This window comes from Glycine max, chromosome 11, assembly GCF_000004515.6.
Source record: "Glycine max cultivar Williams 82 chromosome 11, Glycine_max_v4.0, whole genome shotgun sequence".
Classification (NCBI taxonomy): domain Eukaryota; kingdom Viridiplantae; phylum Streptophyta; class Magnoliopsida; order Fabales; family Fabaceae; genus Glycine; species Glycine max.
Window position 1 is genome coordinate 35,578,102 of NC_038247.2, and position 63,300 is coordinate 35,641,401.

General features: G+C 33.8%; 6 protein-coding genes and 1 pseudogene across 8 annotated transcripts; 3 read left to right on the forward strand and 4 right to left on the reverse strand.

The window, feature by feature from the left end:
• Positions 1-19,144: 19,144 nt before the first annotated feature.
• On the reverse strand, positions 19,145-23,109 carry LOC100798498 (uncharacterized). Its single transcript, XM_003538334.5, has 3 exons — positions 22,578-23,109; positions 21,171-21,408; positions 19,145-19,593 (listed from the first exon to the last, which is right to left on the reverse strand). The coding sequence occupies exons 1-3, from the start codon at positions 22,869-22,871 to the stop codon at positions 19,445-19,447; spliced, it is 681 nt and encodes a 226-aa protein (XP_003538382.1). The 5' UTR covers positions 22,872-23,109; the 3' UTR covers positions 19,145-19,444.
• A 7,250-nt stretch (positions 23,110-30,359) lies between these two features.
• Positions 30,360-31,355, forward strand: LOC106795100 (uncharacterized). Its single transcript, XM_014763643.1, has one exon. The coding sequence runs from the start codon at positions 30,360-30,362 to the stop codon at positions 31,353-31,355; it is 996 nt and encodes a 331-aa protein (XP_014619129.1).
• A 5,253-nt stretch (positions 31,356-36,608) lies between these two features.
• On the forward strand, positions 36,609-38,974 carry LOC100799026 (60S ribosomal export protein NMD3). Its single transcript, XM_003538335.5, has 2 exons — positions 36,609-36,746; positions 37,216-38,974. Exon 2 carries the CDS (start codon positions 37,242-37,244, stop codon positions 38,772-38,774), a length of 1,533 nt encoding a protein of 510 aa, XP_003538383.1. The 5' UTR covers positions 36,609-36,746; positions 37,216-37,241; the 3' UTR covers positions 38,775-38,974.
• A 20-nt stretch (positions 38,975-38,994) lies between these two features.
• On the reverse strand, positions 38,995-45,161 carry LOC102669706 (uncharacterized). Its single transcript, XM_006591259.4, has 10 exons — positions 43,410-45,161; positions 43,005-43,208; positions 42,077-42,187; positions 41,797-41,879; positions 41,636-41,702; positions 41,488-41,554; positions 41,285-41,412; positions 40,747-40,838; positions 40,596-40,662; positions 38,995-39,712 (listed from the first exon to the last, which is right to left on the reverse strand). The coding sequence occupies exons 1-10, from the start codon at positions 44,658-44,660 to the stop codon at positions 39,548-39,550; spliced, it is 2,235 nt and encodes a 744-aa protein (XP_006591322.1). The 5' UTR covers positions 44,661-45,161; the 3' UTR covers positions 38,995-39,547.
• A 1,299-nt stretch (positions 45,162-46,460) lies between these two features.
• Positions 46,461-49,385, forward strand: LOC100799899 (uncharacterized oxidoreductase At4g09670-like; annotated as a pseudogene).
• A 429-nt stretch (positions 49,386-49,814) lies between these two features.
• Positions 49,815-52,900, reverse strand: LOC100814482 (protein GAMETE EXPRESSED 1). The gene is made up of 6 exons (XM_003537390.5): positions 51,699-52,900; positions 51,000-51,587; positions 50,796-50,922; positions 50,523-50,709; positions 50,298-50,445; positions 49,815-50,220 (listed from the first exon to the last, which is right to left on the reverse strand). The coding sequence occupies exons 1-6, from the start codon at positions 52,175-52,177 to the stop codon at positions 49,968-49,970; spliced, it is 1,782 nt and encodes a 593-aa protein (XP_003537438.1). The 5' UTR covers positions 52,178-52,900; the 3' UTR covers positions 49,815-49,967.
• Positions 52,901-56,940: 4,040 nt separating this feature from the next.
• On the reverse strand, positions 56,941-60,511 carry LOC100815016 (zinc finger protein 4). Of its 3 annotated transcripts, none has more exons than XM_006591260.4 (2): positions 60,130-60,511; positions 56,941-58,070 (listed from the first exon to the last, which is right to left on the reverse strand). In XM_006591260.4, the coding sequence occupies exon 2, from the start codon at positions 57,965-57,967 to the stop codon at positions 57,218-57,220; it is 750 nt and encodes a 249-aa protein (XP_006591323.1). In that variant the 5' UTR covers positions 57,968-58,070; positions 60,130-60,511; the 3' UTR covers positions 56,941-57,217. The 3 variants fall into 3 exon arrangements, with proteins under 3 accessions (XP_006591323.1, XP_006591324.1, XP_014619692.1); XM_006591261.3 differs by lacking the exon at positions 60,130-60,511 and adding an exon at positions 59,874-60,121; XM_014764206.3 differs by lacking the exon at positions 60,130-60,511 and adding an exon at positions 58,311-59,867.
• Between the last annotated feature and the right edge of the window lie 2,789 nt (positions 60,512-63,300).

Below are 63,300 nucleotides of genomic sequence, written 5' to 3' on the forward strand. Positions count from 1 at the left end.
CCTCGCTTAGCGCCAGTGCTTGTTTTAGCGCTAAGCACACAATGGGCTGGGCCTTGTTCAATTTTTTTGCTTATTTTCTTCAGCTTTTAGGCTTTTAATTCCTCATTTTCATATCTACAAGCCATGAATAAGAAAAACATTAGTTCTTAATAATTAAGCATGAATAACTGCTAAATAATCATTTTTAAGGATAATTTCATTAATTTTTATTATAAAAAGCAACTCATATTTAACAGTTATCAATAACTCTAGTACAACTACCCCCCAATTCTTCACTAGTATTGCAAGGCCGGAGGTTCAAGTGGCCAACATATATTATCCCCACTCTCTTATACAACCGATACAAGGAAACCTCTTCCACGGTCTACCGAACAAGGATCCTTATGCTTATCTTGCCACCTACACAGAAATTTGTAACACGGTGAAGATAGCTGGTGTTCCCGAGAATGCCATACACCTTAATCTTTTCTCTATTTCTTTGGCAGGGGAAGCAAAAAGGTGGCTACACTCCTTTAAAGGCAATAGCTTGTGGACCTGGGAAGAAGTTATAGAAAATTTCATAAAGAAATACTTTCCAGAGTTAAAGACTATAGAGGGGAAGATGGAAATATCCTCATTCCATCAATTCCCCGATGAATCACTCAGCGAGACGCTCGACCGTTTTCACAAACTACTCAAAAAGACGCCTATATATGGGTACAACGAGTTGGTGCAATTAAACATCCTCATAGATGGCTTGTGACCACAATCAAAGCAACTCCTTGATGCATCTGTAGGGGGAAAAATCAAGATGAAGACAACAGAGGAGGTAATGGAGCTGATAGAGAACATGGGAGCCAGTGATCACGCTATCCTTCGTGATCGACCCTACACGTCAACAAAGAGGAGCCTTCTAGAACTCACAACTCAAGATGCAACATTGGTCCAAAACAAGCTATTGGCCTGAGAAATAAAGGCCTTGACGGAGACCTTCAGCAAGCTCCCTCAACAACTACAAACGGTAAATCCCTCTCATTCTTCAATCATGCAAAATAGAGGGATGCCACATCTACGGTGGAGCACACAAGCTAGGGTAATGCATAGCCCAAGAAGATTCTTCCAGGGAAGTGAACTACATGGGAGCTCAAAATCGCTACAGATTCCAAGGCTACAACCAAGGAGGACTGTCGGGATTCAACCAAGGGAGGAATTTCACACAGGGCATAAGCTGGAGGAGTCATTTGGGGAACCAGTTCAACAAAGAGCAAAGAAGTCAACCTGGCCTGAATTCCAACCAAGGGATTGATCTTTATGATAAGACCAGCAAGCTTGAAGAGACATTAACTCAATTTATGAAGATATCCATGTCCAACTACAGGAGCATGGAGTCATCTATCAAGAACCTGGAGATACAAGTGGGACAATTAGCCAAACGAATGGCCGAAAAACCCACCAGTAGCTTTGGAGCTAACACAGAGAAGAACCCGAAGGAGGAATGCAAGGTGGTGTTGACTAGAAGCCAGAGGAAAGCGCAAGGAGACCAGTCTAAGGAAGGAAGGGCAGACAAAGAAGGAGAGAAAGAGGAAGAAGAGAAGAAGGTTTTAACCTTTAAGACCAAAAGCCAACGCGCTAAATGAGTTCTTAGCAGATGAAGAACAGGAATAGGCACGCTAAGTAAGTAGCACACGCCCAACACGCATAGTCAGATGCTCCGGTTCATCTACCAGGGCCAACATATTATTGTTCAAGGTCTTCACAAACTCTCCGTACACCTGGGGATGGACCCACCACTTACGCCCTAGAGGCCTTCATCCAGCAGGTTGCTCGGCCAGGAGTCCAGCCCTCTACTAATGGGGGGTGAGCCCTCATATGAAAAAGGCCCAGCCCAAGATGCGCTCACCATGTGTGTTAACCGATTGGCAAGTGTACCAATTTTGTGACAAGTAGTAAAGTACTCAGAAGTCCGAGTGTCGAATCCATAGGAAATTTGTTTGTACTTAGATTGATGCAAACCCAATTTAAAAGCAAGAGATAAGGAAATAATAGATAGGAGATAAGATAAAGATTTAGCAGAAAAGATAAATATTTAAAGATAAAAATAGAAGATAGAAAATATTTGAATTAAAAGATGATAGAGATAAAAGAAGATAGAAGATAAAGAAAGATAAGATAAGAAAATGAACGATAAGATAAGATGAATCAAAGATAAGATAGGATGAAATTTGAAGTAGAGAAGGTAAAAGGGAAAATAACAAGAAAATTAAACAATGACTTTTGTGTTAAAGGTTTGTTCAGAATAAGATAATGTTGGGACCTAGTATGCCTAACTACCCTTGATGCAATTTTAACGATGTTCTCTATTGAATGCTTTCCCAATTTCCATCTCACATCTACTAATATACTCAATTCGGATCCCTCACGCTGAAGAGCCTAATTTTTATATTCTCTCTCCCAAATCCCTTTGCAAAGACAGAATAATAAACAACATTAAGTAAAAAGATGTTATGCACAGACACAACAAAATCACGCTATCCCTAGCAATGTAATGTTGAGATGTTCTTTCGTAGTTCTTTTAGACATTACCACTTCCCAATGAATAATCCCTAAAACAAATGCATGGATGGCCAAACCACACAATAATAATAAAAGCAAGAAAGAACAATAGAAACTAAAATCACATTAATAGATAAGAAGAATAGTTACATTACAAGAGCTTTTGGCTGCTAGGTCCCAACTAAGGGGGTTTAGCCTCTCATAGTCATGAGAGGCTTTACAATTCAAAGGCTAAGGGAGTGATAGATGACAAGTAACAAGCCAAAACAAGGGGCAGAATGGCTAAGAAGAAGATTTCCCCTACAGGAGAGGCTTAGGATATGGATTTATGCACTGGAAGGCTCTAAGACTCGGTGTGTTTCCTCCTTGGCTTGACTCCCTTTTTATAGCTGCTGGAGTGGACTTGGGGTTGATGCAAAAAATCTTCCTTATTTATCTTTTTGACATCTTTTGGATCTTTTTTTTTTTATTTTAATCTTCCCTTTTCAAATCTGTAAGCCATAAATAAGAAAAATATCAATTCATATCATTTAAGCCAAAAATAACTGCTAAATAAATATCTTTAACAATATTTTCAATATACTTTTATTATCAAAAATAGTTCATATTTAACAGTTATAAAAATCCCCTAAATTGAAAACTTTGCTTGTCCTCAAGCAAAAGACAAGTTCTGAATGTATCAACACATGAGATAACTATGAAACCTTTTCAAACCTTTCACTGACTGATCCTGAGCTTGCATTTGTCTTGATCTTGTGATGGAAGTATGAAGGAATACACATGGAGATGCAAAAGGTTAGCAAGTAAAGACTTCATCAAGGCAGACTTACCATACTTCATTCCTCACAAGGCTAGTGTTTCCCTCATCGCACAAGTGTCTTGGCTAAAAGTGATTTCAGTCTAACGAATTAATTTAATATTCCCAACTTTGTACTTCATCTAGGTTAATGTAATCATACACACATATTGTGGATCACTAAGGACTTTTTAGGCTTGTAATGTGGCCGGGCTAACAAGGAACTCATGGTTTTTCTTGGGATTCAAAATTAGGTTCTATGAGAGCACCTACCTAATATTTTCATATAACCCATGGCTTTATATTTTATAGCCCCAACATTCCTGCTATTCCTAACAGCACACAAATTTAGAACTTAGGTTGCTATCAACTCTTTATTTGAAACATTTTTTTTTTCAATGGAAATTGAACTGGTACTGTAGCAACTCATCATATTTTATCTTTGTGTGTGTGCTGTTGGTGACGTTCTTGAAACAAAATTTTTCACCCAACCAAAATTTCAACTCCCCCAAATTAAGGGTAGATTTGCCTTGACCCGTGCTCTCCTACAACCTAAGATAACGTGTTCATTAATTTCATTAGGCTCAGGTTTCAAAAACAATTAATTGCATTAGGCTCAACAGGGTGCAAGGGATCCATTCAAATAATAGGTTGGCTATTTGGCTAAGTGGCTGAACAATTTAATACAAACATCGCCTCGATCCTTTCCACATTCTGTATGTACTCAAACAGTCTAAGAATCATGCAAAATCTGGAAATTAAGAACAATCTCATAATCAAAGTTTTGCACAACTCACCGGACATTTATGAAGTACTTGGCTTACCATACCATGATTTTCGTTCAAGCATGCTAACCTCTTCTTTTGTGTTTTCGATTCATACTTCATCACTCACAATGATGCCTGCTTACACAAGAATCAGAGTTGTCGTAATTATCTCATCAGTACACAGTATCCCATGCATCAATTTATCTAGAACAAGTCACAGCCCATTACTAATTTCCTCTGTCTCTATCATGCAAACTTTTTATTGAATGACTGAAATTAAACTACTTGAATTAGCGGCTGAAATTAAACAAAAACAAACCGCTAAAATTAAAATAAGGAAACAAGCAACCAACAAGGAAAGAAAAATTAAAGACAATAAAAATAAAGAAAAGAAAGGAAAAAAAATTATTCCTGGTAAAAATATTGGGCTCTCAATCCTGTGTAGGTCCTGGATCCCAAGCTCTATGAGCATCTCTGATGTCCGCAACATAATCATCTTTAGCTACACCAAAGGTGTCACCCCTCCTAACAAAAGGACATTTGCCTCCTGGCCAAACAACCTAGGCTAGGAATTCCTCCGGCGTCATCACTGGTTGTTGGAGGGAGAGAAGGTGAAGGTTCTGCATTAGTAAGTATCAGCTATGGTGGAGGCTATGCAACATAGAGAGAAGTTGTTCTGGCTGAGAAAAAAACATAGAAGTTTGGCCGATAGGTGGATGAGAGATAACTGGCGGAGGGACCACTAGTGGAGGAGCTGGTGGAATGTCTGGAGTGGCTTGGGTCTTGGTGTGCTTTGGCCCCAGAAAGATACTAGAAGAGTCTTTATGATTCACTACTGGTTTGACTTCATTTTCTTCTAGGAACAAAGAATTTAGGTGCCCCCTAACAAGCTTACCTTTTTGCTTAATTTCCTCCACCTTAAAACAAGTCTTGTTATCACTGGGATGCTTACTTACTTCAAACAAGTTGAAGGTGGCTTTCTGGTCTTCCACGCTCATCTCCAAGTTGTCATTTCCCATGTCCACAACGCATTTTGCAGTCACCATGAATGGCCGACCCAAAATCAAAGGGATCTCAGCATCTTCTTCAATGTCCATGATTACAAAGTCCACCAGAAAGGTGAAGTGGCAGACTTTGACCAGGACGTCTTCCACTACTCCAAATGGTCTAGCGATGGAGCGATCTGCGAGCTGGAGTGTCATCCTAGTGGAGTCAATTTTTAGGTTCCATATTCTCCTACACATGGAAAGCGACATTAAATTGATACTTTCTCCTAAGTCAATAAGAGCCTTTCCTACCGATATGTCTCCAATAGAGCAATGGATGGTGACGCTTCCTGGGTCTTTGAACTTAGGAGGCAACTTCTAAATCATTGCGCTATAGTTGCCTCCTACGACAATGGTCTCGTTGTTGATATACTTTCCCTTCTTAGCGAGGAGGTCCTTTAAGAACTTTGAGTATAACGACATCTGCTGTAGGGCCTCTCCAAAAGGAATAGTAATCTCTAGCCTTTTGAATATGTTAAGGAACCGCCTGAAGTAACATTCTTTATCCTTCTTTGTTGGCACCAGAGGATACGATGCCTCTTTTATCACAACCAGTGGTTCCTCTCTCTTGGTTTCATGGTCTGGGTGCATCTTGGTCTTCTGTGGTGGGGTTTTCTCCTCCTCTTCAGCATCCTCTTCTTTGTCTGCATCCTGCAACACTTTTTCAGTTTCTTCATTCTTCTGTCTCTGGCTTCTGGTGACAACTGCCTTGCATTCCTCCTTTGGATTCTTCTTAGTGTTGGCCCTGAAAGTTCTAGTGGGCCTTTTAGCCATCTTTTGAGCTAATTGACCTATTTGAACTTCCAAATTTCTAATTGTTGCATCGGTGTTTTTCATATGTGACTCAGTCTTCTGCATGAACTGTATCAACAACTCTTCTATGTTAGTAGGTTTCTCTTGATGACTTGGCTCTTGGCTGGGATGCTGATAGGATGGTCCCCCTTGGTTGATATTATTCGCTCGATGAGATCTCCATCCTTGGCCCTGCGAAAAGTTGCCTCTCTGATAGAAGCCTGGTGGTCCGCTCTGCTAGAATCCCTGGTGATTCTAATTTCCCATGTAGTTGACCTCGTTAGTTGTGTTTTGAACCATGCATGAGCCTGACTCATGAGCACCTCCACGAATGTCGCATCCTCCATTGTGTAAGACTAATGGAGGTTGCACTGCATGTAGTTTTTGAGGAAGATTACTCAGAGTCACGATGAGGGTCTCCAAGGTTTTGGCCAAAAGCTTATTTTGAGCCAACATTGCATCTTGAGGAGTGAGCTCAAGAAGGCTTTTCTTTGTAGGTATGTGGGCTCGATCACAAAGAATGGCTTGATCGCTGGCTGCCATATTCTCTATAAGCTCCATGGCTTCTTCTAGGGTCCTCAGCTTGATCTTCCCTCCGGCTGAGGCATCGAGGAGTTGCTTAGACTGAGGTCGCAGGCCTTCAATAAAAATGTTTAGCTGAAATGGCTCATTGAACCCATGCGTAGGAGTCTTCCGGAGTAACCCCTGGAAGAGGTCAAGTGCTTCACTCAATGATTCGTCAGGGTGTTGGTGGAAGGATGAGATTTCTACCTTACCCTCTACGGTCTTGGATTCCAGAAAATATTTCTTTAGGAACTTCTCCACCACCTCGTCCCATGTCTGTAGGCTATTCCCCTTGAACGAGTGAAGCCATCTTTTTGTTTCACCAGCCAAAGCGAAAGAAAATAAGTTGAGGCGGACGACATCTTCAGGTACTCTTGCTATCTTTACCGTGTTGCAGATCTCGATGTATGTGGCCAAATGTGCGTACAGATCTTTGCTTGGTAGTCCGTGGAATAGATTCCCCTGAATCAGCTGGATGAGGGAATGTGAGTATGAGATGTTGGCCGGCTACACCTCTAGCCTGGCTATGCTGATGAAGTACTGTGGTATGGAGGAGCTAGAGTAGTCCTCTAGCGTCATTCTCTGATGGTCTTTTGCCATGTTGCGTTCCTCAAAGACAAAGTGTGGACTGGAAGAGGATCGTTCAGATGGTGAAAGTCCTCCCTCTTCTTGATTGCTTTGCACTTCTAGTTGTTCCCTCCTTTTCCTTGTGGCGTCGTTCTTTCTGCAAGTTGCTTCAATCTCTTGTTCCAAGGGAACAAGTTTTTCCCTTGCGATTGTACCTCGCATACAAGAAAAGAGAGCACTACCGTTCAGGTTATCACAGAAGAGAAAATAAAATAGAACAAAATTCAAAATTTCTTTTCAGATTGTAATATGTAACAACTAAATACGAAAAACAAAGTCCCCGGCAACGGCACCAAAAACATGTTAACCGATTGACAAGTGTACCAATTTTGTGACAAGTAGTAAAGTACTCGGAAGTCCGAGTGTCGAATCCACAAAAACTTTGTTTGTACTTAGATTGATGCAAACCCAATTTAAAAGCAAGAGATAAGGAAATAATAGATAGGAGATAAGATAAAGATTTTGCAAAAAAGATAAATATTTAAAGATAAAAATAAAAGATAGAAAATATTTGAATTAAAAGATGATAGAGATAAAAGAAGATAGAAGATAAAGAAAGATGAGATAAGAAAAATGAACGATAAGTTAAGATGAATCAAAGATAAGATAGGATGAAATTTGAAGTAGAGAAGGTAAAAGGGAAAATAACAAGAAAATTAAACAATGGCTTTTGTGTTAAGGGTCTGTTCAGAATAAGATAATGTTAGGACCTAGCATGCCTAACTACCCTTGATGCAATTTTAACGATGTTCTCTATTGAATGTTTTCCCAATTTCAACCTCACATCTGCTAATATACTCAACCAGGATCACTCACATTGAAGAGCCTAATTTATATATTCTTTCTCCCAAATCCCTTTGTAAAGACAGAATAATAAACAACATTAAGTAAAAAGATGTTATGCAAAGGCACAACAAAATCAAGTTATCCCTAGCAATGTATTGTTGAGATGTTCTTTCCCAACTCTTTTAGATGCTACCACTTCCCAATGAATAATCCCTAAAATAGATGCATGGATGGCCAAACCACACAATAACAATAAAAGCAAGAAAGAACAATAGAAATTGAAATTACATTAATAGATAAGAAGAATAGTTACATTACAAGAGTTTTTTGCTGCCAGGTCCCAACTGAAGGGGTTTAGTGTAACACCCTGATATATATATATATATATATATATATATATATATATATATATATATATATATATATATATATATATTATTAGTAATTATGTTTGATGTTTGATTATTTGTTGCATTATTTTCATCCATAGTTATTTTTAAGGAGGTTAATTTAGTTAAAAGAGGGGTGTGGATAGATAAGGATCTAGCTTCTCAAAGAAGCCTCTTGAAAAAGCTTCTCAAAGAAGCCACGAGGAAGCTTCTGGAGGAAGCCTCTTAATGAAGCTTCTAGAGAAAGTTACATGAAGCTGCCTCGGTAAAAACTCTGCCCAGCCTTCGTTAACCGTTGGATCTTCTCGAAATTTGGTCTGCAACTTCACAAGACAATTTTCCATGATCGGACCGTTGGGATCTTTGAGAAGATATCTGGAGTGTTCTCAAAGCTTCCGTTCCCGAGAGCATTTCTTATTTAAGCACTTCAGCCTTTGCTTTCGTGTAGCTTAGGAAAAACATCATTTATTCTTCTTTCTTTCTTCCAAAGTCATTTCTAAAGTTCCAAGCACTTTTTCCATCACCCACAGCCACCATTAACCACCACAAACCATCATTGTTCTCCATTGAAAACCCATACCGAGAGGAACCCTTCAACCGAAGCGGAATCTTCCAACTTGGCTTGCGGTTTCGATAGAGAACGAAAACCCTAATCAGACCTTTCGTTTTCTTTTGAGAGGCTTGTGTGGAATCGACGAGCAAGGACAAAAAGGAATCTTCAAGTGACGCGACGAGGAATCCGCGGGGTAGCTCACGATAGGTAAGGGGAGTTTATTATAAAATTTACCGTTTTAACACCATAGTTAGGGTCAGGGAACCTAGCTATGAGGATATCTGTCTGTCCCTGTTGCATGCTGATTTTTCTTCAAAGAAAATTATGTTTTAACTAATGGGATGCGATATATATATATATATATATATATATATATATATATATATATATATATATATATATATATATATATATATATATATATATATATATATATATATATGTGTGTGTGTGTGTGTGTGTGTGTGTGTGTGTATTGTGATGAATGATATTGTTTTGGTTGTTTGAAATGTGTTGTTTGAAGACCGTGCGTGTGGAAATGATATTGTTGTGTTTGTTTGAATTGTTATTGATGTTGCTATTGAGGATTTTAATTGATATGTGATGATAATGATAATTATGATGATATTGATTTGAGATGACGTTGTTAATAAAGACCATGTCAACATGAATTGTTATTATTGATGAATATGTGAATATGAAATGAGGTTGTTGTTGTTGTTGATAACGTCATTGAGATGAGATGATATTTATGTTGTGAATGACATGGAAATGAAATGTTGATTGATGTTGGAAATGCATTGGCATGTGCATGTTGTGTATGTTCGTGGGGGGCACTATGCACTGACCTTCCAGGGTCTTTGGTACCTGCTTTTGGCCACGATCATACGTCGTATGGAGTGTATGTCATGGGGGGTAGAGTGCATTGACCTTGTCGGATGGCCCAGACATGAGTAACTAGTGTGGTTAGAGAATCTAAGCATTTCTGAGGGGATGCTTAGGCGCTTTAATTGGTCCATGGTCTTTGGCACTTACTTTTGGCCGTGATCATAGCTCATATGACACAGGAAATAGAGTAACTGTGGTCAAATGTACTTTGTACTAGGGGGCTTGTCACCTGGTAGGGAACACCTTTGGGCTCCCAGGCTTATCACCTATGGGAGGGGGGCTGTTACGTGCACAACCGGGTGATCTCGACAAACTCAGCAAAGTTTCCTAAGTGAGAGTGTCGTGTGGACACGCTTAGGCTATTTCCTGAGATTTGGTTGTTGTTGGTACGTACCACATTGCATCTGAGTGTTGAGTCAGGTGCATGCATCATTCTGTGCAGTCTTGATTGGGTCCATGGATGGATGATGAGTAATTGTTGGATGTGGATGATGAATATTTGTTGGATATGAGTGTTGAATAATGATTGTTGCGTATGCTTATCATGTTTGCCTATGTTCCTTGCTAATTGTGGTTATTTGGAATTGGTATTGGTTCTTTTATAATAAACTCACCCTTGCAATTTTGTATCGTGTGGTTGATACCTGTGATGATCACGAACCTTGTTCGTGGGAGCAGAATGACAGTGGCAGGGTGTAGGGAGTAAGATTCTGGTGAGGAGCCGCCGAGCTGATGTGATGACGTTGGCGTTATTTTAGGAGAGAGTTGTGTTTTGTAATCAACTCCTCCGTAGTTGGTTTTAAAGTTTTATTTTGTTGAGTTAAAGATGTAAAACTGGAATTTTAATTATATATATGAATATATTTAATTTTCGTTATGTGTATGACATGTACCGAATTATTGTTTTCTATGTAATTATGCATATTCACTTAAGTAATGGCGTGTTGTTGGATGAATTTATGTTGTAACAAAATCACTTCTATTTTCATAAGCAAAAATTAAAGGAGTTCTTTTTATAAAAAGAAAAAAATTGAGATTATCAAATATTAGAGTGTGGATACCGTAGCGACGAGGAGGGTCGTTACATTAGCCTCTCATAGTCATGAGAGGCTTTACAATTCAAAGGCTAAGGGAGTGATAGATGACAAGTAACAAGCCAAAACAGAGGGGAGATTGGCTAAGAAGAAGATTTCCCCTACGGGAGAGGCTTAGGATATGGATTTATGCACTGGAAGGCTCTGAGACTCGGTGTTTTCCTCCTTGGCTTGACTCCCTTTTTATCACTGCTGGAGTGGACTTGGGCTTAATGCAAAAAATCTTCCTTATTTATCTTTTTGATATCTTTTGGATCTTTTTTTTATTTTAATTTTTCCTTTTCAAATCTGCAAGCCATAAATAAGAAAAATATCAATTCATATCATTTAAGCCAAAAATAACTGCTAAATAAATATTTTTAACGATATTTTTAATATATTTTTATTATAAAAAATAGCTCATATTTAGTAGTTATCAATGCGCCCAGTGCAAATATAGGTACCCTCGCTAAGCGGGAAGAGGTACGCTAAGCGCGAAAACATGAACTAGTGCTAAGCGGGAAGAGGCGCACTAAGTGCGAAAAATAGGCACCCGCGTTAAGCAAGCAGTGCAGGCTTAGTGCGAGTATGCAGGCCCGAGTCCACTCCAACAACTATAAAAAGGTAGTCAAGCCAAGGAGAAAAGATATACCGAGTCTCAGAGCACTCTAATACACACCTAAAGCCTAAGAACTCTTCCTTAGGAAATTCTTTCTTCTCTTACATTATTTCAATTCCTTTTTTCCATCCCTTCTCCTCCATCAATTTCTATACCCATTTTCAAATGTAAGACCCCTTATGGCTATGAGAGGCTAAACCCTTAGTTACGGTCTGGCAGACCTAAAAAATCAAAAGATGTATTATATACTTCATATCTATCAATGCAAACAGGTGTTTTGTTTCCTATTATTCTTTCTTATTTTAATTTCATGTATCATTCAGTCTTGCATCATTTTTAAGGGTTAGGTGCTCGATAGAGGATAATCCTTAATAAAAATATAAGGAAGGTCTTACATGCATCAGTCTTAGGAATTAGTTACTCAACAGAGGATAATTTCTAATATAACTAAATGGAAGGGATATCTTAATAAAATCATTGCTAGACATAGAGTGGTTACATTATGCCCATACATCAAAGCAAACACCTAGAATTAGAACTTCATACATTTTATCTATTGAGTATTTGCAAAGACATTTGTGAGATAGATAAGTAAGATAGGTTTGTCATCCTGAGACATCAGGGGCAAGTATTTTAATAGATGTGGGTAAGAAAAATTCACCTAATTGATAGAGAAAAATCTAAAATAATACATCTTAGACAAATAAGGCATGTTAAGTCCTACCATTCTCATCTCATTGAATTCCCTATTATATTTTTTTGTCTCTTATTAATATCTATTATTTTAGTTATTGTTTCTTTTAGCTCATCTTTTACCTTATTCCATTTTTTCTTCTTATAAATTGGAAATTATCCAACGCGAATACAAAACAAAGTCAATGTGAAAATCAACACTCGAACTTCCGAATTTTTATTACTTGGACATTTTGGTACACTTGTCAGACGGACAACATTAAACTAATCCAATATGTAAAATAATATTAAATTAAAAGAGATAGATCAAAATGAGTAAAATAGGATTTCACAATACAAAAGACGTTAGAGTATAAGTGTTTTCGATCCTTACCCAAGCAATCAAGATTTATCTCAATCTAATTTCTAGAAAATTAAATGAACTTGAATATCAAATTTAATTACCATGTTAGTTGAAATTCAATTCCTCTAGTAGATCTTCTATTTAATTTCTTCGACAAAAAAAATCTCAATTGAGATTATTTGAGATTTCATAAATAATAAACCTTGCTCCTAGACTATCACAAACTATGTTGCTTAAGTTCATTTTCAGTTCCTAGTTTAATATTTCATTTCAACCGGTTATAAGAAGGGTTATAGCATCATCCATGAGTATCAAATTCATAGAAATAATAACAACAATAACAAATAAGTAGTTAAGCTAAATAAATATATGAAATGAGCAAGTAATTCACAACTACATAAAGCTTAAGTTAGGATTTCTTATCCCCCCTACTACGATAAGACGATAAAAATGAAGATGTGACTTCTAAATTAAGTATTTATTTTTTAATCTATAATTTTTGATTCATTTTAAATTTTATTTCAATTTAATTTTTATTTTAAACCATTTTAAACTTTGATATACTATATCAAATTAACAGTATCTTTTTTAAATTAATTAAAATTTGAAATTATTGCAACCTTAATCAATCTTCATATAAATATGTTTTTTAAAGTTTAAATAATGATGCATCATATCTATAAAGATGATGCGTCTTGTTTTTTAAAAGTCTTATTTTTTAATTCGTTCATATTTACTGTAATAAAATATTTATGATTAATAATAAAAACATTATTATTTTATTTTTTTTATCTTTTTTTAATTTTAAAATATCTTAGTACGTAAATCTTCCTAGTTATTCTTTATAGTTTCCAAACTTATCTGTTTTAGTTCTTATAGTCAATAAATAAATTTTTAGTCCATAAAATTTATATTATAATTTCCAAATGATCTATACAGTTAAATTTTTTTAACTACGGAGTTAAAAAAAATTAACTACAGAGACTATTTGGAAATTATAATATACACTTCAGTAATTAAAAAATTCACTTATTAACTATAAAAATTAAAAGAGATAGATTTGGAAACTATAAAAATTAAATGGATAATTAAACTTAAAAAAAAAATTCTTATAATCCTTATGGATGATTGAATAGATACCAGGTGTACATGGATTAGGCTGGTTTAGGTTCTTGTATTTTATTTGTCAAACCCAAACGAAATTAGCATGGTTTAGATCGGATGCACGGGTTTCATTTTTATAAAATTGTTTAAAATTTACTTTTTTTTATATTTTAGATTCAGTTAAACGCAATTAACAAATTAAATTTATTATGTTACTTACAATTATGTTTGGCAAGTTATTTTAATTAATTTTTAATTTTTTTTACTCATTAAAAATTTATTTAGTTGTTCGATGAACAAATTTTTTTAGTAACTTATAAATATGTTTCAAGTGTTTTTTTAAAAGTTATTTGAAGTAGTATTTTCTAAAACGTTGGCTTCTAACTTTTGATATTTTCTTCCAATTTTATTATTGATATATTTATTTATTTTCTTTGTTATCTTTTAATAATAAATCATGATTTTATTGTTTTTTTTTATCATTTTATACTTTTTAGTTAACAATTAGTTTTACTGAACATTTCTAATTTAATAAGTTAGTTTTTCAACTTCTAGATGAAAGTTAAAAGTTAGCTAGTAGCTGGAAGCTAGTTACTTCAAATAACGTTTCAAAAAACACTAGAAGCTATTAAAAAAATTAATTTATCAGACAACCAAATGAGCTTGTCAACTGATAAAAAAAAGTTAAAAGTTAACTTAAATATCTTGTTAAACATAGTCATAGCCTATGGTTATGAGAAGTGATGGATCTAGAATTTTTTTAGGGAGGACAAAATGTGACACCCTCTACCCGTCACATATATACTAATAAGGAATAAAAAAAATTCAAATATTAATTAAAAGTATTTTTAAAACATTTTTTTTAAACAAGTCTTTCAAAGGGAAAAAGGCTCACATTCATTTTCTTCTACATCATATTCAAACTTGTCCAAATAAATAATAAAATATTCTCGACTCAACAAGGTCTTCATACAATTAATATAGAACCTATATCCTAATGTCACATCCTATCAGAGAGAGCGTTGTGTTCCCGTGTCCTTTAGCATGAGGTTCTTCATAGTCATCCACCTATTCATCTGCTCCCCCGAACACAAAGTTCAAGATCATCACAGGATCCAAACACAAACAGCAAACCGGGAGTGAGTTATCACATTGCTAACTACTAGAGAGAAACAACACAACATATAGTAGTCAAATTCAATTTACTTAGCATATCTCACATTATTTCATCACTTTGTCATTCATCAATCACACTTTTCATCCATCAATTACACCTTTCAATCATCAATCACTATACACAGAAATCACACACTCCGATCAAGACATAATAACACATCAATTTCATAATAAACAATTAGCAAGCGTATGCGACAGTTATGCTAAGACTCAAGCCTATATGCAATGTAGTACCATGTCAGTGAAAAACCACCCTGGGGCGCTTAGGAGTACATAACAAGACACACCACACAATGGGTTTGTCAGGTCACTCTCACTAAGTAAGATCATAGGGAGACCAGTCAGGGTCACAATGTTTTGCGAGAATGCTCCAACCATATGAGATCAGCATAGGCTTAAAGGAGCACTCAAACCCGGTGACCCCCAAGGCCTACACTCCGAAGAGTCCGTCAGGGCCTCTCCCTCCTGATTCAGGTCCAACCCCTAAAATAATTTTTGCATGCAGACATTGCTCATGAATTATACAATACTCACGACCTTACACTCGTGTTTTAAACACGTTCAACACAATCGCACTATGATTTAACACTGGCTCCTAAATAGGAAACCTACATTTTCTCTTTAACACTGCGCATCAACGCTTTTCTCAAGATAACACTGGTCGGGTTATTGTACAATTCATAGCTTACAACACAAGTAATTTCACATCAAGTGTTAACTACACACTTATCCACAACTAGAACTCATTCACAATTTCACTTCTCATAGTGTGACAATCCACCATCACATGTTTACACGTATCTCACAAATTAACACATGTTCAACTTTACACTTATACTCAATCTCAATAACAATATTATAATCTCAAAGCAACATATTCTTCTACAATTCATCACATACTCACAATTTGAATCATCATTTCATATCCTCAATATAACAATTTATATAAAACACTATCACAATATTAGGACTAAAATCCCTTAACTAATATTACACAATTATATCAAAATCATAGGTCGAAATATACAAATATCAAGAGCACAATTTATCAAGAAATTTTCATTAGAACATCAATATTTTATTTATAATCATAAAGGAAAAATTGCAATTTAATAAACATCTCAAAATAAAACCCCAATTTAATCCTCTAAGGATCCCTACACATGTTCTCACTAATCCCCAACTGTGAATAACTCATCCCTTACCTCTAAGCGGGCTCACGTGTCTTCAGCCAGCGATAGCAACATCTCTAGCGGTTTCCGGAAATTCTTTCAATTATTCATCCGACTGCTCCGATAGAATTCACAAACGTCAGAGAGACGGAGAAGAGATTGAAACCTCCACTTGTGCTGTCTTCATGAGATTCCTTTTTCTCCCTCCACGAATATTACCTCACAAATCCCAACGGTGGAAGCGTGCGGAATTGAATTTCGAACAACATATCCAAATTTCACAATAATCCAACGGTTAACGAAACCGGGATCGTAGTTTTACCAAGACAGCTCTGGGTTTCTGCGGGAAAGAAAAAGGCTACAATGCGAAGGGTGTTTCTCTCAGTTCAGACATGATATCAAAATTCCCAACGGTGAGAATGCTCGGAATTGTGTTGCGAACATGATACTCAAATTTCACAACGATCCAACGGTGAACGGGTTCGAGATCGTCGTTTTTCTGAGACTGGTTTGATGGGCTGCGGGAAAAAGAAAGGGTTTTGAGAGGAGAAGGGGAAAAACGAAAATGAGGCCAAAAGGAGGCAGCTGACTTAACATAACTATTTATACCTAGGTTACTCAGTCTATTATTTGCTCTATATTTATTTATTTATTTATTTTTTTCTAAAAAGCTTTTTAAATTTGTTTACGAAAAATTGGGATGTTACACAAAAAATAGTTTATAATATTTCTACAAAATAAAAAATCATAAAATTTTACAAAATACATAATATCATGACAAAAGAATAATCGAAAATACTTAAACTTTTAAAAATTACAATTGTCCTTTATGCATTTTTATTGAAAATGCTCTCTAATTGTTTCATTGTTAATATTTAAAAAATATATATCTATTTATGTATGTAACCAAACAATCATTCAACCATTCATCTTCTCCCATGTGATGACATTTTATTTTTCACAAAATTAATTGCAGAAAAACATCTTAAATGACAATCTCTCTTAATTCATTTCTTGCTTTATTTGAGAATAAGGATGAACTTACTCAAATGAAAACATGTAGTGTAAGTTAGTAAATGAATCATTGTGTTATGTTGAATGTCTATTAGAGGAATTGGAACATAAAAAATTAGGTTATTAATTTGGCTGTCTAATTTTCTTAGGTTCAATTTAGTCATTTTATTTTAAAAAGATTGAATTTTATCCCTTAATTTATATATATTAGATGCAATTTAGTTCCTTTATTTTAAAAAAAAATTCTAATTAGGGCTTTATATTTTTTTAATAGATTCAATTTGATCTCATTTTTTAAAAAATATTCAGAAATGGTGGAAGAAAAATGAGATCAAATTAAACTCATTTTAAAAAATAAAGAAACTAATTAAACCTTTTAAAATTAAAGGGACCAAATTAATTCTAAAAAATAAACTGAAGGACCAAAATAGTAATTAAATCTAAAAATTTTAAAAAATAAAATAATAAAATTAGTATGAATTTATTCTCTTTTTTTATTATATATATATTTAAAAAATTATCTTATAGGAATAATAAGTTTTTTATAGGGGTAATTTTTTTTACATTATAAGTAAAAAAATAAACAAGAGGTGGATCCGTGAGGAACACAGATTTAACAAGAAAAAAAAGACAACGAGATGCTAAATTCCTAAGTTTTGTATAATAATACACGTATAGTGTTTTTTATATTGGAAAAATTGTAAATTTGGCTTCCCAGTTTATCTTTAGTTTCAGATTTGGTCCCCTAGTAATTTAATTCACAAATTTGATCCCCTATTTTGTAAAATCGTGCAATGTTGGTCTTCCACATCACAATTTGATGTTGACCATTAACAAGTGATGTTGACCGTCACGTGTCACGTTCTTATTGGATGATGACTGTCACGTGTCATGTTCTGATTAGATGTCAACTCCATGAAAGATGAAATGAATTGTTGTTTTCATTGACCAATCAGAAAATGACACGTGACAGTCATAATCCAATAAGAACGTGACACGTGACAATCAACATCACTTGTTAACAGTCAACGTCCAATTGTGACCTGGGGGACCAACATTGCACGATTTTACAAAATAGGGGGACCAAATTTGTAAATTAAATTACTGGGGGACCAAATCCGAAACTAGAGATAAACTAAAGGACCAAAAATATAATTTTATCTTTTATATTTGCAATTTATAAAGGCACAGAGCCAAAGAACTCTAGAAATTTAAACAATGGACTATTTATTAGGAACTAGCCAGTTTTTTTTTTGTTTAAAAAAAACTGTGCCCCATCATATCAGCTCATCAAATTTACAGGTTGGAATTATAAACTAGATACTTCAACCAACCAAAGCCAAATATATCTAAGCTGATTCAAGTTTGACTCAACCAAGAAAAAAACTCCACCCAAATGAATAAGTTTGGATCAGCCTATCAAGTTTACTCAAATGCCCTAAAGATGTATTTGATTTAGAGGATTGAAATAAAAAATAATTTTTTTTAATTAAAATAAAGTGTAAAATGTGAATCTCACAAAAATAATACATAATTTCTTTCTCTCTCTCCCCCTCTCTTTCTCTCTCGAATGGGTTTTCTGAAATAAATGGCCATACTAGTGGAGCAGCCTGATGTACTGCAAATCTGTTTATTGTTGGGCTAGCTTTTCTTAGCCCATTGCTGTATGTCTTTGGGTCTTCAGGCCTTTGTTGCTCTTGAAGATTTTGATCTTTCAACCAAAAAAGTGGGTGGGTTGGTCTGTCTGTTTTAAATTGGAGTAAAAACCAATTTTAACATAACTGATTTTAAATGGTTACATTTGATTAAAATGTATACCCAGATTAATCTCAATCACGAATTTTACATCGGAACTGTATTACGGAGTGAGAAATTGATTTTAGTAAAATACCAAACGTGACACTGTTTGATGTAATGCCTTCACTGCTAGGATCTAACTTTTAAGTTTCCCTTTATTTTCCGTGCTTGTCCAAAGCCTGTTTTGGCTATATCTTAGTGGTGGAATAAAATCACTATTTTATCTCAGTGGAAAGATTTAAAAAAAATAGCAATACCAAATCGAAATTCTGCATTCTAGCTTTATAACAAAATATAAATATATGAGAATATGATGTGATTAAATTACGTGACGTGTGGCTGTACAAGTACCGCATGTATATAGTTGTTCCCACAAGTGCAGCAAACACATAACTCGTTCCAAAATTACATCATTTACACACAAATTTCATTTCATATCAGCTATAAGTTGCATTACACCAGGTAACTAGGTGGCTACAGAAGAAAACCCACTGTTTTGTATTAACATCAAACTTCAAACACAACACACAATAACCTGGCTTATTTACCTAAACATCTCTCTATTCAGATATAAAACAAAGGATTGTAATTGAAACCAAACTATGAAGGATCTAAGAACAAGACTTCATACCAGCCAAAAGAAGCTCGCGTCAGTCCAAAACACGGACATGTAGCTTAAGATTTGTACATAAGTCTCTGTTTGTGATCATCCCCTACTTTGAATTCGTGTGTATTAGGTGGTGGGCATGCCGTGCAGTAGTGTAAGATGAAATTGCAGAGCCGGTCACGTCCAAGGAGTGTTTAGCAAATCCAAAGCTTTTTCTAGTTACCAGCCACACAGTGTAAATGAATCCAATAAAACCTGGTTCATATTGATTTCCATGTCCAGTAGTGTTGAGTGTTAACCCAGAGAAAAAATAACAAAAGAAACATTATGAAAATCAGAAAATCCATCAAAGAAACATCAATGTAATCTTATATTTTAGAATGAAGAGGGTAAAATCAACTGCAATTAAGTTAGTGATAAAAGTGGAAGTCAAAGCAAGAAGCAAGCACATTGACAAAAGGCATGCCAACTAAGTTGTTCAAGGATCATGTAATGTGTATGAGACTTGATTTAGTTATGTAAAGTCTCTTTGAATGTAATGAAACTTTATTTTTAGTTTTTTTCTTCTCATTTTTATGTATACATTTGGTTGAGTAAGACATGAAATTTGAACTCAATAATAAATTTTGAACATGTTCATTTAGTTAAATTGTTGTTTTTTTTACTAAGGGTGATTATATTGTGATACATGGAAGGTAATAATCATTTTATTAGGTCCATGATTCATGTAATTAACTTTTGGGTGTGAGCATAAGGTTCTCAGTAGTGTAGATATCATAAAGTGTGAGAAATACTGGGCCAAGTGGAAGGAGAATGTTAGACTTATTTTGAATTTTAAAATTAAATCTTAAGATCCTAATATTTCTCAACCACTACTCCTGTTATTCTCACTAATTTATCTGGTCATTAATAGCAGTCATGTTAGTGGGATGTAACCATTATCTACATATCCTGATCGTTAGGGGTTAGTTTCAAGGATGGACAGAAACTGACTCTATAAAAAGCCAGAGTCCCCAGTCTAAGCATCCCATCAGATAATACCCATTTCGATCATCGTGTGAGAGGTGTTGAAAGCCTGGAAGCATTCTGTGCGTGAGCTTATGTTGAGTGCTGATGAGATAGAAAGTGCAATGGTTGGAGGGTAGTGATCCTTAATCTGTTTAAACGTTGTAATCCATCAAGTGATGCCATAGAACCTCCCTGGTGGCTTTCATTTTCATTTAAATTAGTCTATAATTTTATGAAATTCTAAGGAAGGAATCCACCACACCAGGCAATGTTGGTATGTGGCAACTGTTTGACTGGTAAGCTTAAGCTGCCAAGTGCAGCAAAATTCTGATAGTGGACATATAACATAGCCCATTACCATTATTACATCACCCATGCTCATTAGGAGTTCAGTTGGTCTTTTCACAAAGATAAGCCCAATACCAGTGAAATCATATGAAAAATTGTAAACATCCATTTGATCAATGTATAATATACATGCAGAAACTAGGATGGGAACATGCAAAATCTAACTGTCAGTATGCACAAGTACTTTTCTACTGTTAGTAGTACTTAGTAGGCACAGCCACAAGTACTTTTCTTACTGTTAGTATACACAAAGTCTGCGTAATTGTAACAGAAGGATGCAGTTTATATCATTTCAAATCTTATTCAAAGGCACGTCTTATGGAAGAGATATATGTCTATAGCTGTACTCAAACTGTTGAATTTCACACAACTGATAAAAGTTTTGATAACAATGTAATAGCAAACAAAATCAAACCTAAAGCACAAAGTGTGGAAAAGGAAAGAGAAAAGGATGAGGTGACCAAACAACTTGTTACCTGTGATTATCAGAATAGCCACAATTGACCAAAATGTGGTAACTGAAATAGCAAATATGGCAATTGCTAATGCTCCAATGTATATAGCTGTAACAAAAGCAAAGAAAAGAGCCAGGAATCCTCCTGCAGCTGCCAAAGATATCAGCAGCGATATGACAATGGCATTTATGGTTGCAGCTAGAAAGAAAAGCATAAATACAAGCAGTGCTGTCAAAGCAACAAAAGTAACCGTCCCAACCTGCAGCAATAAGGAAAAACAACAAATCATAAACTTTCAAAACAAAAGATAAATTTATCTCATCATAAATCTTCCTTGATATGAATATAATATGGTTTCTTATTTAATATTAATTCATCGTTTTTAGAAACATATAGAACACGGTTCATCATTATTATAACTATTATGATTACAAAAGGAACGACATCAAAACTGATAAGTGACATCATGCATCTCCATGTGGTTTTTCCCAGGTTCAGTATCAAGAAAAGAAACAGCCCTGCATGCTTTGAATTCTAGTGATGATAATCTACAGGTAAACAAATCCATCAGAACCCCTCTTTAAGCATCCTTTTTCATTAGCTTATTTTTGCATCTGCAATACAATGCCATAACTTATTGAACTAGTACTCCTTAATCCAAGACAATGCATCTTTATTTTTCTATTTTCATTATTTTCATTAATTAAAAACTATAAAGATGCTTCCTTATTTGCATTAATTAATCAATGTTTTTCGAAAGGAAATGATTTATTTCATAAAATTTCAAAAACAGAACAGAACAACAAATTAATTACATTTTTATAATTATTAATCAAAGAGTTTATTTTTTTTACTGAATTAGTAAAAGAGTTTAATTTTCATGTTTACAAACTAATCACAAATCATGCTAAATAGTAGTATTTTTTAAAGTAATTATTATGCATGTTTAGGTTCACAATGAATCATCAGAAATAACGTTACGAAGGTTACACACTGAGAAATTATGGTTCAGAATTAATTTTGACTTGAACAAACTTTAGACAGATTGTGTTAGATCAATATTTTTCTACTGACTTGCTTTTAAAATAAAAACATGCAAATAATATACATCTCTTCAATTCAAAATTAATTTTAACTAAAATCAAAACACAAAAAATGTAACAATTGCTGTCTGATTGAATAAAAGTATTAAAAAAAAACATATATACACATCCTAATTAAATTCTCAACATTTTATAAAAAGAAAACACTTCAAGTTGATAATCAGTTACTCCCAGGTCCAATTATATGATTGAAATATTTAACCAAGAGAAACGCATGGAGAATTTTTCAAGAATGAAAAGATTCATAAACAGCGAGGAATCTCGATTCAATCAAACATATCGAAGAAATATTATAACTGGATTGAATAAATTATTTTATTCTTACGGAGATGACGAAGAGCGGGCGGAAGGGAGTGCCGCGGCGAGTCCAGAGGAGAACGTCGCGGGCGGAGTTTTTGGAAGCTTCGGGAAGGAGAGGAGCGTGGTCGGCGACGGAGAGTTTGATCCGGCGAAGTAGGGATCCGGAGTAGGCAGGTTCCGGGAAGAGAATGGCGGAGGCGATGCGGTTAAGGACCTCCGGCAAGGTTTCTTTCACTCTTTGCGTTTTCTGCTTCAACTTTACTACTTCTTGTTCTTCTTCATCGACGTAGACGCCGTTGCCGTTGGAAGTCTCTGCCATTTTCAGTTGCAGGAAGCGGAGAAAAAGTGTGATTAGATTCTATATATGTTTTTAAGAAGATTGCATCAAGGTGGATCCCATGTGTGAGTGCCAAGATCGACACATCAGTCAGAGAGTGAGAAGCACGTCGGCACCATATTTTCAGCTTTATCGTCCACCTGGACGCTCTGATTAGCTTCCTTTAGAATGAAGTCAGCACTATTAAAAAAAAAAATTATAAGAAAAACTTTAGATGATTAAAGTAATAAGTACTTTTGAGCATTTACATATATGAAAAGATTCATCAAATAAGTTCTCATTTGGGTTATGAAAATTTAAGCCCACTTCTTTGTTGATGATTTCACTCCTTATCATCTTAACCAACCTTTCACATTGTTAAATACTAGGGTTCTAAATTTTATAAATGAGTAATAAAAACTAAAAAAAAAAGATACATATATAAGTAGTGGAAAGTTACTTTGGGTTAGAAAAAAATTTAAAAGTTTAAAAATAAAATTGTTGAATGAAATATAGATACCAAATCAGATATTTTCTTTATTATCAGTAAGTATAGATTTAATGCTTAAATATTTTTCCTACAACTTAATATTTTTTAATTTTCATCCATGTATCTTTATTTCATTTTAGTACTTACAAAATATATTTTTTTTGTCTTTAAAACATTTTCGATAGAATTTTGAATTGGATTTTTTTTTCTGATTGAAATACTAGGTACTGTGTATTTGCAAGTTTATACTTTAATTTATACAGTGTTTTTTATTTATGTCGGAACTAAATTTAGTTACATATACAATTAAATATTATTTTTTAATGTAACTAATATTGGATGTTGAAATAAAATAGTAAAGTAATTTGTAATACTTGAAGGATAGAAATATTTTAAAAATGAGGTTAGATTATTTTATATTATAGATATAAAGTATAGATGAGTCTTACTAACCAGTATCCTTAAGATATTGAGTGAAGAATTAAAAAAGTAATTATTTAATATAAAATTCATAAAATAGAAAGCTTAAAAAATCATTAGATACAAAAAAAACTTATTTCATCTTATATATTTTTCTAAGAGTGTTTTTTAAAAGGACACATATATCAATAGATTTATAACGCAGTCTAAAATATTTGTAAAAAAAAATACCAGAAAATATTGACACAACTTGGAATAATACCAAAAACAATGAAGGAGAAAAAAAAAAAAAGTAGCCACACATTCATTAGGTTTTGAGCACAAACCTTAAACCTTCCTGGTTGTTGGTAACTTCATCAGTGTTAGACTCAAATTTAAATATAAATATATATAATTAATTGGTATACAATTGCTACATGTTTGGGGTTCAATTCATGTACAATTATGTAAATGACCTCTAAAAGTAAACATTCCTTATATTGAATTACATGAAGCTCTGTCCTATATCGTTTATGGGCCTTGTACGATGCAGAATCTGGGATTAGAAGAATAAAAATAGAAAATCAGCTCACAAAAATCATTGAACCATCCTGTCAACACAACACAATAACACATCATTATACTTGGAAATTGATAAGCAAAATTTGAAAATAAAATCCACTCCTATGACTGGAAATTACAATAATAATAATGAAAAACTTGAGTGAATAATTTTGAGATAGAAACTTACCTTGCATTAAGAAAATTCAAATGATAGAAAAATTATTGATATACACCCAAGCTAAGAATTACAACACCTGATAAAAAAAAAATAACATAACCAAACCAGCCCATACAAACAAATAAGATGCAAAAAAAGATAGATAGTAAAACTTAAGGCTTTGAAAAGACTCAATTGATAATCTTCCAACCTTTTCTACCACAATTGCATCATGTTCATTGCTAAATCTTCCCCGCAAAATCCAAGTAAAAATACTCACGAAAAATAATACTTACAACAAAGAGTAAATTAATAAAATTAAAATCTCACAACAAAAAATAAATAGAATATCAGTGCAAATAACAATGGTAGTCTCCAACCATGTATATTGCATGAAATTAATTTATGGTAGATGTTAAACAATTGGCAAGTATATCAATTTGCACAAATAGTATTTAAAACGGTAAGTCTAATTATCGTGCTCATAGAGAATTTGTCGTATATTCAGTATGTAAACATTTTTAGCTTTGGTAATAAAATAAAGAACTCATTAATGGTTTGGTTTTCTTTGATCAATTCTACTACTTAAACAAACGACAAAATGAACACAAAGCTGTAAAATGGAATAAATATCAAAATAAAAGCGTCGGGGAGTATTCTACTGAACTTCCTCTTGCCGTACTAATAGGTTTTTCTCTATTTAACATTATTCTAGCGTTCTTGCACCATCGATTTACTCAGACCATGATTCCTCATATAAAAGAGCCTAACTCTTTTAGTTTTTGTCCTTGATTCCTCAACAAACTCATTCTAAGGGAGTTGCAGTACGTACACGATACAAAGTATACTAGATTACTGCATTCTATTTGTAGATATACAGACCTCTAGCTGCTTGTTAGTTGTTATTCATGAGTTAGTATTCTATTGAAAATTTGCAAGAAAACATCAACATGCCTCAAATTTATGATTCTTTTTTGTGGAAATTGTATATATTTTCTTTCTTATGTGATTTTATAGAGTAGAAACTCCATGTTTGTGAACTAATGTTGAATTCAACTCAGTTTGTAGGCCAAAGAAGAGAAGGTGCAAAAAGCTACTGATGAACTCGCTTAGCGAGGCAAATTGGCTAAGCAAGCCTCATCCGCTTAGTGAGGCAGCCAGCTGGCTTAGCGGATGGGAAACCCTAGAAGAGGATAAGTCAGAGATCTGCATGCTCAACGCGCAGCAAGCTTGCCCAGCGAGGACATTGTCTCTTCTTGCGCTTAGTGCCCCCAAGCTCACTAAGCGAATTTTCACTTACCCTGGCTCAGCGAGACATGCTCGCTAAGCGAGCCTTCGTGTACTGAGAAGTCCAAAAGCCTTTAAAACACTGAGATTGGCGGAAACCAAAGGTCACTAACAACAACCAAAGTCTAGCCAAGCCTTGCTATGTGAAAAACAGAGAGAAATAGGGCTGAGAGGCTAGAGAAGACATTCTCCTTCATCTTCTTCCATTTTCTTTCACCAAAAACATTTTCTTTATATTTTGAAACTTTACTTGTAATGGAAGGCTAGAACCTCTTTGTTGTGGAGTAACTACTAAAACTCTTGATGTAATGTTCTAACTATCTATTTAATGTTACTTTCTAGTGTTCTTTGCTTCCATCCATATTTATTTTACATGTTTGTGGCGTGATCAACCATTTGTATGTTTAGTTAGGCTTTTTAGTGTTGGAAAATGCTTTAAAACCTTAGAACTTGATAGATCAAGCTAGAAATTTGTATGTCAAGGAATGGAGTGCAATAGTCTAGTATATTTTACACTGTATGCTTAGTGCAACTCTTTTAGAACGAGTTTGTTAAGGAATCAAGAACAAAAGCAGAAAGAGTTAGGTTCATTCATGCGAGGAATCATGGTCTGAGTATTTTCTCGGTGTAAGAACACTAGGATAACGTTAAATAGAGAAAAATCCTTTTATACGACATGAGAAATTTCAGCAGGAAACTCCCAAACGCTTTTAACTTGATATTTGTCACATTTTACAGCTTTGAGTATTTTAATATTGTCCACGTAGTTAATATTGAGGAAAACCTAATTTACTACTTAATATTTACTTATTTTCAAGCTTAAAAAGTGTTTACATACTGAATATACATAGTCTACGTGAAACAAATTTTCTGTGGATACGATACTCGGTCTTACCGTTTTATATACTACTTGTGCGAATCAGTAAACTTGCCTAACAGCAGAAGGAACAAGTTTTTGGCGCCGTTGCCGAGGAATTTCTTTCCACTTAGAAGTATAATTCAGTTTGGAAACATTTATTCTTTATTCTTTGATTGTTTCCTGTGACTATTTACAATTTAAATTTTATCTCTTAACTTGGTTAACTGTTGCTCTGTTTAGTTACTTCTTGTATGCGAGGTAAAACTCCAGCAGGGGATTTAGCTCCATAAATTTGGAGATCGAAGCTACTTGCAAGAGAAACAACACAGAGAAGAGGAGGAAAGCTTTACAAGAGAGGACAACCAATCCAAGTGGCGAGAGAACTCTTTCATCTGAATCGTCATCATCATTTCCTACAAATTTGAGGGAATCCGAAGTTGGTGCATCTGAAGCTAATATGGCAGATAATCAACCACAAAGGGTGACTCTTGAGGATTATTCCAACTCCACCGTGCCGCAATTTTTCACAAGTATTGCGCGGTCAGAAGTCCAAGCACACAACATTTCTTATCCACACTCCTTGATTCAGCTGACTCAAGGAAATCTTTTCCATGGCTTGCCTAAAGAAGACCCTTATGCACACCTTACAACTTATATAGAAATTTGCAACACAATGAAGATAGCAGGGATGCCGATCTAGCGGGTGAAGCAAAGAGATGGTTGCAATCTTTCAAGGGAAATAGTTTGAAGACATGGGAGGAAGTAGTAGAGAAATTCTTGAAGAAGTATTTCCCTAAATCCAAGACAGCTGAAGGCAAAGCAGCAATTTCCTCATTTCATCAGTTTTCGGATGAGTCTTTGAGTGAAGCTCTAGAACGATTATGTGGCTTGTTGTGGAAGACACCGACTCATGGATTCATTGAGCTTATTCAGCTGAATATATTCATTGGCGGTTTGAGGCCACAGTCCAAGCAATTGTTAGATGCTTCAGCCGGAGGAAAGATTAAGTTGAAGACTCCAGAGGAAGCAATGGAGCTTATTGAGAACATGGCAGCCAGTGATCATGCTATCTTGCGTGATAGGACACATAATGCCACAAAAAGAAGCCTGTTGGAGCTTTCCTCACACGACACATTGTTGGCACAGAATAAGCTGTCAACCAAACAGCTTGAATCGCTCATGGAGACACTTAGCAAATTCCCAAAACATTTGCAAGCGGCTCAGCCTTCTCATTCAACAGTTATGCAAGTTAGAGGCTGCAGTATTTATGGAGGAGCTCATGAATCCGACTGTTGTATAGCCCAAGATGATGCAACTAAAGAGGTAAACTATATGGGGAACCAAAATAGATAAGGATTTCACTCAGGCGGTTTTTCAGGTTACCAGCAAGGAGGAAACTTCAATCAAAATCAAGGGCAAGAGACGAGATCACACCCAGGTAATCAGTTCAACAAGGATCAAGGAGGACCTTCCAATAGACCTCCTAATCAAAGGCCTAACTTGTATGAGAAAACCACCAAGCTGGAAGAAACTTTGGCTCTATTTATGCAGGTTTCAATGTCCAATCATAAGAACACTAAGTCAGCCATCAAAAACTTAGAAATCCAAGTGGGGCAACTGGGCAAACAAATAGCTGAAAATTCTTCTTGAGGCTTTGGAGCAAATACATAGAAGAATCCCAAAGAAGAGTGTAAAGCTGTTATGACTAGAAGCAAAAGGGAATTAGTTGTGGAGAATGAGGGAAGGACCAATGAAGAAGAGAATTTAGGAGCTGAGGAAAAGAAAGAAAAAGAGGGAGATCAGATGGGAGAGAGAAAAATAAATGAGGTTGATGAGGAAGAAAATGAAAAAAATACCAAAAAGAGAGACAGTGAGGGGAATGAGAGAAAAGATGTTGGATCAAGTGACCTCAGAATAATTAAGAAGGGGGGTTGAATTAATTATTACTAAAACTTTACTAATTAAAAATCTACCCTCTTAGGCTTTTACTATAATGTTAAGAAAGTGAATAACAGAAATGGAAACTTAACCAAAAGTAAAAACGATAATTAAAATGCACAGCGGAAATTAAAGAGTGTAGGGAAGAAGAAGACAAACACAGGAGTTTTATGCTGGTTCGGCAACAACCCGTGCCTACATCCAGTCCCCAAGTGACCTGCGGTCCTTGAGATTTCTTTTCAACCTTGTAAAGTCCTTTACAAGCAAAGATCCACAAGGGATGTACCCTCCCTTGTTCTCTTTGAACAACCTAATGGATGTACCCTCCACTAGAACTGATCTACAAGAGATGTACCCTCTCTTGTTCTCAGTTACAACAACCCAAGTAGATGTATCCTCTACTTGTACCACAAAGGATGTACCCTCCAATGTGTTAAGACAAAGTTCTCAGGCGATTAGTCTTTTGAAACTTTGTGAAGGGGAAACAAAAGATATCTCAGGCGGTTAGTCCTTTGAAATATTTTGTTTAAGGGAAAGGGAAGAATCAAAAGAATTTTCAGACTGTGTTGTTTTGAATTCTTTGAAAAGGGAGAAGGAAGACACAAAAGAATTCAGGCGGTATGCTTCGTTCTTTTGGAAAAGGGAGAAGAGAGACACAAAAAGAATTCAGGCAGTCAGTCCTTGGCGAATTCTTTTTGGCAAAGAGAGAAAGGAATGAAAAAGATGAATAGCACACTTCTGTTTTCAAGGTTTGAAAAAACCAGAAAACTTTAGAAAGCTTTTGCAAAGGAAGAAGAAGAAGAAGAAGTTCAAGAAAATGTTCAAAGAGATTCAAAGGTTGTAAAAGAATATGTGGAAAAGTTGTTTGTAAAGGTTGTTAGTATATTTCAAATGCAAATCAAGGTTTTCCTTTTATAGACTCTTGAAGTCTGGTCAAGAAAACCATTGAAAGAGTTATAACCTTTAGAAAAATCTGAAAACCATTGGAAGAGTTACATTTTTTTATTTTTGTTCAAAACTTGTAACTGGTAATCGATTACCAAATCCTTGTAATCGATTAGACAAAGCATTTTATGAAAGGATGTGACTCTTCACAATTGAATTTGAATTTCAACGTTCAGATGCACTGGTAATCGATTACCAAAATCTTGTAATCAATTACACCATTTTGAAATCAATTGGAACGTTGTAAATTCAGTTGAAAACTTTTGAAATCAAACTTTGCCACTGGTAATCGATTACAAGAAACTGATAATCGATTACCAGAGAGTAAAAACTCTGGTAACTTAGAAAATTTGAGAAAAACTCTTTTGAAAAACAAAATTGTGCTATGTTTGTTTTTTGAAAAATATTTTCAATACTTCCCTTGTGAAGTCTTCTTGATTTATTCTCTTGAATCTTGAATTCATCTTCTCTTGAATCTTGAAATCAAACTTCTCTTGATTCTTGAATTGTTGACTCAATCTTGAAATCATTCTTTGGGCTTTTTGTCATCATCTTTATCAACATCAAAACTACTTGAATCAATCTTGATTCATCATCATGAAGCTTGCTTCTACAAAAGATAATGTGGAGAAAAAGACCAAGAGTGAGCTAGTGAGGGAGAAGAAGAAAAAGGTTGTCCCCAATTCAGGAAGGGAAACACCATATCCTTTAGTGTCGTTTAAAAAGGACAAGGAGCGATACTTTGCTCGTTTCCTTGACATTTTCAAGAAATTGGAAATCATTATTCCCTTTGGAGAAGCCTTATAACAGATGCCACTTTACACAAAGTTTCTCAAAGATCTACTGACCAAGATGGGCAAGTATATCCATAGTGACAACATTGTGGTGGAAGGCAATTGTAGTGATGTCATTCAGAGGATCCTTCCACCAAAATACAAGGATCCAGGGACTGTCACTATTCCATGCTCCATTGGTGCTGTGTCAGTTGGAAAGGCGCTTATTGAATTAGGGGCTAGCATAAATTTAATGCCCCTATCCATGTGCAGAAAGATAGGAAATCTGGAGATCCTACCAACTAGAATGACACTGCAGTTAGCGGATCGTTCAATCACAAGGCCATATGGTGTAGTGGAAGATGTATTGGTCAATGTGCATCACTTCACATTCCCTGCTGATTTTGTGGTCATGGACATAGAAAAAGATGCTGAGATTCCACTGATCTTAGGCCGTCTATTCATGTTGACAGCCAAATGTATGGTTGATATGGGAAAGGGTAACCTTGAAATGAGTGTTGATGATCAGAAGGTTACTTTTAATTTGTTTGACACAATGAAGCATCCAAGTGACCATAAAGCATGTTTTAAGGTGGATAAGGTTGAACAGGAGGTGGACACGATGGCTAGAGCTATGGTATTGCAATCCCCATTAGAAAAAGCACTGACCAATGCCATGGATTGTCTGACAAAAGAGGAAGAGAAAGAATTGCATAACTACCTAGAAGAGTTAGAAGGATTGGAGGGAAGTTCTTCAGAAAAAGTTGTGTTTGAAGAATTGAAGAAGGACGTTCCTACAGAGAAGGATAAAATGGATCTAAAGACTCTACCAGAGCATCTAAAATATGTGTTCTTGGGAGAGAATGAAGCAAATCCAGTGATTATTAGCAACTCTTTGATGGATAATGAGTCTCGACTAGTGGAGGTTTTGAAGAAGCACAAGGCAGCTATTGGATGGCACATTTCTGACCTTAAGGGAATTAGCCCTTCCTATTGCATGCATAAAATTAACATGGAAACCGAGTACAAGCCTGTGAGACAGGCGCAAAGAAGATTGAATCCTTCTATGAAGTAGGAAGTGCAGAAAGAAGCGCTTAAATTGCTAGAAGCAGGCCTCATCTATCCTATCTCTGACAGTGCATGGGTTAGCCCTGTGCAAGTAGTTCCTAAGAAAGGTGGCATGACAGTAATCCGGAATGAGAAGAATGATTTGATCCCCACAAGAACAGTCACGGGGTGGAGGATGTGCATCGATTACAGAAAGTTAAATGATGCCACAAGGAAAGATCACTTTCCTCTTTCCTTCATGGATTAAATGCTTGAGAGATTAGTTGGACAATCATTCTATTGTTTCCTAGATGGATACTCTGGTTAACACCAAATTGTTGTGGACCCGAATGATCAAGAGAAGACAACATTCACATGCCCCTTTGGTGTGTTTGCTTAGAGAAGAATGCTCTTCGGTCTTTGCAATGCTCTTGCTATGTTTCAACGATGCATGATGGCAATATTTGCCGACATGCTGGAGAAGTGCATTGAGGTATTTATGGATGACTTCTCTGTTTTCGGCTCATCCTTCGATTGTTGTCTAGCAAATTTAGAGCGGGTCGTGCAACGATGTGAAGAGACCAACCTGGTACTTAATTGGGAAAAATGTCATTTTATGGTTCAAAAAGGATTGTTTTGGGACACAAAATCTCTGTGAGAGGGATTGAGGTAGATAAAGCGAAGATTGATGTGATTGAAAAGCTACCTCCTCCAATGAATGTCAAGGGAGTAAGAAGCTTTTTTGGGCATGCTGGGTTTTATAGGCGGTTTATAAAATATTTTTCGAAGATTGCCAAATCGCTCAGTAACTTGCTCAACAAGGACACTGTGTTTTTGTTCGATGAAGAGTGTTTGAAGTCATTCAACACCTTAAAGACCAGTTTAGTGTCCGCTCTTGTCATTACAACACCGGATTGGAGCCAAGAATTTGAGCTCATGTGCGATGCAAGTGATTATGTTGTGGGTGTTGTGTTGGGCTAGAGGAAGCGCAGAATTTTCCATGCTATCTATTATGCAAGTAAAGTTTTAAATGATGCTCAACTGAATTATGCCACCACGGAGAAGGAAATGCTCGCAATTGTCTATGCTCTAGAGAAATTCATATCATACCTGGTGGGATCAAAAGTTATTGTTTACACTGACCATGCAACCATTAAGTACTTGTTGACTAAAGCTAATTCCAAGCCCAGGTTAATCAAGTGAATTCTATTGCTTCAAGAATTTGATCTAGTCAATCAAGATGAGAAGGGATCTGAAAATCTAGTAGCTGACCACTTGTCAAGACTAGTCAATAAGGAAGTGACTTTGAAGGAGCTGGAGATAAGAGATGAATTTCCAAATGAATTGCTATTCATGATGAATGAAAGTCCATGGTTTGCTGATTTGGCCAATGTTATACCCTAATTTCGTCCGGGGACCATTGTTTGTCAGCATGCGACCTCCGTTTGACCACTTCAAAATGTTTAATACCCATTGTCTTGGAATCCATAAAGTTTTGGAACGTTTCAGAAAGAAAACAGCCAAAAACACAAAAGCGGGGGTGAACTTATCAAATATGGGGGTGCACTCAAGAAACTTCATCCAGAACATTCTAGAAGGGGGGTGAATTTATCAATTACAGGGCGCATTCAGGAATCTTCCTCAAGAAGCCTCTGAGGGACATCCAGGGCATCCGAGGCTTTGGGTTGACATATTTCACTTAATTTGGTGAAAGGGAAGAGAAAAAAAAGGAAAATCAATTCTGAAACGCTCTTGTAAGGCTTTCGTAACTTTTCCATAAAGTATGAAAAGGGGGGGTGAACTTAGTAATTGGGGTGCGCTCATAAATCTTCCTTAAGAAGCCTCTAGGCGGCAAGCAACTCCCCATTTCTCCTATAAATAGGGGGAGGAGGCTGAGTTTCAAGGATCCCTGACCCCTACGCTATGCATTTCAGTTGTTTTGGGTGAAAAAACGTGTTTCTGTGAAGAAAATCCAAGTCCAGGTGCTTCCGTAACGCTTCTGAGACGTTTCTGTGAGCAAATCTGTGAAGATTTTCCGCCATTCTTCACCGTTCTTCGTTCGTTCTTCGGTCTTCAACTGGTAAGTGTTCGAATCTGAGACTTTCAATTCATTTCTTATTTCGTTTGCTTTCATCTTCATTTCGTTCACTTTCGGTTTTCTTTTCTTTCGATTTTAACGAGTTTTTTACTGTTTATTTAAGCTGTTATCTCGCCTAATAAATGATAAAATGAATTTCAACCGATCATTTGTGTTGTAATCTCGTTTAATCACTGTTAAAATAAAATTCAACTAATCGTTCACGCTGTAACCTCGGTTAAATAAAAAAAGGCAAAATAATAATAAAATAATCAAAATATCTTCAAAAAAATAATAAAATAATCAAAATATCTTGAAAAAATAATAATAAAATAATCAAAATATCTTTGAATAAAATAATCAACAAAATCAATCAGACGTTTTTCTTTGAAAGTTTCCTTGAATCAATTGACTAATAACCAAAGTGAAACTAAGGCTAAAATCAACTCACAAATCAAGCTTTGTTTGCAAAGTCACTTAAAACCGTTTTAAGGTCCAACGCCTTAAATGATCATCTTTGCTTTTATCGTTTAACTTGGACCGTTCAAAAGCATAAAATCAACCCATAACTTTACCGCTTTTGAAAGAACTACGTAGGTCTGATTTCTTTATCGCAATTGAGGAATACGTAGGAGCGAGGGAAACACCCTTGTCGACCACAAAAAAGTAAAAAGCATAAAAAGGCACAAAAAATCATAAAAACATAAAAAACACAAAAAGATATAAAATACAAAAGACCCATAAAAAGCTAAAAAACATAAAAAAGGGAAAATACATAAAAACATAAAAAGGGGAAAATACGTAGTTTTGAAGTCATATTTGCATACTTGATTGAAGGTTGTCATCCCTTGTGACGGACGCGTGGGGTGCTAATACCTTCTTCGTGCGTAAAAACAACTCTCGAACCTTTCATACTTAAAGTTCGTAAACCACACGTTCTGTTTTTTCCGACGTTTTCCTCGAATAAGAAATATAATAGTTTCCTTTGACATAAGATTATCATAGTAATTAACAAATTATTTATTATATTTTAATTTCGAACACCTAATATTTTAGGATACTAGTTGAATGAATATTAAATATGATTAAATACTTGTAGAATTAATGAGTAATTAACAAGAAATTCATCAATTCTAGATAATGAGTTTGAACTCTATGATAGAATTAAAATCTTGATCAAAACAATTAATGAAAGAAAAAAAATTGAAGTCATTCATTGATTAAATACAATGTGTTAACTTATTAAAGTTTGACAATAATACTATACTCTAGAGTTGACATTTAGTTATAAATGATGGAAATAAATATTCTTCTATTAATTTTTGAAGGTAAAATATGTTACTTCATGTTGTTCCAACGTTAAGAATATAACTAGACACCTACCTTGATTAATAAATTAATTATGATTAATTTAGTATCGGTTTAGTATTGAACATATGTTTCAATCTTTGCAAAAAAAAATAATTTATTTGATAATTAAATTAGAGAATTTAATTTAATCAAATAAATATTTTATGTTGTCTATAAAATAAGAATAAAATTATATTGCTACATATCATTATCAGATCATGTGATTAGTTATCTGAAATAGTCATGTGATTATTTAATATTGATATTTGTCTGATATCAGGAAGTTGCTTTTTAAGATAAAAAGATATGATATAGTTTATATTTTTAAATATAAAAATAAAAAGATATGAAATTATTTTATACCAAATCTTTCTGAGTACACAAATATATTTTTTTCTATTTATTATTGTTATATATTTTAAATGTAAAATAATCTTAATTTTCTATTGCTAGTATTGGAAACGCTTTTATGTAACTAATATTATTGATATTGTTATTTTTTTTCTTGATAATTATATTGTTATTAATGGATTGATTAATGAACTCAAAAAATTGAAATGAGAAAAAGGAGATTACATGGGATCGTGGGTTACTGAATTGAACTTTTAAAACTTTTTATGCTTATATTGTTTTTCCATTTTATTCTTTAACTAAGTATATGGATTTATTTATGAAGATAAGTTTTAAAGGATTAAATAATCTAAAAAATGGAGACCAAAGATAATTACTTAAAGAGATATTTCTTTTATTTATTGTTATAGATATAAATTATATATAAAATACTACATAGTGTTATTTTAAAAAAAATTACATACATCTAAAATGAATAGTAGAAAAAATATAAAATTTATATTTTAAAGATGAAGAGACTTGTACTAGGTTGTTGATAACTTGTGGACTGGTTAGTTGTCCGATAGATGCCAATCCTATTATTATTCGTCATATTAATTGTGTTGTTAATGTGAAAGCAACTTCCTCCCGTAGATTAGTAGTGGGACTGCAGGTTATGTTTGTGTTTAAAACAAATTGAGTAACTTCCATAAGTCACAAAGCGTGAATTAGTAGTGGCATATGATTTTATATTTAAAACAAACTGAATAGCTTCCATAATTTCTTAATTTCCTAATTAATACATGAGCGGTTGCACATGAGTGTTGGTGGGAAAGATAATATATGATAATTTCCTAATTAATTTAGGGGCAAGATCGTTAAACAAAATGTGTATATCAAAAGAGAGGATATATCATTTATATATTGTTATAGATTAAATTAATTAATCAAAATTATTAATAATATAACTAAATAATATTTTTCATGATGTTTATCGATCTTATCTCCATTAAAACGAGATTTTGAATTCCATGAAAAATTATTATCTATGTAATTTTTTTTTGCTAAAAATAATATTTATTATCTATGCATGTCTTTCTTTTGCCTTGTTATTTACATGGGCTACGTGGTATATAAAGGTTGATAACTCCTTATACTATGTTTGAGTTTATTAATAATTTTGACATTTTTGAAAGGAAAAAAAAATTAAACACAATATGAAAGGATTTATAAAATTCACACATTTTGTTTAATCAATTAAAATAAATTCTCTTAGTAATTAAGAATTAATTTAGTGACTGGTTTATTAGTTTAAAAAATAAAACATTTTTAGAATTAGAGAGAATTGTTTAAATTGGGGTCTAAAAATGGTGAAAACTAATTCAAAACTGATATAAAAAACTAAACATTAAAAAAAGAATTATGTTTTGGGCTGATGAGTAATAGGGCTCGAAGCTCATGTTAAATGTTTCGGGTCAAAGCCCATAGTTTCTAGAAGACTACATGGCCACACCGTCATAGAATTTGTTTTCAACTTCGTTTTTTTTTGGTGTTTCGGTGTCTCTCATATTAATAGGTTGTTCCTACGGCTGCTGCCTCCATCTTCACCTTGTTTCTCAGCAGAAACTACTGATCTACCTCTCCATCACCCTTCTCTACACAGTAAGTCTTTCAATTCATTGTTTTTTTTAATCGTATTTTTGTGATTGAATACCTTGTTAGAAACTCTTTTCTTCTGCTTTCTTTCGGTTCCATGTTCTTAATTTCTCCATGCCAATCTCTACTCAGATTTCATCTTTTTGAGTTTTTTAACGACTTTATGCTTGTGGGTGTATTGTATTTTTGTTCCAAGCTTCTGAATTTTTCTCTTGTCAATTCGGTACTCGTTTTGTCGATCTTTTATTCCTTATGTTGAATGCTTTTTATTTATTCTTGCAATATGTTCGAAAGACTATATGCATATTTGCGCCTTTGTTTTCCCTTATAAATCAGAATATTTCACAAGTTTTGATCAATCAACGTGAGCTTTGGTTCTTTTCTTTTGTTTATTTTTAATTTTCCAATTGAAAGCTTTCATATAATCCTTTTTTCGTGTGCTCATGCTCTTTTATCTTTTAAAAAATTGGAACAGGGAAATAGTATCTTCGTTTCATCAATATGTTTGGTTCATCCGGCATGGCACAGGAATCTGGTATGTTCATGGTTAACCAAACAATTGGCAGTGTTTTGTGCTGCAAATGTGGAATTCCAATGCAACCAAATGCTGCTAATATGTGTGTGAAGTGTCTGCGCTCGGAAGTCGATATTACAGAAGGACTGCTGAAGCGTCTAGTGCTGGTGCATTGCCCTGAGTGTGAGAGTTACTTGCAGCCACCAAGAAGTTGGGTCAAGCTGCAGCTGGAATCGAAGGAGCTGTTGACATTTTGCTTGAAGAAATTGCAGAAGAATTTGAATTCGAATAAAGTGAGGTTGGTGCACGCTGAGTTCATTTGGACTGAGCCGCATTCCAGGAGGGTAAAAGTCAAGGTCAAGGTTCAGAAGGAGGTTCTGAATGGAGCAATACTCGAACAGTCTTATCCCGTCGAGTATGTTCAACAAGAACATATGTGTGAATCCTGTTCTAGGGTCCAAGCTAATCCTGACCAGTGGGTTGCTGCTGTGCAACTCAGGCAACACGTTTCTCACAGGCGTACTTTCTTTTATTTGGAGCAGCTGATTCTGAAGCATGGTGCTGCTGCCACTGCTATACGAATCAAGCAGATGGAACAAGGTATCGACTTCTTTTTCTCTAATCGAAGTCATGGAGTCAAATTTGTGGAGTTTATTGGGAAAGTTTCTCCGGTAAGGAGCCGCCATGATAAGCAGCTTGTTTCTCATGATCCAAAGAGTAATAACTACAACTACAAATATACATTTTCTGTTGAAATCAGCCCTATTTGCCGTGAGGATTTAATCTGTCTGCCTCCTAGAGTTGCTGTTAGTTTGGGAAATATTGGTCCACTTGTGATTTGCACCAAGGTTACCAACAGCATTGCTTTGCTCGATCCATTTACCTTGAGACACTGTTTCATAGATGCTGATCAGTACTGGAGAACATCCTTTAAGTCGTTACTTACTAGCAGACAATTGGTGGAATATATAGTGCTGGATGTGGAGACTGTTTCATCTGAGGTCACTATTGGTGGCACGAAATATCGTTTAGCAGATGCTCAGGTGGCTCGTGTTTCAGATTTTGGAAAGAACGACACGATATTTAACATCAAGACTCATCTTGGCCATCTTCTAAATCCTGGTGATTATGCTCTTGGTTATGATCTGTATGGGGCTAATAGTAATGACATGGAATTGGACAAGTACAAAGGACACATTCCTGAAGCTATTTTAATAAAGAAGAGTTATGAAGAGAAGCACCAAAAGAAGCGTGGGAAGCCTCGTTCATGGAAGCTTAAATCACTTGAGATGGAGGTTGATGATAAGGGAAGAGTTGATGAAGATAAAATGGTCTCAGAATATGAACAATTCATTCAAGATCTGGAAGAAAACCCTGAAATGAGGTTCAACATATCATTGTACCGAAATAAAGAGTACAAGCCATCTGATGGTGATGAATCTTCTGTTCCATTGGAGGAGTTGTTGGCTGATCTTGATCTGAGTGAGCATGAAGATGAAGAGGATAACATGACGGAATGAACAAAAGCTTCTTCTACCTTGATTAGTATTTTATGGAATTTTGGCTTTTTGTTCGTGTCAAAGGTTTTCTTTTCCCTTTCCCATTTATGTTGTGTTAATTGGCAATCTCTGATGGTTTGTTTATTGAAAGAATGATAAGATGGTAATTTTGCAGACTGTAGTAACAATACTTATAAATAGCTTGTGTTACCATTCTTTTATCAGCTTGCCTGAAATATGCCTTGCTCCTTTTCTATTAAGTTTTCCAGGATTTTTAAGGGAGAATTTCTCTTGTTACGCGTGAGATCAATGCAATTATTCGCCCCTTTTTTATCATTGTTCTTTTAAATTATTTTTTTGGCAAAGTATTGATAGCTTTCAAAAGGGGTTTCCCCTTGCTTATTTGAATTAATTGAAGTTAAACTGAGTCTCAAATTAAAAATATATATAGAGAAACTTTATCATTTCCGTTATTGCCAAACTTGACCCAATGCATCCACACAATCTAATTCATATTTTATCTTGTAATTAGATGAATCATCTTCACCTGCGTTGTTGCTGTTGTTAGGAATTCGAATTTGAGTTTCGCACCAATTATATTGCACAACTTTTACTATAAAAGCTGAGAAAAATTATAAATTGTAACAGAATGAGTTCATTTATTCAGAGTTTGTACAATTTTACTGTATTATATGGCAAGGAAGATTGCAGAAATCAATGACTATACAAATTTTCTTCCTGTGAAAGAATTAATGTACATGTTTCTTTTTCTTTGTAAAAGAAGAGAGAAAAAGCTAGGAGTATAACAAAGACAATAGTAATGCCCTTTGCTGGGCATTCAAAGATGAAAAAATTGTATCAAACGCACTACGTGGAATACACCGCCCAAGCTGCCTCAGCAAATTTTCCACCTGCTGGATTGTTTGTGCTGTAGCTAATTTGTCACCCTTATCAATAATCTGTAATAAAAATATATTCCACCAGATATGGGAGAACATATAAAGTGATCAATATTCAATAATTTTAAAAATCATGTTTATAATGTGTACAAAATTAGCAAGTTGTTCCATGATATAAAACCATTAAAATAAATTCAAATTTCATAATTAATCTCAACCAAATTATGCTTTCCATTTTATAACAATCATAAAAAAGTGTTTTTTCATCAGAAATCTAGGCATATACATAAGAATAATAATAAAAGCACATCTAGTCATTTCCCAACTCTTCCTTCAACTTCTTCACTCTTGTGATCATCTGTTTCTGGTGTTTACATAAACAATTTAAATGATGGTTGCAATTCTTCTGCGGAGCATCAAAATGTCCATGAACAAATGCAATCTATGATTGGAAAACGATTTGGAGAGTCAAATGTACTCAGCCATACTGCCCTTGACTGGAGAGTCAAATGTCACAAGCAGCAACCTTTATCATGTCAAAGCTCCCCCCTTACAATCCATGTTTGTTGATTATTTTGGATGTCAAATGTTATTCCATGGGGCAATGCATGGAATTATAAACTTACAACATTTGTCTACATGAGAATGTAACTGCAATATTTGTAAACTTCCTTGATTCAAGCAGCATAAAAATCAATTCATCTCTGCTTGATGTGGAGACTATGTTTAGAAAAGGACAACAGAATGAAACCCAAAAATGGTGGACTTTCTGTGGCTTAAATGAATCATGGTAATCTAATTGATTTTCAATGTCCTAGATATTCTTTAGACAAGAATGCAAAATAAAATCGATACCTGTCAAGTGTGTAAACATCTCAAAATTGGCAGACAAAAGAGAAAGAATGAAATCGGACAAATAGGTATATACGTGTGGATAACTCACCTCAAGAAGCACTACAATAATCTTGATAAAGTTTTGACTATCAGCTCCTAAAAGGTCCTTATCAAATCTGAAAATTAAAGCATTTCGTTAATCAAACCTGCTTGTATTGAAAACTAATAATTCAAAAAAAATATATTTTATACTTTCTCACCTTTCAGCCATTAAACAAAGCTGTTCATGCATAAGTTTGGCTTCAATCAAATCATTTCTAAGTGGCAAGAAACTTAACCAGGCAGGAACCATCTGTAAGTGTAAAAGGTAAAAAAAAAAAAAATAGTACTTCCTTTTTCCTTATTTTGTATATGGTCAGTGGTCACCAGTAGTGAAATATGTTCGCCAGAACTTGAAAAGAACTTTGTATGTTCTGAAGGGAGAGTATTTATATATAACAGGTGAAAGCAGTCTACTAAGTAGAAAAAAAAAATTAGGATCTATGTTGACAATAAAATTAGAATGGAAATTTTAATTCTAGAATTGTAATGTCAACTCTAACTTTTAAAAAATGGGATTAGTTCGGGATCATAAAATCTTAATTAAGTTTGGATTGTATAAATAATTAGTAAATAAAATTGCAAAGTTTAGTTTTATGTAGAGAATATACTGAAATATTTTTCTGGCAAAAAAATTGAAGAAAAGGCTAGGAAATACCGTAACCTCTAAAGATACAATTGACAGAAGAAAAATATTACCTGAGAGCCATCAATGCATTCACGATGGAATTCACAAATTCTTCCTAGAGCAGAAACTGCAATATCATGCGCTTTTTCATTCAGTGGACTTGGATTGTTCATCAAAACACCGAGTTCTGACAATATTCCTAAAAAGGACAAAAAATATCTTCTTAGTTGTGAAATTATTAATAATATTGCAAATTATGGAACAAACATGATACTATTGATAAAAGGCTTCAACTGTTGTGTTCCAAGCTCTGCACAAATTCGAATTCCCCGTGCTGCCTCCTGAAAAAGGGGGCAAAATAAATAATTGGATATAGAACAACTACATTAAGAATGAAACCAAGATAGCACGAGGCAGGAAACCTCTCTGATATAATAATTATAGTCCTTGCATGCTTCCAGTAAGATGGGAAGATAAATTGCACAGTACCTACAAAGTAAAACAAACAGTAAGTTTTCAAATGTATCATATCGTTGAGATCCATAAATGTATCGTGCATACAAGAAGCAAAAAGGAAGATTACTTGTTAGCCACTTCATGACACCGTTGTGCAACTATATTTAAAGTTGACAAAGCAATACCTCTTATCTCGGAACTATCTTTGTCCTGCATGTGAAAAGCCGAAAACATCAAATAAGTGGACCATAATGATTGGGTCATGGAGATTAAAGTATTATGAGCCTTAATGGAAAGTTCAGAATGACAATCTTACAAGGCACACCTACCAAATTAGTAATGGTAAATTATGTGATAACCTTTCCACAGAGACTGAATCCAGCATACTGTAAGATAATAATTCTTACCTGAATCAATGGCAACAATTTTCCTAATACAGTTTCCGCAGTCTTATTTAGTGTTAAGCTTTCTGGCAAAGTGTTCTTTAGGAAAAATTGCATTGCTGAGGCAGCTTGTTCCTAGAAAAGCAACATAAGTGATAAGATTATTAGCTTATAAGACATGTTTAAAAATGACTTAAAAGTAAAAGACACACATGCTGATGATAACAATAGTGTTAATGATGTGTTTGGGAACTGAAAATGTAAAGAATTGAAGGGTATGAGGGGAAATGAGCAAGATATCTGGGCACGGTTCAAGCTTCCAAACATTGCCAATGTTTACACTTTCATTTTAAAGAAAAACTGTCAGAAGATGTCTTTATTTTTTCACATCGTTATTTTTATACTTACCTTTACACTCCTTGTAAAATATCACTAGACAGATAAAAAGTAAAAGAGAGTAAATTTGTAGGAGAAAACACTTCTTTCAAAATTAAAAGCATCATTGGATTTTAATTAAGTAATAATATAGCGTGGGAGGGGGCATTTTTTAACTACTTCCGATATGTGTTTATTTAGTTATGATTGGCAGACCAAAAAACTACTAGAAAATTATTTGGGAGGTAGTGTTTCCAAGTAAAAACACATCTTCCAACCAACACTGAAGCATCACGAAACCTCTACCACCAAAAAATAGAACCATCAGCTTTGTACGGTCTGAGGTACCACCAGAATCAAATCAAGCAGACCAAGAAAATCTAAAATATATATGGATGAAGTGAACCCTAAAACTAAATTAATTCAGTCAAATAGTAAGTAGATATGCATGTACTTCAAAATGGTTCCCCAAGTATGAATATTTCAGGTAGAAGAAGCAACTATCAATGGATTATGGAAGTAGTGGCAACAGCTCTAGCATGAAATATAACATACCATTCAATCACATCTACCATACCTTCACTTTAACGACCTGTTCATTGTCGAGTGCAGTGCAAAAAGCATGCACAAGCCTGTGATGGTAAAGGATTTGCACCACCTGAACAAAGTTTGTAGGAGTCTCCATAAATTTGAAAGTTGCCAACCGAACTTGAGTATGAGAGTCTTGCATTGACTTCAAAATTTTGGTCACCACTCCAACCAGAAAATTTTCCATCAATACCTGCACAGCGATGAACAAATCATCACAAAATACATACAGCACATGAAAAGTTAACCAATCACTAATAAGATAACATTCTCCAGAAGAAAACATCGAGTTTTCTGAAATCAGTATACAAAGTATAGAAAAACGTAAATATATTTATATCTTGTACGTCAAAATATTATTTAATAAAATTCTAAAAATTAATGATTTAGTCACCATTTCATCAGAGAACTCTTCTGCGATCACACTGAGCATTGTGATTCCTGCATGGCGCTCCTTCCAATATGCCGCATCATCATCTAAGTGAAGCCGAAACACTTCAAACGCAACAGGCACGGCTTTACTCGCTCCGAGCACAACGCAAAGCTTCTTCAAGCTCTTCATTCCAAACTCGTAAACATCAAAAACCTTCTCGTTTTTCAATTCACGCTCACCATCGTCCTCCGCGAGGCGCTGCAACATCTTCATCGGAACAAGGAACAGCTTGCTCACAATCCTGTAAGGAAGGTTAGCGAAGACGTTCTCGTACTCCTTCTCCTCCGCCATGGCCATCACCAACTCAAACGCCAAACGGTGCGTTTCGTCGCTCAAGCCACCGCTCTCCGCGATCTGAAGCACGTCGAGAACCATGTCGTTCATGTAGGGTTTCAAAAGCTGCGGCTGGCGAGAAACCAGATTTATCAACTCCGCGAACGCGATTTTGAAGTAGCTTCCTTCGTAGCCATGCAGGAGCGTGAAGACGCCAACCATGAGGGCGCGGAGGAGCTCGTGGAAGAGCTTAGTTTCGGAGAACAGAGGGATCAAGCTGACGACGGCGCCGAACGCGGCGACCTGGACGTCGGGGCTGGACGACGCGAGGCAGCGCAGAAACGACGCGTGAAGAAGGCGTTTGTTGTCCCTGAGAGCGTTGTGGACGAGAAAACGGCAGTCGTTTGGGAGCCTGGCGAAGACAAGCGCGGCGACCTCGCGGCGCTTGTTTTCATCGGAGGAGATGGAGGAGAGTAAAAAATTGAGGAGCTCAGGCCAGGTTTGGTGAGTTTTGAAGATAACGGAGACGGTTTGAGCGAGGAGATAGGAGGCGAGGCGGAGGACGTGGAGGGAAGGTTCGTCGGAGAGGAAGTTGAGGAAGTGGGCCTTGAGGTGGGCCTGGGCGATGGGCTTAAGGTTGGGCCAGAGGTGGGAGGGGTTGAGGAGGTGCAAGGCGCGTGCGGCGTTGGCGCGAGTTTCGGGGAGAGGAGTGGAACGGAGGAGGAAGAAGAGTTTGATGAAGAGAAGATCGGGGTGGTGGTGTTTGCAGCATTGAAAGAATTCGAGTGCTTGGGATCGGAGTTGTTCGGAATGAGGAGAGTAGAAGAGGTGGGAGAAGAGGGTTTCCATTGCGGTGTTGTCGTTTGAGCTTAGAACTTGGAACGCTTTCGATTGCAATTCGATTGAGAATTCTGAGCCTTGTTCTGTTTCTGGATCCATTGCGAATGAACCAGAGCCTTTGTTTCTTTGTTTGGTTTACGTGAGGATAGTTATAACGAACTTGAGAGTGTGTCACTAGTATATATGGCGGCCGAAAGAGAGAAACCAATACTTTTTTCTTTTTTCTTTTTTTTTTGTAATCTTCAGCTTCGTCAAGAAAAGAAAGATCTTAGTAATTTAGAATTAACCGAAAAAGAAACAAATATACTAGAGTAAAAATACATAAAGATCTTGTTATTTCTAAACGAATGTTTAAGACATGTTATTTTTTACCATATCACTTCTTATCGCGTCATAAATTATATTATTATTATTATTATTATTTTTTGTTCCTCTTTATTAAATAGTAGCAGTGATATGCATTGGAACTGGTTAAGTGAGGTGAGACTGGCTTGAAAGCGAGCGATTAATTTGCGCGGTTAAGATGAGATCGTGGTTTAAGGGGATTTGGTTGACTGTTGACAATCAAGGGATTGATTGAGTAAGAGAAATTATATTGAATTTGGAACGTCTTTTAGGAATATGTTGATATGCATGCGTGTACTATACGTTTGGTTTTGTGTACCAATATTACCTTGATTCAAATAAAATAGGATTCAATTTTTTAAGTAAATTTTTGTATGAGTTTTATTTTTTTGGATAAAAAACTTTAGTTGGAAGAGCCTTTTTATTACTAAAAATGGAAAGAAAGTAGGTTTGGTTTAAGAAAGAAAAAGGAAAAAAAAAGTAGTATAAAAGATGATAATTATTAAGTTGTTTGGTTGAAAATAAAGAAAACATTTCTTTTCTCCTATTTTGATGTGTAAAAATTTAAGAAAAAATATATAATATTATAAATACACTAACTAAAAACTGGAATGAATGATAGTGACACTCTCTTTATATTTTCTTTTTTTAAAGGCTTTTATATAATTAATTGAAATTTATTAAAAATTATCAAATTTGATTGGTATATATTTTTTCTAATCTTTTAAAATAAAAATATCAAATATATTATTTTCCTGTGTGCTTTTCTTTTATTTTTTAAATTAAATTAATATTTATTGTATACGCTAAGACTAATTATGATTTTTTATGATGACTATGTTCATCTACTCGTCATAATAATTTCGTAAGTGTTACTTTTAATTTCATCATCTATATAATTTAATAACATTCTTATTAATTTTCTATCTTCATTATTCTCTTCTATGATTTATTATTACATCTCATTTAAACATTTAATTAGATTTATTATGAAATAATTATAATAATAAAAAAAATCAAAAAATTAATGTATAATTTTAAAATAATTACTCAAATCCAAAACTAAAAATGAGAAAATTTTATTATAAGAAAGATTAGTATAAAAGAATATAAAACTAAACTCAATATAACTATAAAAAGATTAAAAAAATTATACTATTTTTTTTTAAAATCTCATCATTTCTTATTATTACTCTTATAATTTTTAAGGTATTTTTAAAAATTCAGATAATTTTTTCAAATCTTTTAAATTTATAAAAAAATTAAATATTTTAAATTTTTATAATATACATTCATTAAAATTCAAACTATTATAAAAGTCTCATGAAGAAATATGATAAATCATAATATTTTTACATAAAATTTAAAATTCATAATTTTTTCACCTTAAAATAATTTCTTTTAAAATCATAATCTTTAGTTGATATTGTTTTCTTATTATCTTCTTCTATAAATATTTACCAATAAATTTATTTAAACAACAACCTTATTGATTATATTGTCTGAATAGAAAATGAATTTCAAACTGATCCTAGAAATTAGAATCATAAAATCAACAGGAAGCCCCACCAAAACGATTTTTTGTGGCAGCTCCTTGGCACTATCCTATTCCTATCCAAAACAATTTCTTCCTCCAAAATCTAGATAACTAACTTACCTGAATCGAAAACATGGGCGAGAACAGTAAAACGGTGCGTTTAGGCATCTTAGGCTGCGCCAACATCGCCAGAAAAGTGGCACGAGCCATTGGTCTGTCACCGAACGCCACTCTCTGCGCCATCGCGAACCGTTCGAAAGAGAAGGCGGAGAAGTTCGCCGCCGAGAACGGGTTTCCGGCGAGCGTGAGGGTTTACGGGAGCTACGATCAGGTGCTGGAGGACCCAGGCGTGGATGCCGTGTACTTCCCTCTCCCCACGAGTCTGCACGTGCGGTGGGCGGTTATGGCCGCCAATAAAAAGAAGCACGTGCTGGTGGAGAAGCCCGTGGCTCTTGAAGTGGCGGAACTTGATCGGATCTTGGAAGCGGTTGAATCCAACGGCGTACAGTTCATGGACTGTAGCATGTGGTTGCATCACCCTAGAACTGCTCACATCCAAGACTTGTTGTTCTCTGTTCCTCTTTCTGCTAATAACAGCATTGGACCAGTTCGTTTTGTAAGTCTTCCAAGTTCCAATCATTTGATTATTGTACATTTTTATTTGGTTATTATCATGGTTTAAAATTGAACTCGCGGTGAGCCAAAAAACTTTTACATTACAAGCAATTGCAGAGAGATGCCACTGATGCAACCGTAATTGCGATTGCAAGGCAACAATTCAAAACCATGATTATTATTATAGTTGTGTAAGAAATTTTTGCTATAGAACATCCAATTTATTAAATAAGTCTACTAAGACCTTGTTATAGTTTAATTCACTTTATTGAGATTAACTACCGACTTAAGTAAAGTTCAAATACAGTGTAGTGCATCATGCAATAACCCAAAAAGTGTTCCGTAATATATCTTCATTTTTGTGTAAGATATAAGACTAAATAGTCTGATTGTTTGTTGTAGTGCAAAGGATTTATATATTGTCATGCAATAATCACAAATGATCATATAATAATTTTATTAATTTTTATAATAATTACCTTAAAAATCATATGTTATAATTTTTTATTGATTGACAGAATAAAAATTGACAATTTATAGAAATTAAACCAAAAAACTAAAATATTGTTGATGCATTATAATTAAATTATTATATTTACGATAATACATTGCATTAGAATTTTGGAATCATTATTATTGTAGAGTTTTAAGTCAAAAGATAATTGTAAATTAAATTTTTATCACTAAAGTTTAGGTGACTTAAATTCAAAGTGAAAGATTGCATTTTATTAGATGAATTTTAGTTAAATGAATGCATTAGAAGTTGGTGACAATCTTCACTATAAATAAAGAAAAGAATTAGTAGAATAACACAACACATGAAAAGAGAGTATGTGAGAAGAGAGATTGTGAAACAAAGTCACTTTCTTGAGAGAAAAATGTCTTTGCGTGAGAATGTTATCATTTCTTGTAACCGTTGAGTGGGGTATTCGGGTTTATAGAGTGATACACTATTTGGAGTGAGTTACAATCTTTTAATCAATTTTGTGTAGTCAATTTTGTGATAATAAAATACTTTTTGAGTGGGTTCTGTGGACGGTAGGCAAGAAGTGTCGAACCACGTTAAATTCTTGTGTTTATTATTATTTTTTCTACGGTGTAATCTTTGTGTGTGTTCTCATGATCCTTTGTGGATAAGAGTAATTTTATTTATGAGAGAGTTGATTATCCAACAATGATATCAACATTGATATAAAAGCGTTGATTTCCCAACAATTATTAATAAGAATTTTAATTAGAATGTACTAAGTAATTGTTTTTTAACACTGTTATCCAAACTATTTAGTTATTTCTATACATTTGTTTGCTAATGTAAGAAACTTTATAATCACAGTATATGAATATTAAACGTTTTTTTTTGCTGCCTAAAGATTTAACTCTATTATTGAAACTGACACATTTATAATTTGCAATGTTTTGAAGATCCATAGCACATCAACAATGCCAGCGACACCTGAATTCCTAGAGAGTGACATTAAAGTAAAGCCATAGTTGGATGGTCTTGGTGCACTTGGTGGCTTGGCCTGGTACTGCATTGGTGCTTCCTTGTGGGCAACCTCTGTCACTGCTCTTCCTGATTCCACAAGAAACGACGCCGGCGTCATCTTGTCCATCACAGCTTCTTTGCTGTGGGATCAACCCAACCAAACACTTGCAACCATTCACTGCTCCTTTCTTTCTCACACTTCCATGGACCTGGCCATATGTGGTTCCAATGGCTCTCTGCATCTCAGGGACTTCATAATCCCATACGGCGAGACTAGTGTGCTTCATTCGACCTCACACTTGGTGCTAAGTTTGTTGATCTTCACATTGGGTGGAATGTGAAACCAGAGGAAGTTCATGTGTCCAGTGAGCTCCCACAAGAGGCTCTAATGGTGCAAGAGTTTTTGTTGCTGGTATTAGAGATTGTGGGTCTAAACCCTCTACCAAATGGCTTGAAATCAGTGGAAAGACTCAACTGGTAGTTGATGCAGTGAACAAGTCACTAGAGCTTGGCTGCAAATCTGTTTGCTTGTAAATAGATGGTTACATAGCCTGTTGTCAACAATCCAACAGATCCTTCATCAAACACCTTAATCCAATGCCGCCATCAGAAGCACCTTGAGCCAACCGAGTGTTTGAAAATGGGAACAGATAAGTCATGAATTGTAACAAGAGAAACCATCTTTTGGAACTGCTATTCCTAATCAGTTTCGAGCAGAGCAGAGTGATCGTAACAAGAGATATAAAATCAGTTTCACTTTTCTCAGAATCGTTCGTGTTACTGTAAGTAGTATGGATGATGAAATTTGCCATTGAAATCAATGATCAATGATAATTTATAATCAATTTTCATTAATTATAGTTTTTTTTCAGTTCAGACGCTAGTAAACTTAGGATAAAAACCATTTGAAAAATAGAATTTAACTGTAACTGATAAGAATTGAATTTTGGTTCAGTGAAAACTGTAACTGATTAGGGGATAATGAGGTAAAAAGGTGTGGAAACATTATGGGTGAAATCATTATATAACTTCTGGATGCACCGGGTTACTATTGTGAAAAATAGAAATTCACAAATTTGATGTTGGTGTAGGTTTTGAACTTATATTCCAAAAATTTAATGAGTGTATTTGATTAGAACTTAGATAAAACATTTCTACCATCGGAATATAGCGAAAATTCTCAGAAGTCAACTACTCCTAATCACAAGTAATTGTGTTACATATGTTTCCAACTATATTTATATTTACGTATATTAGTATCTCCCCACTACATACCAACCTTCATATGTAGTGAAATAACAGGTTACACATACACTAGTACGTACATAATCCAGAATCATAAAACTAGTTAACGGAATAAAGTGATATGCACCTGATGACATCAAAGTTCTAATTACTAAATTAGTATTGGGGTGGTAAACAATCAATGAAAAAGATTGTGATTGCGTAGATTATAATTTTTTTTAACTGTCATTGAATTCTCTGCAACTTCTTGTGGAAGTATATAGTCAGGATCATCTAGGCAATTCACATCATCAGGTAAATCGGCATCTACCCATTCAGACCAATCCCCATAATCAGAATCCAAGTCCCATGACAACTCCTTTTCTTTTTGCATACTGTTAACCTTGTTTATCAGAGTTAGCAGCATTTGATGGTTCAAGGTCTCATAGTTCCTGCATGATTAACAAGCAATTCTATAAGATATAAAATTGACATTTGAATAGCCAACTTCTAATATTTGTACACTTACTTGTATGTGAAAATGGCATGTAGAAGTTGAACTAAGGCTGCTACCATGAAGAATAATCGGACCATGCTTATTATCCACGTTTGGTGCTCAATGTTATCACTTGTTAATCGGATAATGAGTACTTCCACAACGAGAGTAGCACAAAGCTCTGTAAACAACCAATGAAATTTAGTCAAATAATTAAATAGAGATTTATAAACCAAAAACACTAATTGTTATACATACCTATGTATAGGAATGGCCTGATATTGTATGTTTGCTTTGTACTGGTCAACATGAAGATGACAAAGATTAATATGGAATAAACGAAGAAAGCTTTGATCATTCTTGATTCAAGTAACAAGGTATTTTGCAAAGCAAAAATCCTGTCTAAAACAACAAACATGGAAGCTTGCTTTGATTCAAAAGATTCCTGTAAAGTAGAAATAGAAATTCTTGGTTAAAAATTCATTAAGAATTCATATATATAAAACCAATAGTCTACAATAAATTGCAAACCTGAGAAGACAATATTTCCCTTGAGTTTTCCATTAAACGATCATGAAATCCTTTAATCTGTTGTTGACGCTGAATAAGCTCTTCATGTTGTCGATGCCCATATTCAGCAAAATATTGTAGGGTTTTCCTGCAATACACCAAGGAGTTCAATATTTTTTCAAATATAATTTCTGAATTCAAATTTACGAGAGTTAACTTATCTACCTGCTCTCTTCTAGTGCTTTGGCTTGAAACTCAGTCAATGAGTTTAGGCCCTCAAGTGCTGTGGATTGCCCATCTAAAAGTTGTTGTTGCTTATCTAAGGAAATCCCAGTCATATTCCCAATATCCCCAGCTTTGCTTTGCAGGTTGTCCATCCTTGATGACATGGCATTTCCAACTTTAATTACCTCATTTTCAATCTCAATGGCTTCATTTCTTATCTTTTCAATTTCTTTGCCCAAATAATTGTAAGAGTCTTTGAGCATCGCTACCCCATCCTTCAAGCTTCTCTTCATATTCTCTTGCCCTTCTTTTATCTGTGTTTGTGATAATGCAATTTTTGTAGTTTGATCGTAAACACTCCTCGAATGGGTTAATACAGAATCAATGTGACCTTCCAGATTTTTAGCAGTTTGAGCTACTTGTTTTGTGTGGCTACCAATTGAATCAAGAGAATCATGAATCTGTCTTGAGCCATGTAATAGATGTTCTGATTTCTCTTCAATGCTATCTAACTTGTCCTCAACATATTGGGCTGAATTTTTTAATTCAGTCACAAGTCTCTCAGTTTCATATTTGAATGCATGTGCCCTGTGTATATAAAACTTTATAGTCAAGTTGAGACAAACAAATCAAAAGAAAAAGAAAAAACACAAATAAGAAAAGAAATATGATGAATTGGGAAAAGAAATTGCACTTAACTGCAATTGATAACAAATGGTGTTGGTTTCGAGGTAGAATTCAAGGTAAACCTTATGGGCAAGGTCATCTAAGGATCTTGAGCATACAGCAATGGAAGATTTGGGGTCACAATGGGGAAAAGGAGACCTGCCAGAATCCCTCTGAAAGCAATCACTTAGGTGCCAAGCCAATCTAGACCTCTTCTCATCAACAGCCAAGATTTCAGAACACCCAGCAAAAAGATGTTGATAAGCATTTTGCCAGCACGAGTTTGAGCTAATCATTTTCTTCTTAGCATTTTCTATTAACTTCACTCCCTTGTGGTCATTGAAGGACTCAATAGAGAACTCAGCACTTGGAACTCTAAAATTGCCTTCATTGGCATGAGCCTTGTCACTAGAGGGAGTCTCCTGAGATGATGAAAACCATCCCCATGACTCGCCCCTTAATAAGAATAAGAGTAAAATAAAAACAAGAAGATGACTCCGATGATCCACCATTGGGGAGAATTTTATCAGAATTTATGTCCAAGATCTGCAACGATAATCAAGTCTGCATCAGACACACCATAAAACTAATAAACTTTTGTCGTCAAAAAACTATTTGTTTCATAACTTAAATGGTTATAGAGATTATGTTCCACACAATCACTAAAAAAATAAAGGACGAAATCCAGAATATGAAATCAATTGAGAAGCTGAAACATGCCATATAAACTTCACATGTCAACATTAAGATATAAAATTATAAATTTGACCAACACAAAGCAAAAGGTTGTTTTCAGTACAGAGGACTACAAAAGCAAAATGTTTGTTTTTTTTAGGAGATCAAAATGTTTGTTTGGGACAAGAATGAATAATTTCTAGTAGGCTGCTTATGTTATATGGTGTAATGGTACACTAGGAATTATGACGGTTGGCTTTTAATATAATTTACTCCAAATATTTACATTCAGTTTTGTTTTAATTGCAAATAATTATTTGTTCTTTGTTCTTTTTTCTTTTTTCTGGACAACACCTCAGTCTTATGTTTCTTTGCTGCAAACTACGTGTTTATGAAGGCAAAGGGAAACAAAGTTTGGAGACTATCAAAACTCTTAATTTACATTACTGCTTTGCTTTTCTATGCCAAACCCCTTAATTAGACCCTATTGTTGGATGTCTCGAACCTAAAGTTGAGTGTTTAAAACGTTAACTTCTGGGAAGAGAGTGAAGATGGCTAATTAAATCTCATCGTGGCTTTCTAATTGTAGAATAAGCAAAACTAGGAACATTATTGAATATTGATACCCCTTTATTCTCTTTCCTTCTTTTTAACGCGGAGAACAAAGAGAGAGAGAGAGAGTAACAATTTGTAAGGAAAGTCTACCTCGGCAAATTTTCTATTTTCAATAGTGTGTCAATAATTTAAGGTTATGCTTGAAAGGGATATATAAGGAAAGTGAAACTTGGGATTCAAGAAATATAAAGTCGGAACAAAGCAAACTGAAGTCCTTACGAGTAAATTTTCCTTCTTATTTTTTTCTTCTTTACAAGTCACCATCGTAAATCACAAAAAAATAATATCACAAATTTGGATTTCAGATAATCCATTAAAATCTTTTACAACTTCAAATCATGATAGGGATCGTATAATCAATTATGATTCTCTACGTAAATATAGGACCCAATTTAGTATTTCTAAACGATAAAAAAATAGAAAAAAATAATGTGAAAGCATCCAAGTGATCCAACATGAAACACCCGTTATATAATTCTTTTCAATTAAAATAAAGTGACTACTATTATAGTAACAACTGTTGAATTACATAATACAGTCACGGCTAGAAAACATCTTTTTTACATCGATTCTGAGACCCATTCTACTAGAAAACAAGGATTTCCAAACAAAACCAAATAAAAAAAAAGAAATTATTAAAAATAATTCTTTTCGTATCTTTTTAGTTTTTATGCTATCATTAACATGAATTTAGAATCTGGATTTTGAGTATGATGGCTAAATAACTAGTAAATTAATATCGCTCAACTGTTGCACCGTTTTGCCGATGCAATACCAAAAAACGACAAGTAGAAATTGTCGGAATGAAAACCAAGAAGAACGAAAGAGCTGTTAATTAAAGTTTGACAAGAAACACGAATGAACAAAATTTTGAAGTCAAGCAGCAAAAATTCCAAGTAAATTGTTAGAGATCCCACATTCTTTTATATATATATATATATATATATAAAATAAGAAATCATCAATTTATAAATCGATTTTCTAAAATTGAGTTAGGTCTAATTTTAAATTTTAAGATAATTATTGAATGAGTGAATGACACGCAAATGAAACAAATTTATGTGTTATAACTTGCAAGAACCAAAGATTTGATAAAAGATAAAAAAAAAATTGAAGTAGTCAACCTTATTTATATAGGAGGAAGGAAACAATGAGACACAACTTTTGCCCGTTTGAAAGACATAAACGAATGAAACGGTGCGTTCGGTCCGAAAAGGCGCGTAACCGTTACAATCCGTTTCAAGCTTGCTCACGAAGCTGAACCACCTAATGGTAGGACCGTAGTTATAATAATATACTCTTTTTTTTTTACAAGATAATATATTCAATTATAATAAATAATTACTCATCTTTTTTATTTTATTTTTCAAAATACAGGTTTTTTCTTTTTTTTTCTTTTTCTTTTTATTAAAATGTGAGAATTTTGATGTGCAGATATAAAAAACTGAGTATATCCTGTACTTTTTTTGTGCTGTTTTCTTATTTTCTTTCTTCTATTCTAATCTTATTATTTTGTCATAATTTCCTATATTACTAGGTTTCTAATTACTACAATATTTGTGTTTTTTTTTTTATCGTTGTAACGGAGGATTTTAAAATCAACATATTACTATTTTTTTCTACATCTCCGGAACATCCTAACAAAATTTAGATTTCTTTTAGTTTTGTCATGCTTTCTTAGCAATAGAGAACGATTTAAGGTATATATATATATATATATATATATATATATATATATATATATATATATATATATATATATATATATATATATATATAATATTATTATGTACAATATATATAAGATTCATATATATATTATATATAATATATAATATCTCAAATTTATATAATATATATGATAAGTAAACGAATGTACGAGATGATGAATTAAAAAATAATATAAAAATCGAATCAAATTAATCACTGTCAAACTATTTTTATGTTTGTTAGAAAGATGTGTACGCGATGCAAAATAAATCTATTATATTTTCTACGATAATAATTTTATTATATATAACTTGAAGTTTAAAGTAAAAATATTTTCTTTTTTAGAATCATTTTTTCAAAAGATAAAGAAAAATTATCATTATATTTTTGTGTCTTTCTTAGTTTCTTATATTCTCACTTCCAATCTTTTAGGGATATTTAATTGACTGTGTCATTTTCCTTTTGGAAACTTTTTTGTACGTTGGGGAGTTTTCCAATTTTCGATTCTGTTTTATCCAAGGTTGCAATTTTCTTCTTCGTGAGCATGTATATTGTTGTCACTATGTTACCATTATCATCATAATCATCGTCATTATTATTTTTATTATCATCATTGTCATCATTGACAGTCATGACAACAATAATAATAACAACAAAGATGATGATAACTATGATGATAACAATAATAAACTAATGATGATGACAGTTATATCGATAGAGGTAATAATAATTGTGATGATAATAATTAGTTAAAGATGATTGAGATATTTTAAGACATGATTTGTTGATATATTTTATAGAAATTTAAATGTTATATTATATTTTAACTTAACTTTTTAAATGTTTTAATTTAAATCGTCTATTATTTTTAATCCTAATCTAATAGTTGTCATTAGTTATGCTATACCCTCGCTTAAGAAAATATTCTCACGGAAAATTGTATTATATATATATATATATATATATATATATATATATATATTTTTTTTTTTGCTACATGTTGATAAAGAAAAAAATGCAACTCAACGCACCAAAGTAATAAAACACGTACGTATAGTAAGAAGTAAATCAATTTGTCTATCTCTCTTGTATAAAAATCATACTACTATTTAAAATATATTTTTGGAGTATTTATATTATTTGGTTTGAAAATCCTGCACTGCACTCGATTGATGTTTGATAGGCAATTCAAATTTCTTATTACAAAACTCTAGTATATCATTTAGATTTAAAAATGTATTATCTTATCTTTATATGGTGTTGTTGTTTAGATTTACAAAATGAGTTTAATGTTTATGTAGGTATAAAACAATTTTATATTATGATCTCATCATAAATTATTATTTAAATTATTTTAAAAGTAACAAAATTATTACACATAATAAATTGTGATGAAATAATTATATAAATTTTTTTACACACTATTAATACATATGCATTTTTCTCTAAAGATATTATCCATAAATTAAAAATTTATTTTCTCTTTTGATATTAAGATGTTAGATCCTGAATATATAGGATCATATGAAGAAATATTTTATAAATTTGTGCATAAAAACTTGTAATGAATATGAATATAGCCTCTAAAAAAAATCATCAATCGGTCCAACGGATTGATTTGGTTTTCTAAATTTGTTATATCTACCAGTACGGATACAATGTCCTCTTTTTAGACGAATAGGCGGATTGCCTCCATGTCGATCCATGCATGCATGTTATAATGTCTGCCTAAATGCAAAACATGTATGGATTCATAATAAACCAAAAAAAAAATGAAAATGCTATGTTTTAATAAAGTGAAAGAGTGAAAAAAATTATAAATGCAAAAATGATTGGTTCACATAGGATAAGGTTAAGGTATGATCCAATTGATTTTTATGAAGTTATATGATGTTCAGTAACGTTTTTTCAGATGCGTTGGTTAGACATTCGTGGCCATATTTGGCATGATTCTAGGAGTATGATCCAATCCAACTCTATTATTCTCCAAATGAGACTGAAAGTCTAATGTGAACCATCTATCTATGCTTGTTTGTTCTGGTTCTTGTGTGTTATGTGTTACAACTCCTAATCAAATATGTTGCGTTTATCTTTCATGGTTTGGTAAAACTGTGATATACCATGTCTTTTCTTACCATATATAAGATAACACGTCAAAAGAGTGGAATTTCATTTGTCAATGAGTCCTAATTGCTAGCTGATAGAAGATATAAACATAGAAATCTCAATTGTTTTTCTTTTTTTCCTATAATCAAAGGAGCTAAATAGTTCATTATTCAACATAATCCATAGTAGAAACAAATGATACAGAGAAGACAGTAGAAGGTCAGTAATTTAAAGTAGAAAAAAACTTGACTTATATGACAAACACAGAACCTCCAAACTTGTCCTCCCAGAGTAATTATACAATAACAGCACATACAGAGCAAAAAACACCAAAACAATGATTTGTAAGTGAAAACTACATAAGATCCAGCAAGTTTAATGACAATAATATTGATCAATCTGGCACCATTGCCTTGCATGCATGTCCTACTGTACAAATAACCCCTTCAAAGTTTCAATGTCAACTCAGGTGGATGATTCGCGTTCTCCCCAACGAAACTCAAAATTGAACTTCCACTCAGTGAGAAATTCTGATGAGTATGGCCTCCCTCAGAGGGAACCTGATGGTAACTACCTTGCCACAAGAGTTCTTCCTCATCCTCCTCCAAGAATATTGGAAGACCAACATATCCTTGCTCAAATCTTGCACTGCTTTTCGTTGTTGGCACAAAACCATGGTGCAGAGAAGAGTGTGCCTTTATCCCTAAGGACCTGAAAGAACCATTAAAGGGGAGAGATGCTAGACTTTCATATCTCTCAGAGAAGATCCCCATTCGCATTGCTCTCTTTGCAATTGTTCTTTCTCTCTTGTGCGCATTTTGGTGTCCTCCAAGAGCCTGCGAGCTGAAAAACTTTCGCTTGCAGTAATTGCAAGAGAAGACTCGCGGATTGTTCGCTGGATTAGTTTGAGAGGGAGGATCATTAATGCTGCTCTCACTAGTGCTTGAGAAGGAGATTCCTGCTGAATTTCTAACCACCAAGTCATTGTTGTTGAACTTTAGAGTTAAGTCAAGGGAGATAGAATCTGAATGGAGATGAAGTTCTATTGGATTTGTGACATTGAAAAATTTGGTGAGGTTGTCACTGCAAGGACCTGCATAGGTTTCTTGAATTGATATATTGGAAGTAACCAGGCTGCTAACTTCAGATTCATATTCTTCTGAGGCCACCACTTCAAGATCAAAGTGTTGTTTCATGATTTAGCCGTGCTAAGTTTTCAAGCTAAATAGCCCAAATAAGTGCAGCAATCCACCATCATAAAAAAATCCATTTCAGAGCTTGAAGTTGAACTGTTTGGTCCTGCAATGAAAATCCAACAGTTAAAACATTTAGTAAGCATCATAACAAGAAATTCCAAATTCTTGAGTCAGTTTGACCACAGTCACAATTAGTAAGCATCTAATCTAACTTGAAAGAGCATAAAACTGCTCATCCTCCCCAAAGAAGAGGTTCCATTTATGAGAAAGAGTATAAGTAATCCAATATGGGCATAAAAAACAAACATCCTATGCTTTATCTTTTCCTTTGTGGAAGACGTACGACTAGTGCTGGCAGCCTGGCAGAGAGACACATTTCCATTGAGATGGAAATGATGGCATGTGCTGTGATTCAAGTGCCTTGGACTTTTTGCTATAAAAAGCATTTGTACTAGGCACTTCCTTTGCTTGTTTTGCAACATGTTGGCCTACCTAAATGGTAAAAGAAGCAGGCACTAAAATCTAACCTTAGTACATGATTCAAAAAAAATTGTGCATTGGTTGAAAGCAGAATGTACAATAAAAGCCATTGGTACCTTATCTTATTACAAACAAATGGGACGCATATCAATGATACCATTACAACCCCATAATGATAAACATCTACAAAACCAGTTTGGTTTTTTCTTTTTGTAATGTTATTGAATTTTACCTATGCTACCTGAAATCAAATTCAATGGTCAGATATTTTCCTTAATTATTTTTTAAAACAAAATCCATCTTTCTTAGTCTATGACCCAGAGACCAAATATTGGCTAGTGAAATAATAATTAATTACACTCTTCCCTAAGTAAGGTTTCTAGATCTTATCTTATGTTGCTGAGATACCACTATCTCTAGCCTATTCTGCAATTTTAGGCTGAAGAAAAAAAATCAATAAAACAAGAATCCTAAGTGCATGATTGAAATTTAATGTTGAACTAGATACCAATTGCCAATTCAGATTGGAAAATCCCACTGAACTCTTCATGCAAGGAACTGTTCCTAATGTTTGTTATCTAGCCCACTCATATGTAAGTATGTGAAAATCTGGAATAAGGTAGCTAGGATACATGCCATGAACTATAAGTTGACCAATAAATAGTGAATTTACATTCATCTTGGTCCGAGTACTTTGGTGAATCCGTGAAATCAAATTCCTACCACTTCAATTAGTAACAACCTACTCATTTATGATCTATCCCGAATTTTTAATTGGAAATTTAAGAGAAATAAAACATAATAAAGATTACAGAAGTAAATATTCTGACATTTATTGCTACTGTTTATTCTGTTTCCTACTGCTTTTTTATTTATAATTTAAGTAAAAAGGGTAAGTCAAAGTGACTAATTTCACTTAAATCTGACTTCTTAATTTTTATCAATGTAATCAATGATTAAAAAAATGAAAAAGGTTTTCAATTTTGGGTCTTAGTCTAAAAAAAAGATCGGACTACAATCAGCATGATCCAGATAGTATTTGATTTCTACTATCTGAGAATTGCGTCCAATTTTCTAACTATAGATTTCCAACAACCAAATCACCATCATGGATTGTACCTCAGTCAGTCCTTTAGCATTGAAAAATAAAAGAGAAAAAGGAGAAAAAGATATAGAAAGAATCCAGCTCCAAGTTTAAACTCGTACTCTGTCAGTTTGTAAGTGCAAGGTAACATTGAGAGACAGTAAAAGATAGAGTGAGTAACTACCATATTCCATGTTATTGTTATCACACAAGAGAAAGAATCCAAAATATAACATATTGAAGAATAACAACTTGTGCATATCCCAAGTCAGAATTTGCATGCAGATACTTGTTTCATTTTTCTTCAATGCCAATTCTAGCTAGGAGGGAAAGAAGAATTACTTGTAAATAATTTAGAGAGGAAAATCACTATAGAATTCGGAGGTGGAGTAAATAAGGCAAAAACTAGAGCAAAGATGGGTTGATGAAACGTTTGAAGGTAGGATTTCCAGTGAAACATGTAGTCTTTCCAGTGATTCAAAACTTGTCTAGAAACCAAGAAAGAGACTAAAGACAAGGAGAAAAGTAGAAAAACCAAAGCAAGAAGACAAGCAGCAGTTCAGTACAGGGATGACAGTAAAAGAGTATCACACATAACCTCTCTCAAGTTTCAAGATCAAGTGAAAAAAGTGGCTTGCTTCTGATATCACCTATAAACTGCTTTGGAATTGGAGACATGTATGATATGTAGTATTTTTTCCCTTGTTGGTTGCTTCTCTTGGTGTGGTTGATTATGAGAAGACAAAACAAGTCTCATGTTTTTTCTCATGCTCGACTTAAACACCACTAATAGAGGGTAAAGTGAGAGCAATGAGGTTTTGTTGTTCTGATATTAAAAACCAATTTAACTGAAAAGGAATAAAAATAAAGAAAGAGTAAATAGAGACAGTGAGATGGTGGATGTTTAATTATGGGAAAGCAAAGGTAAGATGGGAGTGGAGAGTTGGGGGAACAGAGAAATCAGAGCAAAAGGTGTTGGGAAATACAAAATTTAAAGAGAGAGAAAGTATAATCATATGTGTGATACTTTTATTAATGAAATATGAATTGATACTAGATTGTTTTATTTTAAGTTAGAATATATAATTATGTAAAATATTAAAAAAAGAAAAAGAATTTTACTGGTTCATTATAATTTTATCTGAGAACATGTGTACTACAGAGAAAAAATGTGGTTTACTTTTGAATGTGTTGAGACATTATATAAGTCTTTTTTTTTATTTTTTTTGTTAGAATTTTGGGCCTTTTTAGAGAAAGCAAACAACATCTGTTTGGTTCCATGACATATGTAAAAAGGGCGAAACTACTGACAAGGTTGATTGAATATAGTATAGGAAAAGAAGTAAGAACAAGGTAACAGTGTAGTCATTATTCCCATCAAAGATTCTCTTGTCTCTCTTTTTATTTCTCTCTCTCATCCCCACTTCAAAAGTGCTTCAGATAACAACTCCATAATGCATGGGGTCGGGTCGGATTTTATAGTTTCATATATTCCATCTATCACGTCCAAATTAAACTATATGCTATCCCTATAAGGCTATAACATTAACATTATTATTTGTTTCTCCTATTTTCTAACTACCACGCTGCGACTGGACCATAAACAATACAGCACATGTCCTTCCCTTACCTAGGTTGCGTTTCTAACTCACGGAAGTAGTAGGTTGGCTTTAGGGAATTTTTTTCTTTTTCCTCAAAGTCACGAGTGACTAGTTAAAAGGGAAATGATTTGAAAGTAAAGTATTTTATGTTTGTTTTACTAAAGAGAGTAAACAAAAAAGTGAAATTATTTTTAAGTTGTTTAGTATTTATTGTTAAATTGATAGTTAATTTTGGTTAAAAAGTTATTTTACTTTTATTTTTAATTAAATAATGAAGAAATTAATATCATTATAATTTTTTATCAACAAGAAAATTTTAAGTGCTTTGGAGGAAAATTAATGTAAAAACAGGAAGAAAAAATCTTGAACAAAAGTTAGAGATTTGGATAGCTCGTTTAGCGCACAAGATCGGCTCAACGCATGTTCGCTTAGGGGGTCAGCTCATGCTTAGCGCGAAGAAGACCCACAAGAAAGCCCAAGGTCACGCAAATTCCACGCTAAGCGCGTGATTAAACTGTCATTCTCGTTAAGCCTAGGAGTGCGCGTGCTCAGCACAAAGTTAGCGTAAAAAGTAAGTTATCTTAGACTTATAAAAAGAGTAGGAAACAAAAGAGAAAAACACAGAGTCTCATAGCTCTCTATTGAATATATCAAGCCGGAACATCTCTCATAGGAGAAACCCTCATTCTCTAGCCATTCTTTCCATCCCTTCTTTTAGTCATTCAATCTCTTCTTCCATTCACATTAGCCTAGTGTAAAGTCGTGAGAGGCTAAACACCGTTGGGAGCCAAGCAAACCAACTCTTATAATGTAACTCTTTTTATTATCTATTTAATGTGATCCTGTTTCTATTACTCTTTTCTATGTCTACCTATTTATTATGGTCTGATCATCATATAGTGATTAGGGGATAATACATTGAAAAATGATTATTTTCCAAAGAACTGAAAATGGTATCTAAATGAAATCATTGCTAAAAATATATTGATATTTGTTTAGCCTATTTCATGAATATCTAATCTTAATGTGATTTATTATTTTTATCTTTACAAAGAAATTTGAGAGAAAAGAATATATAAATTAGACTCTTCATGCAAAAAATCAAATATAGTGTCTTAGTATATGTGGGTGGAAACATTACATCACAAGTAGTTTTGACATGTTAGAGCCCAACATATTTTCCTTCTAAATTCATCTTTCTGCCTTTAAACTATTGTTTTTTTTTCTTTTACCCTCAAATTTCATATTTTCAATTCTTTATCTCATCTACTTCTTTTAATTGTTTAAAAATTGGGTTTGTATCACTTTAAATACAACTAAAATCTATGTGAATTCGACACTCAGACAAAAAAGTGAAATTATTTTTAAGTTGTTTAGTATTTATTGATTTTATAATTTATTTTTGTTAAGATCTACCTTTATTAATATTTTTTCTTTCGATTATATTTTTTTCATCTACAAATTAAGTTCAAATTAAAACTTTATTAAAAGGATCTAAGGTTAGTTTTACAATTGCAGTATGTTAATCATCTACACTAAATATATGTGATATTTAAAGGAATTAGAAATAAAAAACTTATAATGTATTAGTAAAAAAAATTTATAAAGAGCTTGTTTGAAAAATAAAATAAAATAAAAATAAAAGAAAAAAATGAGAACTCTCGAATTTTTTAAGGCTAATTAAAAACTTAGTTAAGAATAAAGAATTGCCAAATAAAACATATAAATACCAATTTAAGCATACACTTTTCTATTTCTATCTTCCTTGTGTATATCTTTTATTTAAGTTTTGAATCAATTAAGGTCTAAGTCTATTGACCGTGACTGTGACTGTGACGGAAGCCATTTGACAGTTTAATAATAAAATAAGACTTTAATTTTTAATTTCTTTCTCAAATAAATATAATCGATTGCATGACATCTTAGCTACTTTTGGTTTACATGAATTGTATGTAGGTTAAATAATTAGAGCATTTGTAAAAAAAATAAAAAATAGAGAAAAACATCTAAAATATTCTTTTTAACAGATCTAAATGAAAGTTCGTGAATAACAATCATTTTGAAAAGTACGATCAATGCCATTTGACCTGTTAGCAATGATAATGTTGTTAATGCGTGTTCAGATTCATATTAAATCACCTAAAATTATATTAAAATCTCAGCTAACC

What these genes read in the sequence shown, in the direction of transcription:
- LOC100798498 (XM_003538334.5), bottom strand. Translation starts at nt 22,871, where the DNA reads ATGGCAGAGACTTCCAACGGCAACGGCGTCTACGTCGATGAAGAAGAA. An exon ending in GCCCGCTCTTCGTCATCTCC is followed by an intron (nt 21,409 to 22,577) that starts GTAAGAATAAAA and finishes TTATTGCTGCAG; the next exon opens with GTTGGGACGGTTACTTTTGT. An exon ending in GGCTATTCTGATAATCACAG is followed by an intron (nt 19,594 to 21,170) that starts GTAACAAGTTGT and finishes AATATGAACCAG; the next exon opens with GTTTTATTGGATTCATTTAC.
- LOC106795100 (XM_014763643.1), top strand. Translation starts at nt 30,360, where the DNA reads ATGGGCAAGTATATCCATAGTGACAACATTGTGGTGGAAGGCAATTGT.
- LOC100799026 (XM_003538335.5), top strand. Translation starts at nt 37,242, where the DNA reads ATGTTTGGTTCATCCGGCATGGCACAGGAATCTGGTATGTTCATGGTT.
- LOC102669706 (XM_006591259.4), bottom strand. Translation starts at nt 44,660, where the DNA reads ATGGATCCAGAAACAGAACAAGGCTCAGAATTCTCAATCGAATTGCAA. An exon ending in AAGAGTTCTCTGATGAAATG is followed by an intron (nt 43,209 to 43,409) that starts GTGACTAAATCA and finishes ATCGCTGTGCAG; the next exon opens with GTATTGATGGAAAATTTTCT. An exon ending in TTATTGTAGTGCTTCTTGAG is followed by an intron (nt 39,713 to 40,595) that starts GTGAGTTATCCA and finishes TTTTTATTACAG; the next exon opens with ATTATTGATAAGGGTGACAA.
- LOC100814482 (XM_003537390.5), bottom strand. Translation starts at nt 52,177, where the DNA reads ATGGTGGATCATCGGAGTCATCTTCTTGTTTTTATTTTACTCTTATTC. An exon ending in GGGAAATATTGTCTTCTCAG is followed by an intron (nt 50,710 to 50,795) that starts GTTTGCAATTTA and finishes TCTACTTTACAG; the next exon opens with GAATCTTTTGAATCAAAGCA. An exon ending in CAGGCCATTCCTATACATAG is followed by an intron (nt 50,446 to 50,522) that starts GTATGTATAACA and finishes GGTTGTTTACAG; the next exon opens with AGCTTTGTGCTACTCTCGTT.
- LOC100815016 (XM_006591260.4), bottom strand. Translation starts at nt 57,967, where the DNA reads ATGAAACAACACTTTGATCTTGAAGTGGTGGCCTCAGAAGAATATGAA.